Source organism: Lactuca saligna, chromosome 8, assembly GCF_052625555.1.
Source record: "Lactuca saligna cultivar CGN05327 chromosome 8, ASM5262555v1, whole genome shotgun sequence".
Lineage (NCBI taxonomy): Eukaryota > Viridiplantae > Streptophyta > Magnoliopsida > Asterales > Asteraceae > Lactuca > Lactuca saligna.
The window spans coordinates 89,825,880-89,897,968 of record NC_136424.1 but is presented as its reverse complement, the minus strand read 5'-3'; the positions used below and the strand labels follow the sequence as shown (position 1 = coordinate 89,897,968).

General features: G+C 35.9%; 2 protein-coding genes across 2 annotated transcripts; one reads left to right on the top strand and one right to left on the bottom strand.

The window, feature by feature from the left end:
• Positions 1 to 43,090: 43,090 nt before the first annotated feature.
• Positions 43,091 to 44,987, top strand: LOC145008153 (Protein-tyrosine phosphatase-like, PTPLA). The gene is made up of 9 exons (XM_078966769.1): positions 43,091 to 43,330; positions 43,410 to 43,495; positions 43,756 to 43,803; positions 43,892 to 43,980; positions 44,075 to 44,128; positions 44,248 to 44,315; positions 44,398 to 44,444; positions 44,530 to 44,627; positions 44,722 to 44,987. Exons 1-9 carry the CDS (start codon positions 43,272 to 43,274, stop codon positions 44,830 to 44,832), a joined length of 660 nt encoding a protein of 219 aa, XP_078822895.1. The 5' UTR covers positions 43,091 to 43,271; the 3' UTR covers positions 44,833 to 44,987.
• Positions 44,988 to 45,043: 56 nt separating this feature from the next.
• On the bottom strand, positions 45,044 to 46,208 carry LOC145008152 (aquaporin TIP1-2-like). The gene is made up of 3 exons (XM_078966768.1): positions 46,027 to 46,208; positions 45,682 to 45,932; positions 45,044 to 45,602 (listed from the first exon to the last, which is right to left on the bottom strand). The coding sequence occupies exons 1-3, from the start codon at positions 46,157 to 46,159 to the stop codon at positions 45,228 to 45,230; spliced, it is 759 nt and encodes a 252-aa protein (XP_078822894.1). The 5' UTR covers positions 46,160 to 46,208; the 3' UTR covers positions 45,044 to 45,227.
• Between the last annotated feature and the right edge of the window lie 25,881 nt (positions 46,209 to 72,089).

Sequence of the window (72,089 nt, the reverse complement as noted above, 5' to 3'; positions counted from 1 at the left end):
AATGACACAGCTGTCAAAGCAAAGCTGCTAGTTCTATCACTTAGGCACAGATGCCAGAATTGTGACATTCTATGTGAGGCGCAGCTGCCAGTATTGTCCTTCGAGCACAACTGCTAGGGTTATCTCGGTTATTGACAGTATCGTTTTCGAGAGTCCACATCGCAATACATGTCAATGGGTTTTTAGAGTACACCGGTGAACACATCGTTCACAACACCTACAGGTTGCGAGCCTGCTAGTGTTCCACTGGACTGTCTAGAATAGTCTGTGGTTGTTATCCATACTTTGCTAGATGATGGAGCCAACATTTGGGAACAAGGCTTCTCACATCGTCCACCTTTCACCCTTACCTCATGGTATATATCACCTCCCAACTCATCATTCAACTCATATTTCATCTACACATGTTTTACCCAACATATTACGTAGATATAAATACATATACAGTTTAAATCATATAAAACTTGTATAAAATCGTTCATCCAGCATAAATAGCAAGTATATAGATAATATGCACACATCAAATGTAGTTTATACAAAATATTTCATATCTATGTGTAAGATGAAAGGGACCATGCACTCACTTGAAAAGGTGGTGATTCCGAACTCAAACAGTGCTTCGCTTCTTAATTAAAAATAATTTCCTTCGACGGAACCTAGAATTATTACCACTAGAGTTTAGTCTATTATTCGTCGAGACTAATTAATAGTCTAGCTATTATTACTATTATATAAGCGTTAAACAATACTTATATAACCCATAATAATAGCCCAAGTATTTATTATAAGTTCCTAATAACGTTACTATAATTAAATAAAAGCTATATTAAAAATAGTGTAGGCGTAGCTCACTTACAATGGGTTTTATAGAAAACCACGCTTTGCTTGTAGCAGCATTCCCGAGCCGAAAAGCTCCTCTTCTCGGAGCCATCGAGCACTCCGGGGCTTCTGCCTCGTGCTAGGGAGGTTCCCTAGGCTTTTCGGGGGGTTTCGGGGCTAGAGAGAGGGTAAAGAGAAGAAACAATGGGAAATGTGTGAAGAAAATGACAATGGGAGAGGTTCTATTTAAAGGGTGAAATGTGGCTGAACTTGGTGCCACATGTCAGCATCTGGTGGCAAGACTTGGGGAGAAAGCAATGGCCAAGATTGTGCCACGTCACCTATTTTCGCACAGAACACTTCCAACTTCTAAAATCCATAACTTTCACATACGAGATCTGTTTTTGATGTTCTTTATATCCACGCGTAGGTAAAAATAAGATCTACAACTTTCATTTTGACTCCGTCGGCTAATTCTCTACCGATCTTAAATTTCACAATATGAAAAGATTATACTGTTAAATGTCCGCGTAAAATTTATAACTTCTACATACGAACTCTGTTTTCGTCTGTCTTTTTACCGTTGAGTTCCTATTAATGAGATCTTCAATTCTCATTTAGGTCGCGTAGGCCAAAAACTGTTCGATCTAAAATTCAAGTTTCGGGTTGTGCACTGCTAAGCCAAATCTTAGAAAATTCATAACTCCCTCATACGAAGTCAGATTTGGGCGTTCTTTTTTTTGTATGTTCTTGGTTTAAAATATACTAAAACTTTTGTTTATATTTATAAGGCTAAAAAGTCCTCCATCATAAATTCACTATTTACGTCTCCGAGTGTCGTGCCGGTTTTTGCCGTAAAACTTCAACGGATCATAACTTCTTCGTAATAACTCGGATTTCTGTGTTCTTTATATGTACGGAACCCTTTAGAAATATTCTACAACTTGGTTAAGACTATTTATTCTAAATAATCTTTTTTCGAAAAGTCATTTTCGATCCCTATTATCTCTAAATTGACTAGTCCGGATCTACGGGTGTTACATACTCTTTTCTTATATGTAAGTTTAACCCTTTAGATTTATGATTACACTCTTCGTAAGTTGTAATGCTATCAAAATTTTCCCTTACATTGATGTACTCTAGACCTTTATCAAGGTCAATTTTTCCGGAACCATGTACCAAAATATTTCATCAATGAAATTGGCATGCATTTTATTTCATTGGATGTTACCATTGAGTTCATGAGTTGTTAAGGAAATCATTTACTTACTAGTTGATTTCCTATTTTCTTAATAACTTACAAATACAATAAAGATGGAACACAAAACATATGTCACCAAGAATTTCCATAGCCACTTTCAAAGACTTAGCATCATTTTATCTTTGAACGTATGGCAGAATTATGCCACCTCGAAGAAATCCAAGACGTATCAACACCACCTCCTCCACCGCCACCACCTCCACCAATGGATACTGATGTCTTTTAGGATGTTGTAATAGCCGCCGTAGCGGCCACCACGATTCAAATCAACACAAGTGGTCCTAGTGGGGCGGGTAGTGGTGCTAACCATTCCAACCACGAAGAAAGCCACGGACACCCAAGGGAGTCTTCATACAAAGATTTCACGAATGGAAAACCCAAATACTTCAATGGAAGTGGGGGATTCATTTCCATAACACAGTGGTTCAAGAAAACAGAGTCAGTCTACGAGATTTGCGCTTGCCCAGAAAGAAGGAAAGTAAAGTTTGTTGCCTGTACTTTCTCTAATAGGGCCCTTACATGGTGGAATAGCCATGTCAAGTCACTGAATATCACAGTAGCTAACTCATTGAACTAGGAAGATTTAAAAGTCATGATGTTAGCTAAATATTGCCCGAGAGGCGAGGTACAAATGCTAGAACAAGAGCTATGGAGCCTTACCATGAAAGACTCCGACATTGCAGCTTACACTGCCAGTTTAGCGACCTAGTAGTGCTATGTTCCAGGATGTTCACCCCAAAAAGAAAGAAAGTGGAACGGTATATCTGGGGACTAACCCCCAGATTCAACGAAACATGATTGCTGCAAGCCCACTTACTTTTCATAATGCCAAACGTTTGGCACAAACACTTGTAGATCATGGAGTCTGCCAAGGCTTCATGACAGCCATTCCCGAACAACCCAATGAAGATGGAATCAAGAAGAATTTTTGGTGTAAAAGTAAGGGCCAGTTGTCACAAGAGCCTGCAATGAAAGAACAAACGGTGACAGTCCGTGCAGCTACTATACCTACCGCTCCAACACCCACCAAACCATATGCTGGAACCCTTCTAAAGTGTAACCAGTGCAACTTTCATCACCATGGAGCCTGCTGAGAGATGCATTGCAATAACCGTAACAGAAAGGGGCACACTACCCATTTCTGTAAGGAACCGACACAACCAATCACCCAAGTCCCCGGTGTTGGAGTAAGCCAAGCTTGTTATGGGTGTGGTGAAACAGGAAACTTTAAGAGAGATTATCTGAAAGCAAGGAATGCGGGTGGTATGGGAAGAGTATTGGCAATAGGTCATGAAGAAGCAATAGCAGATCCTACCGTGGTTACCAGTATGTTTCTTCTCAACAATTCTTACACATGCATACTCTTTGATAACAGTGCAGAAAGGAGTTTCATAAGCCACAAGTTTAAACACATACTCAAATAAAAACCTCAAACACTAAATAACACATTCACCATAGAAATGGCAAACGGAAACACAAAAACCACTAACGACATATACATAGGGTGTACACTCCCTCTAAAAAACTATTCTTTCCAAATCGACCTTATGCCGGTCTTAATTAAAATCTTCGATGTTATCATCGCCATGGATTGGTTAAGTCGTCATCATGCTGATATTCTATGTTATGAAAAGGTTGTTCGCCTTAATCTTCTAAGTGGTGAAACCCTCGTCATTTATGGCGACAAACCTAGTACAAACCTTCGAATCATCTCTTTTATTAAAGCTCAAAATATCTACTCAAAGAATACCATGCCTTCTTAGCCCACATCATGGATGAGAAACAGGAAATAAAAGATATCGAGAGCATTCCCAAAGTCTATAATTTTCCCGACATATTTCCCAAAGATCTTCCAAGAGTCCCACCAGAACACCAAGTCGAGTTCAAAATCGACTTAATTCCCAAAGCTACCCCCGTAGCCAAATCCCTATAGCACCGATAGAAATGCAGGAATTGTCCAGTCAACTAAACAAACTACTTAGAAAAGGGTTCATCAGACCAAGCTTCTCACCTTGGGGAGCACCAATCTTGTTCGTAAAGAATAATGATGGATCTTTTCGCATGTACATTGACTACTGAGAGCTAAACAAACTCACTATCAAGAACCGATATCCTCTACCCCGAATAGACGATCTATTCGATCAACTCCAAGGAGCAAGCTACTTTTGGAAGATTGACCTAAGATCCAGGTATCACCAACTACGAGTTCTGGAAGAAGATGTTCCCAAAATAGCATTCCGAACTCATTATGGTCACTACGAGTTTGTAGTGATGCCCTTCATATTAACGAATGCACCCACAGTGTTCATGGACTTAATGAAAAGGGTATGTTTTCCTTACTTAGATGAATTTGTGATAGTATTCATTGATGACATACTAATCTACTCACGAAACAAGGAAGAACATAGTCAGCACCACCGACATGTCTTGGAAACATTAAAGGCAGAGAAATTATATGAGAAGTTCTCAAAGTGTGAATTTTGGATTCGGAAAGTAGATTTCCTAGGTCATGAGGTCGGCAAAGAAGGAATACATGTGGACCCTTAAAAATCAAGGCAAATCAAGAATTGGTTAGCACCAAGAACGCCAATAGAAATCCGTCAATTGTTAGGCCTTGCTAGCTCCTACCGAAGGTTGATACAAAACTTCTCCAAGATTGCGAAGCTACTTACCACTCTTACTCAGAAGGTTGTAACCATCAACTGGGAAGAGAAATAAAAAACTTCATTCCAAACGTTAAAACAAGCCCTATGTAGCGCACCGGTCTTGTCTCTTCCAGAAGGGACAGAAGATTTTGTTGTATATTGCGATGCATCCAATCAATGGCTAGGTTGTATATTGATGCAACGAGGAAAGGTTATTACCTATTCCTTGAGACAACTAAAGGCACATTAGGTCAACTACACTACTCATAACCTTTAGTTAGGAGCAGGATTGTTTGCTCTAAAGATCTGGAGGCACTACCTTTATGGTACAAAGTGCACCATCTTCAACAACCACAAAATTCTTCAGCACATTTTTTATCAAAAGGAGCTTAACATGAGATAATGAAGATGGGTGGAGCTACTCAACGACTATGAATGTGAAATTTGTTATCATCCCGAAAAAGCCAATGTCGTAGCAGATTCCCTTAGTTGAAAGGAGTACTCAGGTCACAGAGTAAAAGCACTGACCATGACCATCCATTCACATATGTTCACACAGATCAAGGAGGCACAGTTAGAAGCCTTGAAACCTGATAATGTAGCAGGTGAAACCTTAAGAAGAATGGAGAAGAACTTAGAAATCAAGGGTGACGGAGTTCGTTATCTCATGAATCAGATATGGACATCGAAGTTTGGTGGCTACATAGATGTTTTCATGAATGAAGCCCACAAGACTCGATACTCCATTTACCCATGTTCAGACAAGATGTATCTGGACCTCAAGAAACTTTATTCGTGGCAAAAAAATGAAAGCAAAGATTGCTACCTATGTGGGCAAGTGCCTAACATGTGCCAAAGTCAAGGTAGAATACCATAAGCCCTCGAGTTTACAACAACATCCAGAGATACCTTAGTGGAAGTGAGAGTGGATTACTATGGATTTCATATCCAAGTTGCCCAAGACCACAGGTGGTCATGACACCATTTGGGTAATCTTCGACCGATTAACCAAAGCCGCACACTTCCTACCAATAAAAGAAACCGACAAGATAGAGAAAATGACTAGAACATACATTATAGAGGTAATACGACTGCATGGTGTGACCATATATATTATCTCCGATAGAGATAGTCGATTCACCTCATGATTATGGCAGTCACTACAACAATCCCTAGGAACTAGGCTAGACATGAGTACAGCCTACCACCGACAGATTGACGGGCAGAGCGAAAGAACTATCCAAACATTAGAGGATATGTTAAGGTCTTGTGTGATAGACTTTGGTAAAATTTGGGATACCCGTTTACCACTTTTCTAGTTCTCATACAACAATAGCTATCACACTAGCATCGGAGTTGCTCCATTCGAAGCCCTCTATGGCTACAAGTGCAGATCACCTATGTGCTAGGCTGAGGTGGGAAACACACAACTAGCAAGGGGGCAAGTTCCTGATAGCACTCTCACCGGCCTTGCGATCATAAAAGAAACAATGGATAAGACCGTTTAAATTTGTGAACGACTGAAAGCTTCTCAAGACAGACAGAAAAGCTACGCAAACAAGAGACGAAAAGCCTTGGAATTCCAGGTTGGTGACTGCGTGTTGTTGAAATTCTCACCCTGGAAGGAAATGATATGCTTTAGAAATCATGGAAAACTAAATCCAAGGAACATCGGGCCTTTCAAAATCATTGCTAGAATCGGTCCGGTAGCTTACAAACTCCAATTACCACAAGAACTTAGTAACGTACACCCCATCTTTCACGTGTCAAATCTAAAGAAATGTTTATCCGATGAAACTCTTGTAATTTCACTTGATGAAATTGAGGTAAATTAGAGTCTCAACTTTATCTAATAGCCAGTGGAAATCATGGATAGGGAAATCAATTGAATAAAGCAAAGTCGTATACCAATAGTAAAATTCCTTTGGAATGCCAAACGAGGACCTGACTTCACATGGGAACATTTAGATCAGATGAAACAAAAGTACCCACATCTTTTCCAAAACACTTGAAGTCACACTCAAAGTTCAAATTTCAGGGAAGAAATTCCTCTAACAGGGAGATGATGTGAGAACTTGAATTTTTTTTAGAAAAAACTAGGTCTGAAATTCAACCATGTACCAGTAAATTCACAACATAACTTGATGCAATAGAACTATGATTGTCATGAAGATTGTTTATATAAGTTATTATGTGCATTACACTTATTTACAATACATAATAAGTTAAGAATAAAAATTAAATAATACATAGACCTGATATCTGTGAAGAAAATTGTAGTGGTCGGGACAAGGATTCCGGAGATATAAAGAATGCCAAAATATGAGTTTTAACGAAGAAGTTATGACCTATCGAAGTTTCGCGACAAAACTAGCACGACACTAGCAATCCTAAAAAATGAGTTTATGATAGATTACTTTTTAGCCTTAGTGATCTAAATGAAAGTTGCAGAGTACATATCCACCTATGTGTGGATATAAAGAACCTAAAAAACGGAGATCGTACGCAAAAGTTATGACATTCTGAAGATACAACTATTTGAGAGCATGACACATGTTAGAAACCCTAAACTAACTGTACTCACAACGTGAGCATGATTTCTCACGACGTGAGGAGTTAAAATGCCACTTTTCAAGCCTAGAACGCAGATGGAAAGTCAACGTTTAAGGATCACGACGTGAGCATGTTTTCTCACGACGTGATTAGTCAAATGGACACCTTCAGCTAGGGACACAAATGGCGGGTCTACGAGGTGAGCTGGATCGAGCTCACGACGGGAGAGACCAAAAATCAGCCTATAAATAGCAAGCTCGACCATTTCACTTCTTACACTAAATTATTCTCTATCTATCTATCTATCTATCTATCTATCTCTTGTTTACTGAAGGCATTCCGCATCCCGAGCCCAACGATCACGAACCGCTGATTGTTGCTAGTCAGATTCTAACTGCAAACACACTTAAGGTGAGTTCATGCCCCTACATTTTTAGAAAGTTTTTCTATGTTTTTAGGTGGGGGGAGGGGTGAATACAAGTAGCACACAATAAAATTTACTTTAAAAACGCAACCATTCAATTACGTTTAATTACTATTTTTATAAAAAGTGATAAACACATGAAATGGCTTTATTATCAAACTTGTATATTATTACGAGCAAAGTTTTGGTAAAAACGTAACGATGTGAAAGACAAATACAAAATACTTATTCTTTACATATATATATATATATATATATATATATATATATATATATATATATATATATAGAGAGAGAGAGAGAGAGAGAGAAAGAAAGAGAGAGTACAACTTGGTTTCTATGATAAACTATATACATACGGCTTTCGAAACTTTACCCCTTTATAACTCGTTGAGCAAAGGGTATAATTATATAACTTCATATATAATTATATTATGTTATTTTCATTATTATCCCGACCAATGGGATAATTATATATACAAACGTTTTCGGTACAAAAACACGTAAACTCGTTAAACAACTTTGTGAGACATAGTCTTCACAGTCCTGTTTTATAACAAAAGACTCTTGGAGGGAGAAGGTGATACTTGTGTATAGATCTATACGGGACTGACAATCTCACACCTAAACTGTTAGCTACAGTTAGACCGGCAGATTTGGGGTGACAAATGTCATAACATTCCAACGCCTGAAGAACGTCGCGACAAGCCAACATAGGACATCAGTATGGTTATAAAAATTCACATAAAGCAACAACTCTTTTAGTTTACGCAAAAGTATTTCTTCAAAACATTTTATATACATGATTAAAATTGTGTAATACTATTTTAAGTACGGAAAATACTTATACATTACGGTCTTTATACATTTAAGACTACAATACGTTTTATGGAAATTATAGGATTTTTTGGTAAGACAAACACTATTACTTTACAAAGAGAGGTTTAGATATTACAAATGCTTGTGAACTCACCAACTTAATTATTGATACTCTTTTCAAACAACGTGTCTTCTTAGGGAATCAGTAAAATAGGCAACCACTAGATTTTGAGGATGGGACACTAAGGCACCTAAACAAATCTTTTTGAAACATATTATAATTATCATTTGAAACATGTGACGCATACAAACGATGTAAGTATTTTAATTATATGTATGTTGGTTGTGTTGCTTTGATCATTTATACTCAACTGTTATGATACTATACATGATAGTCACCCGCCCCCGGATGTTTTCGTCATCCTGGTTTGGGGGTGTGACAACAACTACGTCGCATGACACGACAAATTTTTTAAAGTTAAATTCAACATCTTTATATTTAGCTTTTAATGCATCAAGTTCAGTAGTTAATTTGGCGATTTCCTCTTTGGCATAACGATGATGGACACATTTGGTGCTATATTCTTCCCTCCTTTTAATTAAATCTTATTTTTGAGTATCTAGTTTTTCTTTAAGAGGCTTGTTGACTTTCTTAATTTCATAAATTTCATTTTTAAGGTCAAAAACCTCTCTAACTAATAATTCATTATGCTTACGATATTTATTAAATTTATCTTCACGGAACTGAGAGCATGGGATTTCACTTACCTTCTTGGTATTGTTGTAGGAGCTCATTATTTACCAATAGAATAAATTTGATTGGGTAAATGGATTTTGACCGAAAACCAAGAAAATAAATCCCCGTTTACCGAATACACCAATAGTATGCTAAATTAATGCTGATCGAGAACCTTATAACCGAGAACCTTGAAAGTCAACCTTTTGTCTGAAAAATAACCTTGACCGAGAACAAAGATTTCTAGACCAAAAACAAGATTACTGGACCGAATACGTGACTTCTAAACCGAATACATGACTTCTGGATCGAAAACTAGGTTTTAGACTAAGTCCTTAGCCGAAATCTTGAAAACTTGAAAATACAACCGAAAATGCGAGGCCGAAGTCTTGCACCAAAACCACTCAACTGAACACGTGGACCAAGAAGCGAACCGAAAGCCAGGCTGAAACAACAAGGTCGAGAACTAGACCGAGAATGCGAGGTCAAAAACTTAAGGTGAGCCAAGAACCTGGTTGACCTAACCAAGAATGAGGGTCGCCACCGAGAACTACAAAGCTGCGGACCGAGAACGAAGGGGCAACCGAGAACCTGATCGAGATATCACGAACCCTAACCAAAATCGCTTGCTATTGCCTAGAACTCGCAACCCTAAACCGAAGACTGAAGTGTTCCGCTGAGAAATTCTAGGGTTTGACCGAAGACTCCTCAAAACTTGTCAAAAACACGAAAATTTTAATTATTTGTTCCCAAATTCGATCAAACTCCCTAAAATAGTGAAGAACACAAAGAACAATGGCCAAAACATCATTTAAAATAAATCAAAAACACCAGAAAATCCATGAAAAAATTCAAGAAACTCTTAATATTTTGCAATAACCCAAACTCGTGATGTATCAATCGATTTCACTATGATGTTGCGGAATCCCAATCAAGTGAATCATGTAAAACATGATATGGAACAAGAACACAAGAGGAATCTTCAATGCACACTATATTCAATGATATTCTAGTACATAAGATTCAGATTACACTTGATTTTCCCTCTTTTACTTTCTAGAACATGTTCTTGACTGATAGGAATCACACATCCACACCTTTACACGCCTAATAATAGACTATATATACATAGACCAAAATAACAAAGGCCCAACCCAAAACCCAAAAGCTTAACCAAAACCACATGTGATTTCGGTCCAAACACCACCGAAAACATGTTGTTTTTGGTCCTAGACCGAGAACTCTAATATATGTGAAAAGCAAAGTATAAACCCAAAATTATGACCTAACAAGGTTACGCGGCCGCGTACCCCTTCGGCGCAACACGTGCGCCCCGTGTACCATTTTTGACAATTTTTGACCATCTTTGACCAGATCTTTAAGTGGGTTGACTTGTTGACTTTTGTTGACCATATGACCTATGAATACAACCTTCTTATTTATTTCTCCCTTGTGTTCATCAAGTTCTTCCCTCAAACTCCATTTCTCTCAAGAACATAAGCTCCCAAACATCCACCTCGCTGGAAAAATCAAGATTGTCGGAGTTCTACCGGTCAGAATTTCACAAAATCACCACCACAAATATTTCCAGCTGCCCAATCCTCCAATTTAGGTCATTTTCGCCCGTTCCTTAAGCATTGAGGACAATGCTTTTTTCTTAATCTTAGGATGGGATATTTTTTTTTAACTTTTTCATACATTTTTTAGTTAGGTTGCATAACATACTAGTTCTAGGCTAATTTGCATTCATTTTTTATTGTTATTTTATAAATTTCCAAAAAGATTTTATTTTCTTCTTTTCCACTTTTTATTTTAGCATAACATTTAGCTTCGGGATTAGCATTCATGCATTTTTGTTGTCTGTTTATTCTCACCCCCTTGGATGCCATAGAACAGGTTCATAGTTATTGTATCATTATTGGTCCAGGATCTTGTTGCTATCTCACATATCGAACCAAGACCATTAGGCTGCAGTTTGGGACTTCATGCTTGGGATCAACTGCTAGAGCATAAAAGGGTAAGTGATCATTGCCAGGTAGTTCTCATAAAGAATTATGCATGCAATACTAACAACTATAGGATATACTATAGAAATGGAAGTTTTTTAGCCTTGCGGTTCATGCCGCCGAGAGGATCACACTTGATCATGTTTGAACTGTTAGGATGAAGCACCGGTGCTTATACTCGAGTAGAATCTATATCCGGTTTCCTTACATCACCATAATTTTTTTTGCGATTTCTTTATGATTTTAGAGCGTCTTTTAGTCCATATTTTGACATTTTCATTATATTTGGAAAATCACAAGCTTGAAAAGGAGACTACATCTCTATGCTCCACACATGGTCATTTTCATAACTTAGACCATTCAGATTACTATTATTACCCTTTGGTTCCACTTACATACTTTTAGGAACCAAATTTCAAGTAAAAAAAAAAGTTTTCTTGATAAAAAAATTCGATATTTTAGTACCCTACCTTCAAGTATGTGTTTTGTGTTTTACAAACAAACAAATAACATAAAATAAAACAAAATAAAACGATAAGCTCAAGCAAGCAAATTCCACGCTGCAATTATCTTAGATGTGTGACCAGTTCAATTATTGAACAAATTTTGCTACATTTTTGGTCACTCGGCATTTGATATTCATTTATATAAGCTTGCTTTAATGTATATAGATCGAGTTGTTTTTTGCAAATTGGTAATGTTAGGGAGTCTGTTGAGTCAGATTCTACGGGGAGGTTCGGGCCAACACTTTAAAGAAGAGCTTCACACGAGCGCATCCATCTGCTTTCTTAATACCACAGATGTTCTTCATTGTATGCATGTTCCATTAGGGCTATGACTGACCATCCCTCCTTACTCACCTAGATGCGTTGTCTTGGTTGTGGTTTATGGTTCCATTATCATCGGATGAAAAATTCGTGAGACAATAGCAAGATCAGTTATGACCATGTTGACTAACTGTGATCAGGTTCTATTGTTCTATCCATTCTTTTTATTTTTATTAGGATAGTTCATCTGGAGTTCATTTTACTCTTGTCTTACTTGAGGACAAGTAAGGTTTAAGTTTGGAGTGATTTGATAGTTTCATTTTATTTACTTACTTTTATAGTTTATTCTAGTATATATTATTATTATTCATAGTTTAGATGATTTTCATGTGTTTTTGTTATTTATGATTATTTCAGGTACTTTCTAGTTTCATGAGCAAAATTGTAGATTTTAAGGAGACTAGTGAATCAACATATTTGGGAAGCAATTGGACTTAGAAGACAATAAGCGTTTTGGGATTGATAGCTAGTGGAGATAATGCATGGAGTGAGTTTGTTGATTATTTGAGGGCTTGGAGAAAATGAACTTTAAATTTGCAAGAAATGAAAGAATATTTATGCATGCAGGGATTATTGATTGGGTGATTACATGAGATATGGATCATTTGGAAAAGCCAAATTAGGCTTAAAATGAAGAAAACTTTAAGAAAAATGGGCTATGAGTTGATTGGACTCGATCTGGGCCAAGGGGATATGCTTTGGAGGCCCAAAAAACTCAAAGAAGCCCATATCAGGCACTACCCGTGCAACCCACCCGCGTACAGCTGCGCGGCCACGCACAACACTGCAGGGGTAATTTTGAAATTTCATTTGAAAGGTTATTTGAGGAAGGTTGGTGTGCATCATTTGCACACTCTTGCACATATGAATTTGAGGCATTTTCTCGAGAGATTTTGAGCATTTTTGATGACCAAGAACTTCATCTTTTTTCTCTTGATTCTTATTAAATGTTTGGTACAATCTATCCTTACTTTGTTTTCTTATGTTTAGCCATGTTAGGCTAAACTAAACTTGGTTGAATTTGGTGAAATCCTTTGAATGTTTTTTGAATGTTGAAGACTCCATGAACTTGTTCTTGAATATTTATGAGAATGTTTTGAGTTTTAACTTCTTACTACTACTTGTATGTTTTTATTAATGAGTTTAAATGTGTTTGTGGTGATTAGTTGGCTAATTTCTTGATTAAATAAAGGATTCTCAAATTAGCAAGCAACACATGATTTTTGTGCTACTTTTACTTCACACAGCCATAAAAATATTTTCTCCAACATGGTAGTGAAAGCATTTGACTCCTCTTGGATTTAGTGACTTTTTGGTTTTTAATGCTAGTTGACTTTCACTAATTGCATGCTTAATGGAAACTGTGATTTTGACTAAGGAAATTGTTATGTGCTTTTCTAACTATTTTAACAATAAGAAAAGTCTAGGTAATCTCAAGCTTCTTGCATTACTATAGTCAAATTAAATATTAAAAACAAGTATTGCAACATTGAATTCTAATGTGATGCTCATCAAAAGTCAAAGTGGGGAAACCTTACGTCAACCATCTATCTCTTATTGATTTTACATCAAACTCTTATTTTTGTTGAATTATCCATTTAAATCGTAGTTTAATCTTAGTTTTATCAAGCGTTTAAAAATACCAAAATCCCCATTTTTATTTTTATTGTCATTTACAAGTACTTTTTCAAGGAGATCTTTAATAGAGTTATTAAGTTGAACCAATCTCCGTGGATTTAACCCATTTACCGTTATACACTATTTTAGTGTAAAAGATATAGGGCTATTAATTTTGTTGGCCTCGACAACCACCAATCCACATAATCTTCTATATAAAAATTATTTTTAACGCTTATTATATCTTAATTGACTAGCCCGAATTTGTGGATGTTACACGTTTCACTTTTTCAGTTGATATTGTAGATTGGTGAAAGTTGCTTCTTGCTTCTACCATGAATGGAGGATCACAGAATGAGAAACTAAGAAGAAAGACTGGAAGAAGAACAACACGCAATCGCTTGTATTTCATGATTTACGTCGGTTTGTGGTGCGTGCAATTCAAAGAACCTATAATCGAGATTTAGGTTTATTGGGCCCCTTTAGAATTAGATGCCCTAAGCCCTTGCTTAGTTTTACATGAAGTAAGGCCGGCCCTATATATATATATATATATATATATATATATATATATATATATATATATATATATATATATATATATATATATATATATATATATATATATATATATATATATATAGGAAAGTGAATATACCCTTAAGGGTATATAAGCTTAGGTACCCAAACTCATCAAACTACGTCGTTTTATATCATATATATATATACATTTTAATTGTCCAATGTTCCTATAATTCAACTTCTAACTTGATTTCCTTCCAAAAAATTTATAAATTTCACATTTATCTTCTTTTTACATAATTTTCATTTTCAACTATATATATATATATATATATATATATATATATATATATATATATATATATATATATATATATATATATAGTCTAGTAGGTGTTCGGTAAAAAGATGTGATTTAAGAGAAAGATACTAGTAAAATTTTGAAAATATTGAAAGTAAATCAAGTTAGGGTTAAAATTTAACAACATTATAATGAATATATCAAACAAAATGATGTATTATGGTGGGTTTGGGTACCTAAGCTTATACACCCTTAATGGTATAAGCACTTTCCCATATATATATAAATGTTTCCAACAACTATTGTGTGCTTGTATGCACAAATCTAGACCAACGGATGGAATAGAATCAATGGTCATGATCTAGGGTCTATGATAGTACAATAAGGTAATATGTACCATATAATCACATAAATTTCGGCATAAGGGTGTTTTAGTCAATTAACCTATATTAAAAAAATAAATTTTTGTATTTTAAGGATAATTAATTCCTGTTCTTTTTTAATCTGGATTTTTTTAAAATAATTCAAATTTAATTTTAATATAACTTTTTAGTAATAATCGATTTTATTTTGTCAGAATGACAAAAAGTCAACCACAAAACTAGTAAATATATTTTCGATTTTATTCTTGTAGAATATGGTTACATTTAAGGTGTGTTTTTTTAAAATTCACATGCTTAAAGACTTATACAACATATTATAAATAATAACATTTTCTAAAGAATACGGATTATTATTCTTTAAGAATGACTAATTACATTAATTCGTAAGGAATAAGACTATAAACAATGGTTAAAAACATTAAAATCTAACAAAAATACTAATCCATTATGAAATTAACAAACACATTATACATTGTGGCAGAATACATTCTGGTAGAATACATTGTCATTCTTCAAGTTTTTTTTTTCTTTTTCCACATCAATGACAGCCTCTTGAAAATCAAAATCTATAAAAAAACATAATCAACTTCTAAATAATAAAAAATTTAGTGCATTCTAAAAGAATAAAATTTTTAAATTCTGAAAGAATGTAGTAGAAACTATAAAATCTGACTGATTGTTATAGAGAATAAAATCTATAAATTCTGACTGAATGTTGTGGACATTAAAGAAATATAATCTATTCAAATAGAATGTAATCCTAAAACTGCAATGAGAATAACTGCCGTAAAATCGAATAATGTGAGAATGCTTTTATATGAGAAATAATAAAACAAACTTTCTTAATTCTGAAAAAAAATGCATTTACACAAATAAATTCTGAGAGAATACTTTATATAGTGCACTTAAACCATATTATTCTTTTCTATATTACAAAAAATAAAACAAACTTTAAATTATAGCAAAATGTTTATTTTTTACTTTACCTTATCTTACAATGGTTTTTACTTTTCCTATCTTGACAAATAAGGATATTGAGTTCCAATTCTGTCAGAATAACAGCATCAAATCGATAGGTGTTACTAACCTTATTTTAAAAATTATATATTAAATACAAAAATAACCAGAGACAAGATAATGTGTTGAGTCATAATAGATAATACATTCAATTAATTTTTCTAATAACATACAACAAATCATACAAAATGATGCAATCAATTAATTTTTACTTATTATATATTTAGCAATTCTATTTTTTAAACCATCCAATATGAAATAAGAAATCATATTCTATATGTACATATATTCAACCTAACAACCTAAATATATAATAATATAATACATAATCAACTATCAATAAAAGTTGAAATAGAGCAACAATCATGTTGCAAGAAAACAACGGAAAAAAGGAAAAAACTATATCAATTAAGAAAAACTAACCATCATAATTGTAATAACATCTTTGATTATGATTGTTGCATTTATCTTGATGTAATCGGTGGGGAATAATGACGGCGTACAATGAATTGTAGAGAACGGTGGGTTTTAGTTGAGAATTAGATTGATGATTGGACGTGAGGAAATTCAAGATGGAAAAGAGGTACCTACGATTTGGATTTGGAGGAAGCTATCATTATGGTTTATAAAATTTATTTATTTTGTTTCCTTAATTGCAGGGAATTAATTAAATGATCACATTAATTACAAGGTGCAAAAAACCGGAAATACCCTTTTTGATTTTATTAATTATTTAATTGTTTGCTAATTTCTGATTGGTGCATTTAGGAACACAATATTTGTTAAAAACATTTGAACCTATATATATAAAAGGTTGAGAACGCGAGAACAGTTGTAGACCAATCATTTTTAGAGGGCATAAATGAAATTTACCATCTAATTAAATTATGATTTCCTAAATTTTAGTGATTATGATGACAATTACCCAAAATATCTCATTTTTTAGATCCTATTCTTTTAATGAACCAATAATTAATAAAATCATGATTTAATTTTTATCTAAAAAAACATTTTTTTTTTCATTTCATTTTTCATTTTTATGTTTCGTTTTTAGCAAATCAAATATCAAGAGAATGAATAATTTATCGGTTTACCTCATTTATTTTTTAAAAAAAATATCTTCATAAATAATGATTTATACATTTCATTTTAAAATGAATAAAATTGTAAATTATAAATAAATTAACTCAGATGTATTTATGAATACACTTGTAAAATCATAAATGAATAAAATCCGAAAAAAAAAGATTATAAAATCAGCTAAAATGATACTCATATATAAATAAATAAAACACATTTCTATTCATATAAGAATATAATTATAAAAGTAAATGAATAAGTTACAATATATATTTTTTTTGATACAGAACCTAGTACTATAATTACAATCATAAATGAATAAAACATCTTTGCGCTCCTTCCGAAATCTATTGGTGTCGGTATTTCATTTGGTAAATCTCTCATCTCCCACTATATGCATGTTTATTCATTGGATCTGCAAAAATGTTAAAGAAACAATTATGTATAATTAAATAGTCATTCACATATGAATACACTGATATTCACAAATGAATACAGTCTATTTATAAATAAATACAAAATAAAAATAGTGTAAAAATTATCATTTCTTATTCTTCGTTCCCTGCCAAGAATAACCACCAGGATGGGGTTGTATTTCCGGTGAAATCAAAAGGTGCAACCGCCTCTTGGCTTTTTCCCCTCCCCTGCATTGCCATGGCTGCTTTCCTTGCTCCGATTGAACCAGCCTCATGGAGTATTCATTGATGATTAACTGCAAATGAGACATCTGACATTGTATTCATATAAGATTACAACTAAAACATACAGGGTCTGTGACTTGTAACAACTTACTGAGTGTAAAAGAAAAGTACATCGGGTCCAACAGTTATCAGATTAGCAAGAAGAACTGCTCATGATACCAATTGCAACTAAATATGTAAACAAGCAGCCAAAAAAGAAAGAATCAGAATAACCGTATATGATTTACTTGGTACTTAATTACCATATCAACAATAGTTTGGCTAGATAAGAACTCAAATACGCCGTCACTTGCAAGAACAGAGAATGGATGATTATGAGTGAGTTGAGTTACAGAACCTATTCAAACATGCTTTATATGGCCCTAATATGAACTCGAGAAGTTGCCTCAAATTCACAAACCTAGACTCCAGTTTGCAGAAGCTCGTTCTTACAAAGTAAAAGTCTAACAAAGCGTACAAAGAAAATATCCAAAGTTTACAACTCATAAGAACTTGTTTATTCAATCTAATAACTGGATATATGTAACGACCCGTTCCCGGTATGTTGATTTATTGGTAATTATAGTGAGTTTTCTAGAGGGACTCGGCGAGTTCTAGCCTGACTCGCCGAGTCGGGTCGCGTCTGAGGGCACGCGTGAGCCGGGGACTCGACGAGTCCATATCCCCGACTCGGCGAGTCCATCTGTCTGGGTGAAACCCTAAATTCCCCGGGTTGCCCACTATTTATACCACCTTATAGCCCCCATTCTCGCCTCCCTCACCCTGAGAACACAGTGTTAGAGCCCCAAACCTCCATTGAAGAGCTTATATGTGTTTTGGTGCCATTTTGTGAAGGTGTGAAGAAGGAGAAGAAGGAAGAAGCAAGGAGAAGTGTTGTAGTGCAAAGATCCAAGGCCAAATCAGAGCTAATAGAGGTATTTTCGGAGTTCCATCTTGTTATATGCTTTAAACTTCCATTAGAGCTCTCCTAAGAGCTAGTTGATGCTTGTTCCAAGCCTTGCACTTGCATGAATGTCTTATTAAGTCGGAATATCTATGGATCTGAATGTTGGGGTGTTGTAGAGCCCAGATCTACTGTCTTTTTGGAGTTATATTACATGATAACCATAGATCTACCCATTTTATGTATCTTTTAGCTTTATTTCCCTTATTCATGAGGTTGTGCACGTAAAGTTGGAAACTTTACGTGGTAAAACAGCTTATTGGACTCAGATCTATCAATTGTATGCATTGGATTCAAACAAAATCAAGTAGAAATCTGTTGCATGGCGGCGACTCGGCGAGTCGGAAGAACGACTCGACGAGTCGGGTCGCGAGTCCCGAGTCCTTCAGTTTAATCAGTGTCGAGTGGACGAGATGAGTTAGGGAGTGGACTCAGCGAGTTGAGAGTAGACTCAGTGATGGAGGGACTCGGCGAGTTGTTCATACAACTCGGCGAGTCCAAGGCAATCTTCTTGGGGATCAAGAACAACTCGTCGAGTCTGTTCATCCGACTCGGCGAGTCGGATGAAGATTGTCTGAGTTCTTGGATCAAGAGGGTACTCGTCGAGTCGATGCCAGACTCGACGAGTAGCAGTGAGTAAGGGAAAAATGAGAGTAGGACTCGGCGAGTTGGGTGGCCCAACTCGGCGAGTCAGCCCAAAGGAGAGTTGACTTTGACCAAGGGTAAAAGAGTCATTTTACCCCAAGCGCAGTGTTTAGTATTTGATTGAGTGTGTTTATGGCTTGTAGCCGAGGAGATTCAGGAGCAGCCGCCGTTAGCTTTCCGAGCCACACACTCAGCAGCCAGCTTACGAGGTGAGTTTCCTTCCTGTAGGAACGGGTCTAAGGCCACAATGCCGGCCCGTTCAGTTAGCAGTAGTTTCCGGATTTAGGTCCGATGCAGCAGTTAGTATGTTCGATGCCTTCGTGGTTCGAACAGGATTTGTGTGCTATGTTTTATGTGTTAAGTATTATGTGTTCCGGGCCACGGCCTGATGTAGCATGTCGTATATGTGTTATGCTAGTTGATGTGTTATGCTATGCCATGTTCAGTCAGTTCCGGACTTCGGTCCGATGCAGTTAGTTCCGGACTTTGGTCCGATGCAGGGGACAAGGTCCCAGTTAGTTCCGGACTTCGGTCCGATGCAGTTAGTTCCGAACTTCGGTCCGATGCAGGGGACAAGGTCCCAGTCAGTTCCGGACTTCGGTCCGATGCAGGGGACAAGGTCCCAGTCAGTTCCGGACTTCGGTCCGATGCAGTTTCCGGGCTTCGGCCCGATGCAGTGGGCAAGGCCCAATATGTGTTTATATGTTATTGTATGGTATGTGGTATTTTGGGGGAGCTCACTAAGCTTCGTGCTTACAGTTTCAGTTTTGGTTTCAGGTACTTCCGCAAGCAAAGGGAAGAGCTCGGGGTGACAGCATCGCACACACCACAGCATAGCTTTATCCTGGGGATGTCTCTTGATGTTTTGGATTGATGTAGTATGATACAGTTTTCCGCACAATATTTTATTATGTTTTGGGGATACATCGCGTATGTTTTATGTTATGATACTTATATTATGGTTTTGATTATATGGAAAAACGAAAATTTTTGGGTCGTGTTTTTGGGTCGTTTCAAGTTGGTATCAGAGCCCTGGTTTGAGGGATTCGGATACACTTCCGGGTGTATCTGAACTCAAACTAAGGGAAATGAAAGATTTTATTAAAATAAAAACGTTTTATAAAAAAAATTTGAAAGTACTTAGAAAGGAAGAATTTTTTTTAAACAAGATAGAGGTGTGTGCATGCGGTCAGCCGAGCTCAAGTAAGTACTCCCAAATTACCCATACAAGTTATTTGTTCAATTTCAGTTTTAGTAGAACAGCATGCTAGTATAGGACTAAGGATTTAGGAGAATGCCTTATGTGCCTGCTTATGTGTTACAGCTTTATGAGTATTGCATGCTAGTACTGAGTAGACAGCAGTAGGATAGCCTGATTAGGTTATGCCCGATAGCAGGAGCTTAGCATCTTATGCTAGTGCAGTTTCTTGTTATGAGAATAGTTTGCTTGAGTCTGTTTTCCGTGTCCGAATGCTGCTTGCTTTGTGCTTAGTGGGGGTTCCGAGTGATGGGAGTTAGCCATTAGGTGAACACGTCACACCACATGTGACTAGGATTGAATAATCTCAGAGTACTGGAACTGGCCCTATTGCGCAGCTCTTGTTTGAGTCCAACCGTTATAGGGACGGGTCCTTTACTCGAAGGATTATCTGATCCTCATCACATGTGATGGTGTTTAGGTAATGGCTAATTGGCGTTATGAGGAAACCTTCAGCAGCTGAGGACCAGTTGTGTCGAGCTTGAAGTTTCCCTAGGGCAAGCCTAGGATGAGAATAGCAGAGAATGGCAGTAGTAGAAGTGACTTGGGGAAGTCAAGGCAGTTCTTGAGGAAAGTACGGATATATGTGGAAGGTAGTAGGGGCCCATACTACTGAAAGCAGAGGATCCGTACTCGAATCAAGGAAGGCCAAGACAAGACCAGGAAGCTAGTAGTCGTATCATGATCCCTTGAAATATTTCAGCGTTCTGATGTTGTTATGATATGTTTCAGAATGGTAGTTTTGCGTCCGAGGCCAGCAGCCGGTAGTTCAGATGCCAGAGGGGGATCAGGATCGGGATCAGACCCGGAGGTCGGACAGATGGATGAGCAGACTAGGGAGTTCCTTTCTTCTGAGGTTACCCGCATCATACTAGAGCAAACTCCTGTGATCTTCGGTTCGATCAAGGAGGGTATTTTAGAGCTAATGGATGAGCGATTGAGTACTTTTCGAGCTGAGATGGCGGCCGTGATGGGGTCGCGCACTCTTACATTCAGGGAGTTCAGGGCGTGCGGAGCTCCAGACTATCATGGGGCGCGAGACCCCATAGCGAGTACTAGATGGTTGGCGGATATGGCCAACGCCTTCCGCACTAGCAGGTGTCCCGAGGGGGACAAGGTCAGATTGGCGTCCTGTCTACTGAAGGATAGGGCACGGGATTGGTGGGAGGGGGTCGGACACGCCATCGGGGATGATGCGGCGTTGGATGCTATGACCTGGACGGATTTCTCTACCAGGTTCAGGGCGGAGTTTGCACCGGTCATTGAGGTGCAGCAGCTAGCCAGGGAGTTCCAGGATCTTACTCAGACTACCGAGTCAGTGGCGGAGATCACCGCCAAGTTCAGGGAAAGGGCTCTTCTTGTTCCTCAGTATGCAGCCGATGAGGAGATGAAGAAGGCCCGTTATCATGAGATGTTGCGGAGTGATATCCGCATGTTTGTGAGCCGGTCCAGTTGTAAAACGCTGGAGGACATGATTGCTAGAGCCAGGAAGAGGGAGATTGATCTCGAGATGGAGAGGAAGAGGAAACCGGAGGCGGTTTCGGGTTCAGGTAGTGCGGGCAAAAAGCCCAAGGTTTCAGATCACAGGTCCAGGAGTCAGCAGAGCCACGGCCGGTGTGGCAAGTGTGGGAGGATGCACGAGGGGGCGTGCAAGGCAGGGAGTTCTGGCTGCTACAAGTGCGGTCGGATTGGGCATATGAGCAGGGATTGTACGGCCCCTGCTACTGCGGTTTCAGCATCAGATCTGATTTGCTTTCAGTGCAATCAGAGGGGACACAAAAGGTCCCAGTGTCCCAGTTTAGCTGCAGCAGGGAAGGTGGTTGCACCTGCCCCTGCCACCCTGAGGATTACGGATGGCCGGCAGGGCCGAGCTGATGCGCCGGTGGCGAAGAGCAGGGCATTTCAGATGACAGCAGAGGAGGCGCGAGCGACTCCTGATGTGGTGACGGGTATGAATCTTTCCTTTATCTCTTGTTATTATATTGCTTGAATATTACTTGATGATATGTTTTATTTAGGGTCGTTCTCGGTGAACGGCACCCCTACTTTGGTATTGTTCGATTCGGGGGCTACCCGATCATTTGTATCGCTTGCGCTTAGCAAGAGATTTAGCAGAGCTCCAGGGGAGCTGGATTGTCCACTAGAGGTTGAGATAGCAGATGATAGGACCGTGAGGGTCGGCAGAGTACATAGAGGGTGTTCCCTTCAGATATTTGATGAGCAGTTTTCAGTGGACCTGGTTCCTATTCCCCTGCGTGGGAATAAAGTTATTGTGGGCATGGATTGGCTGAGCCCCAATGGGGCGGTGATTGATTGTAAGCTACAGCTAGTGAGGGTTCGCACCCCCAGCGGAGGAGAGATAGTGATTCAGGGCGAGAGGCCCCAGCGAGGACCGATCTTTTGTTCCGCCGCGAGGGCGAGGCGCTATGTTCAGCAGGGTTGCGCCGGTTTTGTAGCTTACGTCTTGGATGCCCGGGAGAAGGGCAAGCCGGCAATTGATGATGTTCCTGTTGTTCGTGACTACCCGGATGTATTCCCCGAGGATTTGCCGGGGATACCTCCAGAGAGGCAGGTTGAGTTCAGGATCGACCTAGTTCCTGGTGCGGCTCCGATAGCCAAAGCACCGTATCGACTTGCTCCCCCTGAGATGCAGGAGTTGTCTACACAGCTTCAGGAGCTGTTAGACAAGGGTTTCATTCGGCCGAGCAGTTCGCCTTGGGGAGCACCGATCTTATTTGTGAGGAAGAAGGATGGGTCGCATCGTATGTGCATTGATTATCGGGAGTTGAACAAAGTAACGGTAAAGAACCGTTACCCACTTCCGAGGATAGATGACTTGTTTGATCAGCTTCAGGGAGCGTCTTGGTTCTCCAAGATCGATCTACGCTTCGGTTATCATCAGATGAGGGTTAGAGATGAGGATGTACAGAAGACTGCTTTCAGGACCCGGTATAGTCATTATGAGTTCGTGGTGATGCCATTTGGGCTCACCAATGCCCCAGCCGCGTTCATGGACCTCATGAACCGCGTGTGCAGACCGATGCTGGATCGGTCAGTGATAGTGTTTATAGATGACATCTTGGTGTATTCCAAGACCCAGGGGCAGCATGAGGAGCACCTGCGGGAGGTGTTGGAGACTTTGAGGAGGGAGAGACTATTCGCAAAGTTCTCCAAGTGTGAGTTCTGGTTGCGCGAGGTGTAGTTTCTTGGTCATCTCGTCAACCAGAAGGGTATTTTGGTAGATCCGGCCAAGATTGAGGCCGTGATGCAGTGGGAGGTCCCGAGGTCTCCATCTGAGATTCAGAGCTTCCTGGGGTTCGCAGGGTATTATCGGAGATTTATTCAGGACTTCTCCAAGATAGCAGTGCCGCTCACCCGACTAACCAAGAAGTCGGTGGTTTTTCGTTGGGGGGCCTGAGCAGCAGGCGGCGTTCGAGACTCTCAGGCAGAGATTGTGCGAGGCCCCGATCCTTACCTTGCCAGAGGGAGTAGAGGACTTCGTAGTCTATTGTGATGCTTCGATCATAGGTATGGGAGTAGTATTGATGCAGCGAGGCCATGTGGTAGCTTATGCCTCGAGACAGTTGAAGCCTCACGAGGCTAATTATCCTACTCACGATTTGGAGCTGGGGGCAGTTGTGTTTGCCCTCAAGATTTGGAGACATTACCTTTATGGGGTCCGCTGTACTATTTACACGGATCACAAGAGTTTGCGATATCTTATGGATCAGCCGAGTTTGAACATGAGACAGAGGAGATGGTTAGACGTGCTGAAGGACTATGACTGTGAGATCCTTTATCATCCAGGGAAGGCCAATGTGGTGGCCGACGCCCTGAGCCGCAAGGTGTCGACGGCCCCTATCAGAGATCTGTGCATGAGGATGACAGTGATCACTCCGTTGTTGGAGCGGATCAAGGAGGCTCAGATGGAGGGCCTCAAGGAGGAGAGCCAGAAGTGTGAAAGGATAGTGGGCCGAGTAGCTTCATTTGATTACGACAGTCGTGGTTTGTTGACACTTCATGGTAGGATATGGGTACCGTACTGGGGTGGGGTACGGCAAGTATTGATGGACGAGGCTCATAAGTCTCGGTTTTCTATCCACCCAGGGGCGATGAAGATGTATCGAGATCTTCGACCTGATTATTGGTGGCCCTGCATGAAGCGAGATGTCGCTTGGTATGTGGAGAGATGTTTGACCTGCCGGAAAGTCAAGGCGGAGCACCAGAGACCTCACGGCAAGATGCAGCCGTTAGACATTCCCGTGTGGAAATGGGAGGATATCACCATGGACTTTGTCACCAAACTCCCTAGGACCGCACGCGAGGTGGACTCGATATGGGTAGTAGTGGATCGGTTGACGAAGAGTGCCCATTTTATTCCGATTCAGGAGAGTATATCGGCGGAGAAGTTAGCCGATATCTATGTGCGAGAGATTGTGGCACGTCATGGAGTGCCGGTATCGGTGGTGTCGGACCGAGATGTTCGTTTCACGTCCAGATTCTGGAAGCGATTCCACGACGAGATGGGTACTCGTCTCCATTTCAGCACCGCTTTTCATCCTCAGACTGACGGGCAGAGCGAGAGGACGATTCAGACTCTCGAGGACATGCTTAGGGCATGTGTTCTAGATTTTGGGGGCAGTTGGGATACGTATCTTCCGTTAGCGGAATTCTCGTATAACAACAGTTATCATGCGAGCATTGATCGACCTCCTTTTGAGATGTTATATGGCAGGAAGTGCAGGACCCCGATTTGTTGGGGCGAGGTCGGTCAGCGAGTCATCGGGAGCACCGAAGTGGTGCTCAAGACGACTGAGTTGATCCAGCAGGTCCGTAGTAGGCTGCAGACTGCGCAGAGTCGGCAGAAGAGCTACGCCGACAGGAGGCGTTCGGACCTGGAGTTCCAGGTGGGAGATATGGTTCTTCTGAAAGTCTCACCTTGGAAGGGTGTCATTAGGTTCCGGAAGAGGGGAAAATTGGGCCCCAGATTCATTGGTCCTTTCAGGGTTTTGGCCCGGGTGGGTCGGGTTGCTTATCGGTTAGATCTTCCTGAGGAGCTAAGTCTGATACACAACACCTTCCACGTGTCGCAGTTGAGGAAGTGTTTGGTGGATGAGACAGCAGTCGTTCCCTTAGAGGACATTCAGGTTGATAGCGGCCTAAATTATATCGAGAAGCCGGTCGCGATTCTGGAACGGAAGACCAAGACCTTGAGGAACAAGGTAATTCAGCTAGTAAAGGTGCAGTGGCGGCACCGGAAGGGGTCTGAATGGACGTGGGAGGCTGAGGAGGAGATGAGAGCGCACTACCCGGAGTTATTTGCAGATCCAGCCGTAGCAGACTTCGAGGACGACGTCTGAGACAAGTGGGGGAGAATTGTAACGACCCGTTCCCGGTATGTTGATTTATTGGTAATTATAGTGAGTTTTCTAGAGGGACTCGGCGAGTTCTAGCCTGACTCGCCGAGTCGGGTCGCGTCTGAGGGCACGCGTGAGCCGGGGACTCGACGAGTCCATATCCCCGACTCGGCGAGTCCATCTGTCTGGGTGAAACCCTAAATTCCCCGGGTTGCCCACTATTTATACCACCTTATAGCCCCCATTCTCGCCTCCCTCACCCTGAGAACACAGTGTTAGAGCCCCAAACCTCCATTGAAGAGCTTATATGTGTTTTGGTGCCATTTTGTGAAGGTGTGAAGAAGGAGAAGAAGGAAGAAGCAAGGAGAAGTGTTGTAGTGCAAAGATCCAAGGCCAAATCAGAGCTAATAGAGGTATTTTCGGAGTTCCATCTTGTTATATGCTTTAAACTTCCATTAGAGCTCTCCTAAGAGCTAGTTGATGCTTGTTCCAAGCCTTGCACTTGCATGAATGTCTTATTAAGTCGGAATATCTATGGATCTGAATGTTGGGGTGTTGTAGAGCCCAGATCTACTGTCTTTTTGGAGTTATATTACATGATAACCATAGATCTACCCATCTTATGTATCTTTTAGCTTTATTTCCCTTATTCATGAGGTTGTGCACGTAAAGTTGGAAACTTTACGTGGTAAAACAGCTTATTGGACTCAGATCTATCAATTGTATGCATTGGATTCAAACAAAATCAAGTAGAAATCTGTTGCATGGCGGCGACTCGGCGAGTCGGAAGAACGACTCGACGAGTCGGGTCGCGAGTCCCGAGTCCTTCAGTTTAATCAGTGTCGAGTGGACGAGATGAGTTAGGGAGTGGACTCAGCGAGTTGAGAGTAGACTCAGTGATGGAGGGACTCGGCGAGTTGTTCATACAACTCGGCGAGTCCAAGGCAATCTTCTTGGGGATCAAGAACAACTCGTCGAGTCTGTTCATCCGACTCGGCGAGTCGGATGAAGATTGTCTGAGTTCTTGGATCAAGAGGGTACTCGTCGAGTCGATGCCAGACTCGACGAGTAGCAGTGAGTAAGGGAAAAATGAGAGTAGGACTCGGCGAGTTGGGTGGCCCAACTCGGCGAGTCAGCCCAAAGGAGAGTTGACTTTGACCAAGGGTAAAAGAGTCATTTTACCCCAAGCGCAGTGTTTAGTATTTGATTGAGTGTGTTTATGGCTTGTAGCCGAGGAGATTCAGGAGCAGCCGCCGTTAGCTTTCCGAGCCACACACTCAGCAGCCAGCTTACGAGGTGAGTTTCCTTCCTGTAGGAACGGGTCTAAGGCCACAATGCCGGCCCGTTCAGTTAGCAGTAGTTTCCGGATTTAGGTCCGATGCAGCAGTTAGTATGTTCGATGCCTTCGTGGTTCGAACAGGATTTGTGTGCTATGTTTTATGTGTTAAGTATTATGTGTTCCGGGCCACGGCCCGATATAGCATGTCGTATATGTTTTATGCTAGTTGATGTGTTATGCTATGCCATGTTCAGTCAGTTCCGGACTTCGGTCCGATGCAGTTAGTTCCGGACTTCGGTCCGATGCAGGGGACAAGGTCCCAGTTAGTTCCGGACTTCGGTCCGATGCAGTTAGTTTCGGAATTCGGTCCGATGCAGGGGACAAGGTCCCAGTCAGTTCCGGACTTCGGTCCGATGCAGTTAGTTCCGGACTTCGGTCCGATGCAGGGGACAAGGTCCTAGTCAGTTCCGGACTTCGGTCCGATGCAGTTTCCGGGCTTCGGCCCGATGCAGTGGGCAAGGCCCAATATGTGTTTATATGTTATTGTATGGTATGTGGTATTTTGGGGGAGCTCACTAAGCTTCGTGCTTACAGTTTCAGTTTTGGTTTCAGGTACTTCCGCAAGCAAAGGGAAGAGCTCGGGGTGACAGCATCGCACACACCACAGCATAGCTTTATCCTGGGGATGTCTCTTGATGTTTTGGATTGATGTAGTATGATACAGTTTTCCGCAAAATATTTTATTATGTTTTGGGGATACATCGCGTATGTTTTATGTTATGATACTTATATTATGGTTTTGATTATATGGAAAAACGAAAATTTTTGGGTCGTGTTTTTGGGTCATTTCAATATACTTGCGAAGCACATGGAGCATAAAAATTATCACTCATAAACAACCAAGATGTAAAGATACTAACTCATTGCAAAGCACACGAACACAAATTACAAAATCCCTACGGAATCTCGAATGCAAACTACAGATAAGTAAGAACACAAACGCGTTCAAAAGTGAACAATTATAGAAGAGGTAGATTTGGGGGAAACTGATTAATTTTACCCATTAAAGCTTCAGAGCCAAGACCAGCACCAGATTCGATGAAACGGCGGAGGTTACAGACCCATAACATCGAAGAAGCCGGCGGAATCTTCCAACATAACAAAGCGGATTGTAAGAAGAATTTGAATAATTAAAACTAAAAACCTTAACAACGAAATTAAAGAGATGGAAAATAGGTATATGTTGAAGTCGATAGTACCTGATCCGATGATGTGAGTGTGCGACAACAGGGGGAGGAAGGAATTGTGCTACGATCAGAATGAAGCTAGATATGGAAGGAAGCTACAACTTGCGTGTGTGTATATGCGATAACAGGGGAAACACCAACTGGAATCAGCGATTGGATGCAAATATCGGAATCCTCAGGGAAGGGAAGTATCGATCGTGACTTAAGAAGCTATGGAGGAAAACAATTTTTGGCATAATCGAAGATGGAGAGGGTGGGGGTGTGCGGTCGATTTTTTCAAAATAATTAGATTAGGGTTTTCTAGTAAAGTAGAGAGAGAGAGAAAGAGAGAGAGAGAGAGAGAGAGAGAGAGAGAGAGAGATTATAGGAATTTTAATTTAAATAAATTATATGGATTTCCTATTGTACCCTTCTTGCCATTTCAAAGTTACATATTTAGCACATCAGTTTTATAAATGTTCATAAATGGTTTGGTTAATAATAGCCATAGATCTAATTATTTACAAGGTTGTGATATGTTCTCGCATTCTCAACCTTTTTGGTGTTCTCATTTGATCCTACTCCTATATATATATATATATATATATATATATATATATATATATATATATATATATATATATATATATATGTATGTATGTATGTAGAGAGAGGGGGGGGGGGGGGGGGGGGGAGGGAGCTAGGTTCATATATTATAATTAAATATTGTTTGAATGTAAGATTGACTATGAACCAATCAAAATTTAAAAGGAATTTAAACAATTAAATAAATAAGGGCATTTAAGTAATTTGATAAATAACTTCCACAAATAATCTCCTATAATTATGCTAATCATCGACTTGACCTAATATCCATCTTTAAAGTCGTCACACAAAATTGAAAGATGTGTTGTTCTTCTTCACCCTATCCTCGTCGTCGTCTTCCCTAGGGCTAGCATAAAGAGGCAAGAAACGGAAGGAGAATATAGAAAAAAATTGTAATCTCATGTAAAACCAACACTATTAATGAGTTTTGAAAAACTAATTTATATCGCATAATATATCAATTGTCTTTTAAGATTTGTTAAAAACAATTATAAGTTGCTTGTTAAAGACTATGTTTGGCGTACAAGTTTAAAAGCTGACTGATAACTGAAAAGCTAGCTATTAAATAAAAAGTTAGCTCATAGCTGAAAAGTTAGCTGATAAAAAATGACATTTGGTAAACTAGCTCAAATATATAAAATTACATAAAATGACATAAGAGAGTATGTGTTTCTATAATTAATTAAAGGGTGTATTTGGAAATTTTTTAAAAAACTCCTAAAAAGCTAGTCTAAGTAGCTTTTCAAAACAATAGCTTATAAGTTAGCTTATAAGCTACTTTTTGGCTTACCAAACACGACAACATTAAAAAGATCAAAAAAAATAAGCTAGCTTATCAGCTAGCTGTGGCGTGCCAAACACAACCAAAATGTCACACATCGACTCCAGTTTTAATAGAAATTACAAGGCCTAGAGGTTAGAAATTTTTTGATGTTAATTGGTATGTTCATACTACGTCAATACTAATGTATTGCAAGTTTTTTTTTATTTCATGGATGTTTCCATTGGATTTAATGGCTAAAAAAGTGTTACTTTTACATTTTTAACAAATATGTTAGTTGCACATTCTGTTAAAATATACATAAAATCAATCTCTAAAAGTATGTTGATATGGGAAATTTGCCAATTCTACCAAAAATATTCTTTCGGAATGAGTTATATCTATTGTTTGTTAGATTTTATAAATTATAAATGAACTGAAGTTAATGATAAAATTATTGTAGTGGTACACTCCTTACATAGTTTTTTTATGGGTTTAGGTTTTGATGAGGTTGCCATTGGCGTGGAATCGAGTTCAAGAACATACAAACACATACAAAATAAAGACTTGGAATTGAGTTCAAGAACAAGTGTATTCTACCAAGAATTACACTCTTACGATAATACATCATATTTTTGTAAGAATAGGTAGAATCAAGTCACTCTTACGATAATACATCATATATTTAATAATGCCATTTTTTAAGAAATTTATTCATTTTTTATGATATTCTGTTAGAATATGAATAATTATATTAAAATGTATAAGGTTATTATTTTCTAAGAGTACGTACGAATTTTAATTTAACTTCGAATGTCTAAAAATATGTAAGAACGTTGTTATTTTGGGGGTTCAAGAATTTTGTTACTCTTTAATCAGATTCTAACATAATAATATTCTGACATAATATTTTCATAAATTTTAATAAAACAATAGTCTAAAAAAATTAAGTTGGTTATGCTTATAAATTATGTTTGAATTTAAATTGAAATAATTTAAAACAACATATTTTTTTAAATAAAGAGAATTAATAATCCCTTAAAATATGTAATTTTTTTTAATTTATCTATATTGACTAAAATACCCTTAGAATTAAATTAGACAGTGTTTTTCCATTACCTTTAATTCAATAATATTTATTAAATACTATCTTAAAATAACTAAAATGATTAGTCCACATCAACCCTCCATACACACAATAGATAATTAAAACACAATAATCTAGCTATATATATATATATATATATATATATATATATATATATATATAGAGAGAGAGAGAGAGAGAGAGAGAGAGAGAAGGGGGGTGGTTGAGAAAGCGATAAATGAATCTAGGACACTCATTTCGAATCTGCCGCTTAAACGTTTCAGTGTACCGGAAAGACGGAACAGATTTTATTCATATATGATTACGTATTTATTTATCAATAAGTATATATTTATTCTTATATATATATATATATATATATATATATATATATATATATATATATATATATATATAGAATAAGTGTGTCTGTTCACAAGGGATTATTCATATAAAAATATGACGGGTGGTGGTGGAGTTGGTAGCGGTGGCGATAGTGGTGGTGGCGGTGGCGGTTGCGGTGACGAGGATAGTTGTGGCAATAGTAGTGGTGATGGTGGCCTGGATAGTGGAGATGGTCACTATAGTGGCATAAGTATCAGAGGTGATGGCAGGGATAATGGTGGGGTGGTAGCGGTGGTGGTGGCTAGTTGTTGGGGAGGTCACGGTGGTAATAAAGAAGGTATTAGTAGTGGTAAAGGTGACAAAAATGGTAGTAGGGAGGTGTTAGAGGAGACGTGAGGTGGTGAATTCATATATTAATACATGTAAATTTATATTAACATATGAATTTTACCTATCCTCTGTCGCATCGGTACAACGAAGGGTTTTATGACAAGATATAAATGAGTGGCTGGAATTGATTACCTTATTCTCAACTTTTTTTTCTCAATTGAACATCCCCTATCTCTCTCTCCCTCTCTCTCTCTCTCGCTCTCTCTCTCTCTCTTTCTCTCTCTCTCTCTCTCTTTATATATATATATATATATATATATATATATATATATATATATATATATATCTTTACTATCTTATAAAAGAAATCATACTATTTCTAAAAATAGATTAAATATAATAATATTATTTTTTTAAGATGTTCAAATCATTAAGCTAATAGTACAAGTAGTCATCAATAAAATAATATTAAATTTTAACCTGTGTTTTGAATCCTTATATTTCTCAACAAATTCTATCTCCTTCCCTGAATTTTGGATAATTTAAAATTTGAAACCATCAGGATATACATGTTGATTCAAATATCCCTCCTGCAGATGGCTCTTTCTTAATAAGTTTTTATTTTAATCTTTACTTGTAATTGATTTCATCATTTTTAACTTTTTGTATTTTTATCTTATAAATATATTGGATGAAGGCTTTATTATATCAGGTTTGTTCCTAAAAAGGTTTTTACTATGTTTCTTTAATGTGTTGGCTTTGCAGGTTCAAAGAACTTAACCAAGAGGGTCAGTTAGAGCATTGTATTATCATTAGTTTATATATTTTGGCATCTTACTTTTGCAATAAATAACAGTTAAACACAAGATTTGACATGATTAAGGTAGTTTGTATATTTTTCATCTTGTTTAGTCTAAAAATGAAATCTTTTTCATCATTGGTCCTTATAATATCAAGTTTCGTCACATGGACTTCCTGATTACAGTGATTATTGTCCTTATTATAAGGCTCTATATAGATTTTGTTCAATATTTTAAGGTTTCGAGAACCTAAATCAATATGAATCCTTGAATTACATACCATCGTTGAAAATTTTTTAATTTGTGACCAAACTTGGTTTAAAATCACAATGAACAAGTTGACACTTGAGTATTTTGGCCTTCTGAAAGTCCTATTCATCGACTTTTAAATCACAACACCTAATATTCTAAAGGTTTGTTTTTATAAACTATTATTTATATATTTTAGCATTTTAATTAGTAGGACATTAAATTAATAAAGGAATTAAGGAAAATGAAAAAAAAAAAAAAAAAAAAAAAGGACGATAAACATTACAAGTGGTTTGGGTATGTATAAATGGAAGTAATAAACATTTAGGGGGTGTTTGGCAAAAAAGCTTATTGCTTATTAGTTTATTAGCTTATAAGTTAATAAGTAAGTGTAGGGTAACTTATGAAAAAATGACGTATTAGAGGTTCCCCACCGGAATAAGTTATTTTAATCCAAACACTTTTTTAACTTATAGTGATGTGGAACCTAATAAGTTGTTTTAAAAAAACTTAGCCAAACACCCCCTTAATATGGTATGGTAATGCTCTTGAAAAATGGATGTCATTTAATATTCATTTCTCGAAGTGAACGCAAAATGGTTTTAACTCTAAAGAGATCAAATTATTCGCCGCCCGCCGCTTTGCGCGGGTAGACGGCTAGTATGTATACATACATATATATATATATATATATATATATATATATATATATATATATATGTATGTATATATATATATAGAGAGAGAGAGGTATGTTCAAATGAGAACAATTCTAAATTTGAGAACAAATGAGAACAATTTTATACCACCTATTCGTTAAATGAAGAAAAAAAAGGCGCGTCATTTATGTTTTACTTAACAGAAGGGCTTATGTGTAATTTAACATTTCTATTATCCATGCTTTGCTTATTCTCGCACAAAGCAACGGCACCCCACTCCGATCCTTCCCTCCGCCCAATACCGCCTACTCCCGTTAATCTGAAAGACACCATCACTCACTAGCATAGTTTACCACCACTGGAATCGAGAAGCTGATTTTTTTGATGAAATCAAGAAGATAATTGAAGTATTGGATCGATCAAAAAGGGGAAAGGGGATGTTAATCTCTTAGATCTAAGGAGCTGAAGCCCTAGTTCTCATGGAAAATTTCTGATAATCCATCACCACGTGAGTACACTTATCGATTTGATTTCACAAGTTACTCACAGTTAGATATGAGAAAGAATCTGGTTATCTATTTTAGATTGGATTCATGGATCGGTCTAGGGCTTAGTGGAATCCTATTATCAACACCTAACTTAACGCTAGTTAAAAAATCGACAAAAATAGGATCCTTATATGGTGAAAGTTAACATTGAGGAAGAGTTTTTGGTGTCACACACCAACTGTTTGATAAAAGTCCTCTTAGAATTTTTCATAGTGGAGTTGGATTCATGGATTGGTCTAGGGCTTAGTGGAATCATATTATCAACACCTTAACTTTGAACCCTCATTAAGCCAAACATTAAGGCCCTTAGTTTAAATTGAATTTCACATCTATCTAGCCTAATAAGTAACCAAAAATCATGCTAAAAGTGATAAACTTAAGGCTTAACCATTAATTTCTTAATAGAACACCAAAAACGATATAGAAGATGTTATGATCAATTTTCCCAAATATGTCCTCTAACTTCTAAAATCTGTGCAAGTCAATACGAACATCTAAAAATCATGAGACTTAGTTTTCTGGAAATCTTAGTGTGTCTAATTTCTTCAAGCTTTGAATCACATTTCAAAATTCCAAATCCTTGAAGGGTAAAATTGGCAATCTACTCAGGCTGGTCCATGTTGTCACAGATTTCATGTACTGTCTTCAAAAAATCATAATAAATTCATCAGAATTCCAAATGTCAAAATTCCAAAGCCTATAGTTAGATATGGGTGTATAGTTTCCAACATATAAAGGGTCTGATGTAATTCTTAGTATATTGATACAGTTTGTTCAAAGAGTTTTGAGTGGTCCAAAAAATGACAACTAAAAGTTACCAACTTGTAAATTTAATATAAAATAAGCCAAAAATCATTAGAATGAGATCTTTATATTTCTAAAAATATAAAAGGGGGAACTTTACCATTATAATTTTATCAAAATTTAAAAAAGGGTTGAAAGGTAAGAAAATATATCCCAAACAGTGTACCACAATCAAAGAGAAAATAAGGAAATATGTACATAAATTTTATAAGATTAATACAACAAACACAAGGTAAATAATGTTATAATTTTTGTGTAGGTTCAGAAAGGAAATGATCCATCTTGCTCATGCTAGCTAATTTTCAAGATCAAGGAGGTGAGTACTAACTCTTCTTTTATGTAGGCATTACTTGTTTTATGTCATTGTTCACAAATACCCTAATAACATGTGATTATGTGTATCTAATGACATATGATTTATGTGGCTAAGCTCCTTTTCGTGTTCTCGATTCAATAATCTTTTTTTTTTCACTTTAATCATATGTGATTAAATATATTTAATCAGATGTGATTATATGTTTCTAATCACATATGATTTTATTTGGAAAAAACAAATCTTGTCTATTTAAATCAAATGTGATTAGATATATATATAATCACATGTAATTATATATGAACTCGAAAACAAATCTTTATCCAAATTAATCATATGTGATTAAATACATATAATCATAAGTGATTATATGAATCTAATCACATATGATAATTTTGCTTTGTCGATTCATTAGTTGTTCTCATGTATTTTATCACATGTGATTATATGCATAATCGTACGTGATTAAGTACATGAGCACAACTATTTAATCGAGATGGAAAAAATAAATCTTGTCCACCTCAAATCATATGTAATTATATACATGTAATCACATGTGATTAAATATATTAGAGCAATTATTGAATCGATGCAAGAAAAAATATTTTCCATACGAATCATATGTGATTAAATAAATATAATCACATGTGAATAAATACACAAGAACAACTATTGAATCAACAAATATTATCCATGTAAATCATATGTGATTAAATACATATAATCACATGTGATTATATGTATCCAATCATATATGATTTATATGGATGAGATTCATTGTCACATTCTTGATTCAATAATTGTTCTTTGTCCACTGTAATCATATGTGATTAAATACATATAATCATATGTGATTATATGTATCTAGTCGCATATGATTTATACGGACAAAAAATAATGAAGTCTATATAAATCATATGTGATTAGATACATATAATCACATATGATTATACACACAAGAACCAGTATCGAATTGGGATCACAAAGATAAATACTGTCCACATATATCATAGGTGATTAAATGCATATAATCACATGTTATTATATGTATCTAAACACATAGAATTTATGTGGAAAATATTTATTTCCGCATTCTCGATTTAGTTGTTGTTATTGTGTGCTTAATTACATGAGATTATATGTATCTAATTAGATATGATTTATATGGACAATATTCATTTTCACATTCTTGTTTAATAGTTTTTCTTGTACATATAGTCAAATATGATTTCTTTACACAAGATTCATTTTCGTGTTTTTGATTAAATAGTTTTTCTTTTACCACATTAAACATATGTGATTAATACATAAAATCACATATGATTAAATACATAAAAAATATATTGAATCATGAATATTATCAATAAAAATCATATGTGATTTGATACATATAATCACATTTGATTAAGTACATGAGCACAACTATTTAATCGAGAATGAAAAAATAAATCTTTTCCACCTCAAATCATATGTGATTATATACATATAATCATATGTGGTTAAATATATTAGACAATTATAGAGTCGACGCATGAATATATATTTTCCATACGAATCATATGTGATTAAATAAATATAATCACATGTGATTAACTACACAATAACAACTATTGAATCAACACTTTAAAATAAATATTGTCTACATAAATCATATCTAATTAAATACATATAATCACATGTGATTATATGTATCCACCCATATATGATTTATATGGTTGAGATTCATTGTCACATTCTCGATTCAATAATTCTTTTTTGTCAACTGTAATCATATGAGATTAAATACATATATTCATATGTGATTATATGTATCTAGTCATATATGATTTATACGGACAAAAAATAATGATGTCTATATAAATCATATGTGATTAGATACATATAGTCACATATGATTATATACACAAGAACAACTATTGAATTGAGAACACAAAGATAGATATTGTCCACATATGTCATATGTGATTAAAGGCATATAATCACAGCTGATTATATGTATCTAATCACATCTGATTTATCTAGACAAGATTCATTTTCACCTTCTTGATTCAATAATTGTTTTTTTCCACTTTAATCATACGTGATTAAATACATTTAATCAGATGTGATTATATGTTTTTAATCACATATGATTTTATTTGGAAAAAATGAATCTTGTCTATATAAATCAAATGTGATTAGCTATATACAATCACATGTGATTATATACACGATAACAAATATCCAATCAAGAACGCGAATACAAATCTTTATCCACATTAATCATATGTGATTAAATACATCAAATCACATGTGATTATATGAATCTAATCACATATGATTTATGTATCTAATCACATATAATTAAATATAATAAAATACTTATAGTCATATGGTTAAATACTTATAATCATATATGATTAAATATATGAGAAAAATTATTGAAACAAAAACTAAAAAATGAATATTGTTCATATAAATCATATGTGATTGTCTAATCACATATGATTAAAGTTGACAAAAAAAATAATTATTGAATCGAAAGCGTGATAACGACATATGCGATTAGATATATCTAATCACATTTAGTCACATGTGATTATATGTATCTAATCACATATGATTTATGTGGAAAATATTCATTTTCACTTTCTCAATTCAATAATTATTTTTTGTCCATTTTATCCGTATTTGATTAAATACATTTAATCACTTGTGATTAAATACACGAGAACAACTATTGAATCAAGAACGCGAAAATGAATCATGTCCACATAAATCACATGTGATTAAATACATATAATCACATATGACTAAATACACATGTGATTATATGTATCTAATCACGTATGATTTATGTAGACATGATTTATTTTTGTATTCTTGATTCAATAGTTGTTCTTTTACAACGTTAAACATATGTGAATATTGTACATATAAATCATATGTGATTAAATACATTTAATCATATATGATTATATGTATCTAATCACATATGATTTATGAGGACATTATTCGTTTTTGCTTTCTCGATTCAATAGTTGCTCTCATTATTTAATCACAAGTGATTAGATTATATGTATTTAATTACATATAATCATATGTGATTAAATACATATAATCACATGTGATTATATGTATCCAATCACATATGATTTTTGTGGAGAATATTCATTGTCACGCTCTCGATTCAATAATTGTTCATTGTCAAATTTAATCATATGTGATTAAATACATGTAATCACATGTGATTATATGTATCTAATCACATATGATTTATTTGGACAATAATCAATTTTGCTTTTTTGATTCAATAATTTTTCTGTTGTATTTATTCATATGTGAATGTATTTAATCATAAACAATTTTTGTCTATTGATTATATGTGATTACATACATATGATTGAATACAAATTATCACATGCGATTAAATTATATGTGATTAGATACATATAATCATATATGATTAGATACATATAATCACATGTGATTATATGTATTTCATCACATATAAAAAAGTACATATAATCACACAAGATTTATGCCATTATATGTATTCAATCACATTCACTGTTAGTGGCTATAGGTAATGGGTGGTGATGATAGGTGATGGTGGTTCGTTGAGGTGGCAAGTGGTAGTGGTGGTGGTTTTGGTGGGTGATGGGTGGTGGTCGTGGTGACGAGCAGTAGTAATGGGTGGTGGAGGTAGGTGATGATGGATGGTGGTGGGTATATATAATCACATAAATCTTGTCCACATAAATCATATATGATTAAATACATATAATCACATGTGATTAAATATATTAGAATAATTATTGAATCGAGGGAAGAATAAATATTTTCTATACGAATCATATTTGATTATATATATATATATATATATATATATATATATATATATATATATATATATATATATATATATATATATATATATATATATATATATATATATATAATCACAAGTGATTAAATACACAAGAAACTTTATTGAATCAACACGTGAAAACAAATATTGTCCACGTAAATTATATGTGATTAAATACATATAATCACATGTGATTTAATACACGAGAAACTCTATTGAATCAACACGTGAAAACAAATATTGTCTATGTAAATTATATGTGATTAAATACATATAATCACATGTGATTTAATACACGATTCCAATTATTAAATAGAAAACACGAAAATAAATATGGCCCACGTAAATAATATTTTATTAAATACATATAAGCACATGTAGTTATATGTATCTAATCACATATGTTTTACGTGGACATTAATTATTTTTGCATTCTCGATTCACTAGTTTTTCATGTGTATTTAATCACATGTGATTATATGTATTTAATAACATATATATCATATATGATTTGATATATATATATATATATATATATATATATATATATATATATATATATATTATATACAAGAGAAAACCTAATGAATCAAAAACACAATAACAAATCTTTGTAGGTGGGGGTGGGGGTTGTGGCGGCAGGTGGTGGAGGCGGGGTGGTGATGATTGGTGGTGGTGGTGTGTGGTGATGGGTTGTGGTAGGTGGGTGGGTGTGGGTGATGGAGGTAATTCATTTTTCCTTTGTGATTATATTAATCTAATCACATATGATTAAATATATATTGACACATGTGATTATATGAATCTAATCACATATGATTTATGTGGACATAATTCATTTTTGCTTTGTCGATTCAATAGTTGTTCTCATGTATTTTATAAAATATGATTATAGGTATAATCATATGTGATTAAGTACATGAGCACAACTATTGAATCGAGAATGAAAAAATGCATCTTGTCCACCTCAAATCATATATGATTATATACATATAATCACATGTGATTAATTACACAAAAACAATTATTCAGTCGAAAATTGTGATTATATATATCCAGTCATATTTGATTTATGTGGATGAGATTTATTGTCACATTCTCGATTCAATAATTGTTCTTTTTCCACTGTAATCATGTGTGATTAAATACATATAATCATATGTGTTTATATGTATCTAATAACATATGATTTATACGGACAAAAAATAATGATGTTTATATAAATCATATGTGATTAGATACATATAATCACATATGATTATATACACAAGAACAATTACTAAATCGAGAACAAAAGATAAATATTGTCCACATATATCATATGTGATTAAATGCATATAATAACTTGTGATTATACGTATCTAATCACATAGAATTTATGTGGAAAATATTTATTTTCGTGTTCTCGATTCCGTTGTTTTTCTTGTGTGCTTAATTACATGAGATTATATGTATCTAATTGGATATGATTTATATGGACAACATTCATTTTCACATTCTTGTTCAATAGTTGTTCTTGTACGTTTAGTCACATATGATTTATGTACACAAGATTCATTTTCGTGTTTTTGATTAAATAATTTTTCTTTTTATACATTAATCATATGTGATTAATACATACAATCACATATGATTAAATACATATGAAAAAAATATTGACTCATGATTAGTATCAATATAAATTATATGCGATTTGATACATACAACCACATGTGATTAAGTGCATGAGTACAACTATTAAATTGAGAAAGAAATAATGAATATTGTCCACATAAATTATCTATGATTAAATACATATAATCACATGTGATTAAATATATTAGAACAATTATTGAATCGACGCAAGAATAAATATTTTCCATACGAATCATATATTTGTCTAAATACACAAGAACAACTATTAAATCAACACGTGAAAAAAAAATATATTATCCATATAAATCATATGTGATTAAATACATATAATCACATGTGATTTAATACACGATGCCAATTATTAAATCGAAAACACGAAAATAAATACGACCCACGTAAATAATATTTTATTAAATACATATAATCACATGTAATTATATGTATCTAATCACACATAATTTACATGGAGAATATCCATTTTTGCATTCTCGATTCACTAGTTTACCACGTGTATTTAGGCACATGTGATTATATGTATTTAATAACATATAAATCATATATGATTCGATACATATAATCATATGTGACTCGATACATATAATCACATGTGATTATATACAAGAGAAAACATAATGAATCAAAAACACAATAATAAATCTTTGTAGGTGGGGGTTGTGGTGGTTGGTGGTGGTGATGGTTGTGGTGGGTATGTGCTGGGTGGTGGTGATGGTTGGTGGTAGTAGGTGGTGGATAGTGATGGGTGGTGGTTGGTGGTTGTGGGTAGTGATAGGTGGTGGTGGCGCGTGGTGGTTGGTGGTGGTGATGGTTATGGTGGGGGTGGCGGGTGGTAGTGAGTGGTGATGGGTGGTGGGTAGTGATGGGTGGTGATGGCGGGTGGTGGTGGTTGGGTGGTGATGACGGTAGGTGGTGGCGGTTATGGTGGGGGTGGCGGGTGGTGGTGAGTGGTGATGGGTGGTAGGTAATGATGGGTGGTGGTAGTGGTTAGGTGGTAATGGTGGTGACAGGTGGTAGTTGGTGGTGGTGGTGGGTAGTGATGGGTGGTGGTGACGGGTTGTGGTGGGTGAGTGGTGGGTAGTGATGGGTGGTAGGTGGTGGCGGGTGGTAGGTAGTGGTTGTTGGTGTTGGGGGCAGGTGGTGGTGATGGGCGGTGGAGGTGGGTGGTGGTGGTGATGGTGGTGGCGGAGGTGGTTGGTGGTTGTGGTGGTGGTGGGTGGGTAGTGATGGGTGGTGAGTGGTGGTTGGTGGTGGTGGTTAGTGATGGGTGGTGGTGGCGTGTGGTAGTAGGTGATGGTGGCGGGTGGTGGTGATGGGTGGTATGTAGTGGTTGCTGTTGGTGGTGGCTAGTGGTGGTGATGGGTGGTGGAGGTGGCAAGTGGTGGTGGTTGGGTGGTGATGGTGGTGATGGTGGGTGGTGGGTAGTGATGGGTAGTAGGTGGTAGTTGGTGGTGGTGGTTAGTGATGGGTGGTGTTGGCGAGTGGTGGTGGTGGGTGGTGTCGTTGGGTGGTGAGTGGTGTTAGTTAGTGAGTTTTTTAATTGTTTGTAATTATTTTTTGATTTATATGAATATTATTTTATAATTTTAATTAAAAAAATTGTGTTTTTCAAATTTGTTCTCAAATATTCTCGCGATAAGAAATGTTTTCGATTGAAAGCTCTTTTATATATATATATATATATATATATATATATATATATATATATATATATATATATATTTGTGAAAAGAAAAAATGTCTTTTAAAAAAATGAAAAGGAAAAAAACAACTAAGAGACTTTTTATTTAAATAACATATGAATATTAGTATTAATAAATATAATATATTGTTGTTTAAGACCGTAGGGTGTGGAGTGCGGTTCCAAACCGCAATGCTGCCACATAGACCGCAAAAACCGCCTCCAGGATGCGGTTTCCTGCGGCCAAAACCGCAGTGCGGTAGTCCGTGGCCGTGCTCCCTTTTCTCTTTCCCTTCTTTTACTTGCTCTTTCTCTGTCTTCTCTCAACCAATCATATATATATATATATATATATATATATATATATATATATATATATATATATATATATATATATATATATATATATATATATATATATATATATATATATCTTTTCTCTCCTAACCTTTTTCTCACTTCAACAGTGTGGTTTCAAATTGATGAAATACGAAAAAATCTGAGTTTGCATCTAAGTGGTATAGGTGGGAGTCCGGTTTCAATCACACCACTCCCTTAGCCGCCTACCTAATAGGTTCGGTTGTCATTTCAATTTGAGTTGTAATCCAAATGGTGGTTTTGACTAGGTACCAATAAGACTGGAGGGAGTGGTGCCACCGAAACCGCACTCCCTCCTATGCCACGTAGACGCCAACTCAGATTTGTTTTTATTTAATCAATTAGAAACTGCAATGAGGGAGTAGGAAAAAGGTTAGGAGAGAGAAAGAAAAAAGAAAAGAAAGAAGATAATTGGTTGGGAGGAGAGAGAATGCAAGTAAAAAGGAGAAAAGAGAAAAAGAAGTGCGGCCATGGGCTACCGCACTGCGGCCAAAACCGCAGAGAACCGCGGCCTGGGGCGGTGTGCGCTACTGAGGTGGCACAAACCGCGGCCCCAAACCGCAACCACACCCTTTAGCCTAACAACACCCCTGTTTTTAGGTTGAAAAGTAAAAACGTCCCCGTCCAGACGTGGCATAACCACCATCACATTACCGAGACGGGTGAGAGCACCACCGGTGAAGGAAACCGCTCACCCTCGTTAAATCACTTCAACGCTATCTTTCTTATCCACCAGTCTAACACTCCGCCCGGCGTTGGAGTTGCAGCAAACTTAAAAGCTTCTCACTTCTGATGGCGAGTCTCTCGAATCTCTATCTCTTCATTTACAACTCCGTTCAAGCTTTAGGATGGTATGATTGTTCATCTTCCTCTATCTCCTCTTCATACACACACAGTTCTGACATCGTTCGGCGTTTTCGAGAATTTCAGGGCAATTGCTTTGTTTAGAATTTTAATTGACTTCGTATCCACGAAGTCAATCAACGGCGCGTATGCTTCTGCTGGAGATCTGATTTGTAAGTCATATATCAAACATTGAGGAGTTAAAATCGTCAATGTAACTTATAATTTTAGTTAATTTGGCACATAATTGTCGAGATGCATCAAATGTATCATGTATCTGCAGCAATGCTGATTTTCATGATTTCTGAAAAAGTTCGAAAAAGCAACTGTATTAGAAGAGGCTATTCTATAGATATCATTATCATATGTTGACTACTACATAACATTAAAGTACAATAATGTTGCATTCTTGACAAAATTGTGTTGTTAACAGGCTTGCTACAAACTCTTGGATTCATAGAAGTGTTACATGGAGCTTTAGGTGGGTATATACAAGAGGATAACACAACTCCCCAAACCTTAATATATCTAAAATTTATGTTTTTTATATTTTCTTTTTTGTGTTCAAGGTATTGTTCCTAGTGGATTTCTCTTCCCTCTAATGCAATGGGGAGGAAGGACACATTTTGTTCTTGCAATTGTACACAGACTACTTGAGGTTTGCAATTCTCCAATTTACCCTGAATTTTGATATTTTCAACAATTCCTTACCTTTTTTTGCTCATTTTGGTTTTCTGTTTTCACATAGCTAGGTTCAAAAATCACCAGCTGTTTTCATTACATTTGTTGCTTGGTGTTGCATGGAGGTAATTAAATTCTCTCTTTCTATAACCACTGCCTATATTCATTATCTTTCATTATCTTCCATTATCTTCATGAAATTATGATTAAATTAAAGTACTTTGACCAATTTTTCATAAATTAGATAATTAGGTACCCGTTCTATGCTTTGAGTTGCTTGGGTAAATGTCCCTCTTTCATTACCTACCTCAGGTTCGATTTATTTATTTCATATTAAATTGAGAAAATAAAGATTTTTCTTTATTTATTTATTTATTTTTACCATTTTTGCTAGGTACACAGCCTTCATCGTGATTTATCCGATTGGGGTTTTGGGTGAAAGTAAGTGGTTTCTTTGTTACATTCTTCAACAGTTTTCTAATTTTAACACATTGCAAATACTGACCCAATTTTTCCTTATTCTTAGTGTGGATTATGTACCAATCACTCCCAGTTATCATGGAGAAAAACCTTTATGCAAATTACTTTTCTGTCCTCCCCTTCACCTACTATACATTTGTTAAGGTATATACTATATGCCCTTTTCATTTTCTTTTTATGTTTTTTGTGGAAATTTCGCTCATAAACTTTATACTTTTCAAACTTTTTTTTGTTCCAGGTGGTCCTTATCTGCTACCCATTTCTATGGTTACAACTGTACCTTTATCTGTTCAAGCAAAGACGTTCAAAACTACGAACCCGTAATGAGAAACAAAAAAAGAGAAAGTAAAGACTCACCATAGAAAATTATATATGTATGTTTATGCAACTATGTACCTTTTAGTATTTAAATAATTGCACATTTACATTAGGGTAAACTAAAAAATTTCGTATATGCATATTTTGTTCCTTAACGTAAAATTTTCATTCTGAGGTTTGGTTTTATTTCGGTTGTACTCAATGATGACTATTTTTTCCTTTATTGAAGGGACAGTTAATAATGAACCAAAATGAATAAAATTCACAACTTGATTCAGAACATACAAAAATTATTCACATGAGTACATAGCAAAAAGACTTGAAAAAAAAAAAAAAAAAAAAAAAAAAAAAAAAACCCTTCCATTACACCCAACAAACATCAACACAATTCAAAAGCTAAAACCCATCACTTCATCCAATGGATTCTTAGTAATCTGCGGATGTGAGAGGCTCATGAGTATTTGACCCGATAAAAATAATTTCATATACAAGTGCAGCTATGCCCGCACCCACAAACGGACCTAGCCAGTAAACCCAGTGGCTGTTCCAGGTCCAACTGACGACAGCTGGACCGAAGGACACCGCAGGGTTCATAGATGCACCATCGAACGCACCACCAGCTAAGATGTTTGCACCAACTATGAATCCAATAGCTAGTGGTGCAATAATCCCCAAATCTCCCTTTTTAGGATCAACCGCAGTTGCGTACACCGTGTACACTAGTCCAAAAGTCATCACTATCTCAAACACAACTGCATTCCACTCTCCCACACCCGATGAAAGTGCAAAAGCCGATGTTTCCTACACAAAATATAAATAAATTTACTTTTTTTTTCTTCAATTTATGTTGTTTTGATTAAAATTTTGTTCACTAGCTTACCAAACCTCCGGTTGCAAATTTTAAAAGCAAGCAAGCAACAACGGACCCGAGACACTGTGCAATCCAATATACAACACTTCTCATAAACGAAATGTGACCACCAACAAACAATCCAAATGTCACAGCGGGGTTCACATGACCCCCTGAAATATTAGCACCAACCGACACTGCCACAAACAGCGCAAAAGCATGCGCTATTGATGCGGAAATAAGACCGGCCGGTGTCGCTGCACCACCATCAGTTAACTTTCCTGCAAATAAAATCAGAACTCTGTAAAACACGTTTTCTGATATTTTTGTGGGCGCATTTATTATTTAACATTAATAGAAATACAATAGTTTTACCAAAAGCCATCCCGGCGCCTTCGCCGGCGAAAACAAAAATGAGCATCGAAATGAACTCCGCAAGGGCGGCTTTCAGGGCATCCGGCGAGCTTGCTTCCGCCGGAGTTCCAATGGCAATACTGGAGATTGGCATTTTTTTTACTTTTAGTGTAATATATTTTTTGTATTTGAGTGAGGGAGTGAAAGCTTGATTGGAGTTTGCTTAAGTGGCAGTTATATATAGTAGTGTAGTATGCAACGATTTAGGGAGGAAAATAGCCGGTTGCCAGTCGGTAATTGGTTTGTGTAGGGACCCAAATTTTAAATTTCAGCATATGTCGTAAACCACCTCCAAGTTGTTTGGATGGTGCCACGTGGTATGGAGATGCGATTGAGATCGTTGGATTAGAACCGTCCAAAGGTGGGGTCACCAATGATGATGTGCTTTTTTTTTAACCGACCATTGAGAACTTTTTATGGTGTGTGCTAGACCATCGTAGTAATCATTTGCGCTGGCATCACTTACCCGTGACCCCAATGTCAGCTCCTAAAAATTCATCCTTCTCTTTTAAAAAAGGGTGATGCTAATAAGATACCTCTTAGACATCCTATAATTATTTTTATAAAAAGTCAACTTATAATCAATTTCTTGTAATCATCTTTTTTGGAAAACAATGCAATTTCAACCAATAAAAATATTTCAAACATTAATTAGGGTTGTCTAAATGATAAAATAGGATATCTTATTAGCCAACCCCTTTAGAAAATTATGTGTCAAAGGTAACATATAAAATCGCAAAATGGATCGGATTTTAAATAACATATCAAACGAATCTCTAGTCCTATCAATCAAAGTTTTTCTTTTTTTATTTGTCGTATTTTTATTCAATTTATCGAATGTTTTTTTAATGATTATTTTAAATTAATTTTTATTCTATATTTTGTTTTATGGTTTTTCTATTTTATGAATTTTCATATAATATTAAAATATAATAATAAATACATATTAGTTTCTTTAATGAATTTTCTTTTTAATTTCAAAATTACTAAATTAAAGCTTCATTAATTTTCTTTATTTATTTATCTAAATTATTTGTTTAAGTTTAGAGAAAAAACACTTTAATTTTTATAATTTAATATTTTTTTATTTTTCTTAAAATTCAAACTTCTCAAATGTTTAGAAATTTACATTTAATGTTTTCTTTTAAATAAATATATATAATACATGAGTCTCATACCTAGTTAGTTTTACTATTTGTTCATATAGAGTCGGTCGCTAGGGTTTTGGTTTATACATATTTTTTTTCATTATTTTAATTAAAAGAGAATTAATACATACTAATAAAAATTATTAATTATATAAAATGGTTCGGAAAGTTTAGTTTATTTTATACATTTTCGCGATCTTAAACAACTCTTTTTTTTTTGTTTGTCTATTTGAGGCATAAATATAAAATATAACCAAACCATTTACCTAGTATGTATATATAAAGGTAAAACAAAAAAAAATGAATAGTTTATACATGTATAATCAATGTCTTAACTAATTGAATTTTGAATTGTATTTCAAGGTTTATTTTAGGGAACTGATTCGTACATAATAAAAATTTTCCGTACATAATAATTTGTACATTAAAGTGTTGTATTGTACAACTCTATAAAATATAAATTGTTGTGTATGGAGAAAAATTGTTGTGTACAAATCACTTCCCTTTATTTTACTTGTGTAGTTGAACTTAAAACGGATAATTATTAATTCGTTAAAAGTTAATTGGTTTATCACAAATTATTAATGATGTGATGTAAATATATAATTAAATATTATATTTCTATTTAAAATAAGACAAATCTTCATAAATAGTCTCTATTTTTTTTTTTGAGAACATCAAGTTTAATCCCTAATTTCTTTTATGGCCTCAAGGATGGTCTTTGTGGTTTCAATTATTAATTAGGGATGTTCGTTTGGATGAATTAGTTCAATTTGATCCGATCAAGCAGTAGAAAAAACGTTTAGCGGTGGCAAAACTTTCTTTCCATGTAAGCCTTGAAGATAGACCGTTTGAACTCAAAGATAAAACTAGAAAAACCTTGGAAAAAACCTGATTTTTATATTGGATCATTATTTAAGATTAAATCATAAATTGAGCAGTTACATCTTGAAATTCCAAATGCTCACGTCAATTATTTTGGGAATGTTTTTTCTCGTCTGCTAAATTGACTGGTGCATAGACTTGGAAAGTTTTAAGAACCAAAATCATGCCCAATCCAAGTTACTTATTCAATATCTTTATCATTATAATACATTAGAAACTACACATATCACATTAAAAATTCTCATGAATTGCAAGTTTAAAGAGGATTTAGTCTTTTGGAGAAACTTGACATCAAAAATCAAGTTGTCTCGTATGAATCGTCATGGTATAAAATCTTAAAATCATATTAAAGTGTATGAATCATCATGACATAAAATCTTAAAATCACATTAAAATGTATACAGTTAAGAAATCATATATGTTCTAAATTCACTGCAAACTTGATTTTAGTTCCAAATATACCAAGGCATTATAAATTTGGAAAATCTAGTTCAATACAACTACAAAATGTTTTTTTTTTCATTTGAGCATTTCATCAAACATCTTCTCTTCATATTTGTTTCAATGATCTCAGCAACAAAAAAAACCAAAATAAAAAAAACAAAATAAAAAAAAAAAAACCAAAAAAAAAAAAAACACTGTGAGAATTCTTCAACATTAACATAACTATATAAATAAACCTAACATAAACTTGAAGACAAATCAGTTTTGTTCCCACAGTTCCTTTAGCTCTTGGGCCAAGTAATGCTATGTACAGTTGAATTAAAATCCTAAACAAGTGAATAACAAACTAGCTATCAATTTGAAGAGGAATTAAGCCATTAACAAACATAAAACCCCCACTTTGAGGGCATTAAACACCTTAAAACATAGTAAAATCACATAACAAAAACACAATAACAAATCATAAAAACATACAAAAGAAAAGAAGAAATCAGAGCAAGACGAAGAAGGAGAAATCAGTGAGAAGAATGAGAAATCGGATGCCGATGTTGATGATGAAGATTAAGTAGCATATCTGGTGAATAACCCTAAATACCGTAACCACTGACATCGTTAACTCTCCTTGACACAACTACTTCCCCCGAATTCTCAACGAAATAATAACATGAATCAATTTAACCTTAAAACTAGGGTTGTATAATTTCTTTTTTAAGAGGTTACATGTAACGCCTCATTTCGATTTGTTCCCAGGTTGGGGATAGTGATTAGGACTAGGTATTATTAGGCTTCAAATCCTTGAGGAGTTGGGTTTTGGACTCGGTTGGGGTTGGATAAGGTATTTCGAATGGTTCGGGTATTCGGTTTGTGTTTTGGAATCTAAGGGCATTTTGGTAATTTGTCAGCTCGTGCTTTTATGGAAAGCGGATGTTCGTTCGTGATATTATATGGCGAGTATGAATTGATAATAGTATAGAGTGTCTCAATACCATTTTATGGATATATAGATGGTCAAAGTCGGAGTTGTATCGAGAGAGTTATAACCTTCGAAAGAATTAGGGTTTGGGGGAAAATCTAGTATGCGGGGGTACCAGGGAGGTACGCAGGGAGTACTGATGCGAAGCCGGTTATGCAAGGTGTAGTGTATAGTACGCGCAGCGTAGGTACAAGGTTTGGGTAGGGGTGCGAGACCTCATACGTTGGGCGTACGAGGTGGTACGTTGGGCATATGAAGGGGCAGATTTAAAACCCTAATTTTAGGGTTATACCCTATATAGGCATAATGTTAGCCTCTTTCTTCATTTCCTAAGTCATCCCCCACCCTCTAAAACCCTAGAAATCGTCCTTAAGCCTTCATGGTGGCATCTTGAGCTTTTGGTGTATTTGGTCAATTTCTAAGAAGATGGAGCTTGGTGCAAGGATGGGAATCAAGGAAGAGCTTATGGATCTTGCTTATGTGTCTCATTTCCAGCTTTTGGAGGTAAAAAGCTTTGAACTTGATCATTGATGTCTTAGATCTACCATTTATGAGTTTTGGTTCATTTTGATCCCATGAATGAGATCTAGTGGTCTTGATTCCATTCCAAGAGCTTTGAGTTGCCCCTCTTAGTGTTTCTGAGGTTCAAAGTCCATAAAGTTGACACCTTTAGAGTTTAAATCCATCCATGCATGAGTTGGGGCCATTTTCATGATAGTATAATGTTATATTTTGAGTTTGGGTTCATTTGGGGAATGCAAAGTCACCAAGTTAGTGACTTTATGGGTCTAGACATTATTTAGGACTCAGCTTTGTGGTTTGAACCTTTGAGCTAGGCATTAAGTGCTTAATGGAAAAAGTGAGCTTAATAGAGGAGTACGTTGGGTGTACACGCATGTATGCGCAACGTACAAGCCATCAAGTGTGTACGCGTAGTGTACAACTGGGTACACCCTGCGTACTCAGTTAGAATGGACTTTGCACTTGTAGGTCTCGGTTTGGGCCATTTCTTGGACCTAGTTGTTATGGGCCTTCGTGGGCCATCTAAAACCAAGCTTTTGGACTAAGGAAATTATTAGGCTTTAGTGTAAGGCCCATTGGAGAGTTTTGGGCCCAATTTGGAAAATTGGACCATAAGTGGGTCATAATTAGGCTTTGGATAATTATCGGTTAATGGGCCATCAGAATGCAAAGTGTATTGGACTAGAAAGAATGATTGGGCCTTAAGGTAAGACCCATGTAATGGGTTTGGGCCCAATTAGGAAAATTGGGCCATTGGTTGACTCATTGGACTTTGGGCCTTTCAGATTGTGAGTTTGGGTCTTAGTTTTGGACAAGGCTAGGTTAGGGGTAAAATGATATTTTTACCCTAGGTAGGGAGTTGTGGTTATGGATTAGAACCCAAATGTTAATTGGGTGTTTTTTTGCTATTGATAGTTCGTGGATCTACCAGCCGTAAACCAAAAGTGTTTTTGTATAATTAAACAGTGCAAGGTGAGTCTTCTCACAATACCCATGGGTCGAAGGCACCAATTCCGGCCCGTTACGTGTTATGTGGTATGCTAGTTGGCTCTGTGATACTTGCATGGAAGACCCCCAGGGAGGGAGCCAGTGGTAATTAGATGCCAAACCATGGGGGGAAAGCCCATGGCATTGCAGGTAAAGACCATGAGGGGAGCCCATGACATAATTGATAAAGATCATGGGGGAGCCCATGGCAACTATATGTATGTGCATGATAATCTGTGGTTGTATATGGTATGGTATTTGGGGAACTCACTAAGATTTGTGCTTATGGTTTTCAGTTTACGTTTCACGTACTATGGTTTTCAAATGGAAGAGCTCGGGATGACTGCAGAGCACACACCATATGTTTCTGTATTATGTGAATTACTGTGGTTTAATGATGTTTTGCTAAATATTGGTTACTCAGTTTTTATGGAAACAATTTGTATTAATGATTTATTAATATAAAACAAAAAAAGATTTATGTCATGATTTTCGGGATATTACATTACACATCTATACAAAAAAATGTGAATTTTTTTACATTGATCAGGAGAAGTTGAGTGGTAGCCTAGGTAACCCTTGACTACTAGGTAGTTCTGCCCCTGCGATCATTTATAATTTCATAACAAAGACTATGAATTTTAAACATAAATTACACTAAAATAATATTGTAACAACGCAAATTTCAAAACAATTTTTCACTTTTAAAATTTATAATTTTAATTCATAAACATCTCATATCCTAGTATATCACATATCAAATCCATAAAAACATATCCCAAGATCAAAATGTATAGAAACTCCAACAGTGTGTACTGATCATGTCGGCGCCTTCCCGCGATCCTCACTGGTACCTGAAACACATAACACAAAACACTATAAGCATAAATGCTTAGTGAGTTCCCCAAAATACCACATGTAACACATAATAGCCACTCGAGGCTATAGCTCTGTGAGCCCTCTAGCTCTAACTCTGTGGACACTCTGGTCCTAACCATGTGGACCTTCCGGTCCTAACTTTGTAAACTCTGATATACACACAACATAATCACATAGAATAATGTTGTGCAACACATCACATAAATAGCATACAAGATACTCTATCGCATAACTCTAAGTACCACTCAAGGTAAAGTATAGTGAGAAGACTCACCTCGGGTAACTCGGTAAACCTCGAACTCTGAAATACTGCACTAGCTTCCGCCTAATCACATAAATAACCACTCTAATTAATACAACTTCTAAAGGCTAGGTTCACCCCTCTTTATAAGTTCTCTAAGAAGGGTAAAAGACCATTATACCCCTCTAATGGCTCATAAGTCCAAATACTAACTAAACCCTGAAAGTCAACGGTCAAACTTTGACCAGACTCGTCGAGTGCACTAAGGCGACTCGACGAGTCCACACTAGTCCTCTGGATCCTTCCAATCCCCACTTGGCACGACGAGTCCCCTCTTCACTCGCCGGGTTACTCAGCAACGAATCGCGGGGCAACCCCGACTCGACTCGTCGAGTTGCTCCCATGACAACACTCAAATGACCTTCTAAGGTCAGATCTGTTTCCCTAATCTATAGATCTGACTTCCCTATAGCCAATAACCACGTAAAGGTCGAATCTTGCTATACATGCATTGCACCCAAGCCCTATTTTGGTGAAATTCCTTCTAACATGGCAGCCTAGCCTCCTTTCTTCCATAAACCTACATAAAGCATAATGGGGAAGGCTCTTTGGACCTCTATGGGTCCAGATCTGGGGTTTAACATAGCAAAGGACCATAATCTCCACTTATCACACTCTAAAAAGGACATAGAAAACCCTAGATTATGAATCTTAACCCAAAAAGAAAGGAGGTTCGATTTGGTACCTCAAAAGTGTAGATTTGAACTTGAAAACCGTGGATCCACAGCTCCTTAAACCTCCTCTTGCTGGAAACAACTTCTCCTTTGCTAAATCACACCAAAATTGATTAATATAGCCTTATCTCTCTCTCAACTCGCTCAAGCTCTCAAGGGGCACTCTCTCTGGACAGGTAGCCGCACATGAGGGCTATAAGGTCCTTTAAATAGGGAACATGCCCAGAGATTTAGGGTTTCAGTCGTCAACATGGACTCGTCGAGTCCACCCTTACCGACTCGTCGCGTCCCCTAATTTATCAGCCAACAATATACGATCCTACTCGACGAGTCTAGGCGCCAACTCATCGAGTCCCTCTCTTAACTCCAAAAATAATGATAAAATATAATACTTAGAAATCCAGATGTTACAAATATACTGCGTAATTTAACTTACAGAGATTCCCTATACAGAAGTCCGGAAATTACACTGGCGGAGCTTCAGGTTGATAACTACTAGATACCAAGCTCCTAGGGACTTCTAAATTTGCCAAAATATCCTAACTACTAAGGAAAATTTCGGACCAAATAGGGAGTAATTAAGAGAGAGAGAATCGAATGTTGTGGGAAAGGAATGAGTTTATAGCGTCTATTTATAGACTGAATTTTGGGCATACGCACCATGCAAGGCCTTGCACGCCACACAGATGGTCGATATGCTTGATCGGGTGTGGTGCCACGTGTTGGAATCTGGCTGGTGCTACGTGACGGCTTCTAAAAGGTTGCGCGCGAGGCACAGATACGTGCAACATTTTTCGAACTTCAAAATTATGTAACTTCTTCATACAAGCTTCATTGTTGGACGTTCTTTATATCTACGTATAGCTATTGGTGGGATCTACAACTTTCATTTAGGCTTCGTCGGCTAATTTTGACTTTATTTATTGTACACAGACTTAGATTGTTAAATCCCCATATAAAATGCATAACTTTGTCATACGACGTCCGTTTCGACTGTCTTCTTATCGTTGGAATCATATTAACAAGATCTTCGATTCTCATTTAGATTTTTTCGGCTAACAATCAACGGATCTAAAATTCGATATTTAGGTTGTCTGACGCTACGCTGAATCTTAGAAAAATCATAACTTCCTCTATAAAGTCAGATTTTGACGTTCTCTATATACACGCTCTTGGTTTAACGACTACTACGACTTTTGTTTAGATTACTAAGGCTAAAAAGTAATTTAACAAAAATTTACAATTTACGACGCGCAATGCCTAATTAGGTCGATTTGCAAAACTTCAACAAACCATAACTCCTTCGTTATAAGTTGATTTAAGCGCTCCTTATATCTTCATAATCCTTGTTACGACTACTACAACTTTCATCAAGGGCACTCGACTTGATTATTATTCTATTTTGGACGCGCATTTTATTCTTATTTTATTATATTGTCGTAAGCATGTATATTACAAATAATTACATATAAATCACATAATACTTAAATAATTTTTCTTTATTATATCAAATAAATTACAATTGTTGACCTTAATAATCTGACTAATGCTTAGCGAGAAACATGAACATTACAAAAATTGTGTTTGAAATCGAAAAAAGTTTGTTTGAACTTACCAAAAATGGAAAAAATTTATTGTGTTTGAAATCATTTGAGAAAACTATGTTTGAAATCGAAAAAAATTATCAAAATCGTTTTTTGGCCATGGTTATGTAAAGAACAATTCCTCAAAAGCATGTATTTCAAGAACAATTTATCAGAGGGTCCCTCTGAGGAATTATTCTTCAAACACATGCTTGTGAGGAATTGCTCTTCGCATAACCATTACCGCAAATCGATTTTGGTAATTGTTTTCTTGCTAATTTAACGAGGTTTCATCATTTCACACAACCATTAATTCAATATAACAAATTAAAATATAAAACTACGTTTCTAAAACAATTTTATTGTAGCATCCTTTCATTTTTTTTATTTTTTTTATTACTTTTTTTTTTTAATGAATTTTTGCCCTTCCCACATCACTTTTTCATAGCTTTTCCAATTCCACAGAGTGAGACCTTTTATGTAGAAATCATGGTTATTTTATAAAAGTTATATTTTATTGGTCATTTTGACCACACATCCGTTTGTGTCATTTGATGAATTTTCGTTTCTAATAAAGATCGCCATGATAAAATATAGTAAAAATGTGGTTAGGCGCTCGATTAGATAAAGACTCCATTTTTAAAGAATTTCCATTAATCATGATGATTATGCAAGTTTTGATTTGATTTTCAATTTCTTATGTGATGATGTTGAGATAGTCTATTTTATATAATCACATGACGATATCCGATGTTGCACTGAAATAAGTTTATTGATGATGTAAGGTTATTTTTCCTATAAATGATTTGTTATATGTGGTACATAAGATATATTTATATTTAAAGTCGCTAGAAACTTTCATAGAGTCTGAATCTTGTATTCTCCGTATAAGATGAAAGGTATCGGATCACTTTTCTATTTTGTTACATTATCTCTAAAATGAATTTAGTTTGTCACATGGAATTTATGGTTCCTATAAGAAAAAAAGGTAAATTTAAAGTCCTTAATTAATATTAGCATCACTTTAATCTTTCCGTCTTCTTTTTGTTTGATCTTTCCGTCCTCTTTTTGTTTCTTTTAACCATATAAATTATCTGAAAATTAAATACAACATTTTTCCGTCCTCTTTTTGTTTCTTTTAACCATATAAATTATCTGAATATTAAATACAACATTTACTGGAGCTTTGAACATAGGAGGTGACAATAAATAGAACCAATGATCGATGGCTAATCTATAATAGAAAATTAAATGTTTTGTAATTAGGTTCAATCAGAAAAATAACATGTTTACTATGTATAAAAATTAATGGTAAGAGGACTAGCCAAATTAGTTATTCATTATTTATTCATTCAGTAAATTACATGAATAATCCTTATGGTTGGGGTAATTTTTACGTTTGGGGTAATAACTAGTAGTACTCTCTTATAATTATTATTTTTGCAAAACAATAATTATTGCCTAATTAAAATACAAGAATTGATATTATCTATTAATAATCATATTAATAATAAATATACAAAATGTGTCAACTTGATAAAGGTGTGAACCTATAGGATCATATATTATTAGCAATATCACTCCATAATGATTCTTGTGCATATAGATCCAACATGCCTCACAGGGCCTACAACTTATCTGGATCGCTCTCGAGCCTTCTGTGACATCCCCAAAATCACGGCCAGAAAAGACCGGTTTGTTTATGCTTTGTTTAAAAATCAGAGTTACATTTTAAATGAAAGTGTTGCGGAATTTGTCCCAAAACAAAATATGATAAAGATTTGTCAAAAGCATTTCCATAGAAATGTATTTCATTAAAAGACTTGGGATGTCATGTTCGTACAGATCAAAAGCATAAACAGTACAATATAAGCCTTAGTACATTATTTCATATCTACAGACCTATATCCGTAATCCCTCATCCAAAACATCACACCTATGCTCATGCGCCACTACCTGTAATACAACAAACTGAGTGGGTCAGGCTTGGGAGTCTGGTGAGCACATAGGGTTTTCAACCCACAATAAATAAGTTTATTAATTTCATGGATCAACAATAACCCGATTACCCGTTCCCGTTATCCTCACTTTACGTCCCTAAACACCTATCATAAGGGACTTAGCCTAAGGATCATCATCGGGACGGACACTACTACTAAGGCGATTCCTCAGCAATAAATGTCCTAAAGGCAACCATGTGGGGGATGGAGTACATCGGTGAACACATCGTTCACAACACCTACAGGTTGCGAGCCTACCAGCGTTCCACTGGACTGTCTAGAAGAGTCCGTGGTCGTCATCTATACTCCGCTAGATGACTGGATCAACAACAACAACATTGAGGCCTCTCATCATTTTATCACACATCGTCTTATTACATCTACCCATGTTTTACCCCAATATTTTTATAGATATAAAATACATATACAGTTTAAATCATTTAAAACTTGTATAAAAACATTCATTCAACATAGATAACAAGTATACAGATAATATGCACACATAGCACGTAATATATAAAATACTTCATATCTATGTGTAACATGAAAGTAACTATGCACTCACTTGAAAAGGTGGTGATTCCGAACTCAGACAGCACTCCGCTTCTTAAATAGAATTTTCTTCGATGAAACCTAGTATTATTACCACTAGAGTTTAGTCTATTATTCGCCGAGACTAATTAATAGTCTAGCTATTATTATTATATAAGCGTTAAAAAAAATACTTATATAACCCATAATAATAGCCCAAATATTTATTATAAGTTCATAATAACAATACTAATTTTAAATATAAGCTATATTAAAATAAGGTAAGCATAACTTACTTACAAGGGGGTTTTAGCTAGGAGTCGGGCTCTGCAGGGGCAGAACTTCGTCGCTGAATCTTTCTAAGAAAGATTCGTGCAGCGCTTCAGCGCTCACCTTACTATACTAAACTACAGAAAGAGAAGTCAAATCACGAGGGACCGAAATGCTCGGGGGATAAGGAGAGAAAGACTCTTGAATCAAGAGAATGGTGCAAGAAATATGAGAGCCCAATGCTCTTATTTATACTAATTGAATTTTCAAAAACTACCCTCCATAATTACTTAATGACCTTTTAGTTATATAAACAACTAAACACCCCTCTATAATACTATTTTAAATGGATTTAATAAAATTTGTACTAAACTAATGTCGAAAGAACTCAACATTAGTCTTATAATGACCGCATCATCGATACATTTCTAATGATATATACATATGTATATATATGTGTACGTATACATGATTTATACTTTATTTTAATACGTAAATATGCTATTATAATTTGTAACTCGTTCATACGAACTCCGTTTTGACGTTCTTTATATCCACGCGTAGGTGGAGACGTACTCTACAACTTTCGTTTAGACTCCGTCGGCTAGTTTTGACTTTATTTTTAAAGTTGTATTTTTAACAGGCCGGGACAGGATTGGTCTGTTTAAAATCTCATAACTTCTTCATACGAAGTCAGATTTGGGCGTTCTTTTTATCGATGTTCTTAGTTTAACATATTCTACGACTTTTGTTTAGATCGCTAAGGCTAAATCTCGCTCTATCATATATTCACTATTCACGCTTCCCGGTATCGTGTCGGTTCTGTCGTGAAACTTCGACGGGTCATAACTTCTTCGTTATAACTCGGATTTCGGCGTTCCTTATATGCACGGAAACCTTGAGACATATTCTACAACTTTATGTAGAGATATCGGGATTATCTCACACTTTAATTTTGACGCTCAGTTTTATTCTTTATTAATTATACATTTATAATTAAATAATAAACACATAAACACACATAATTCACATAATACTCAAATATTTCACCTTTATTACTTCAAAAAGAGTTACAAGAGTTGACCTAGACTATTACATTGACAAAAATGCTTAGCCCTGAAACCCGGGCGTTACAATTCTCTCCCCCTTAGGATGATTCCGTCCCGGAATCATGCATCAGCAAACAGATGTGGATAGCGACTCATCATGTCATCCTCTGTTTCCCAAGTGAGATTCGGCCCATTCGAATGTTTCCATCGGACTAGCACCAAGTCGACCATCTTGCTTCGTAACTTCTTAGTCTTACGGTCAACAATTGCCTTAGGCTCTTCGATCAGCCTTTTACTTTCATCCATCCTTAACTCTGAGATTGGAATTATGTCGGGAACATCTCCCGTGAATTTCCTCAAATAACACACATGGAAGGTGTTATGAATACCATTGAGTTCTTCGGGCAATTCCAGCTTGTAAGCTTGGTTCCCAATCTTCTGAAGAACTTTGAACGGTCCAATAAACCTTGGACTCAACTTTCCTCGTTTCCCAAATCGTATAAGTCCCTTCCACGGTGAGACTTTAAGCAAAACAGAATCCCCAACTTCGAAAGTTATCAGTCGTCTTTTCTTGTCAGCATAGCTCTTCTAACGATCTTGTGCTACTAACATCCTTTCCCTAATCACCTTCAACTTCTCAGCAGTCTCATGGACTATCTCGGGGCCCATAAACTGCTTCTCTCCAGCTTCAAGCCAACAAGACGGCGTACAACACTTCTGCCCATACAAGGCTTGATAAGGAGCCATCTTGATGCTCGAGTGAAAACTATTGTTGTAGGAAAATTCTACCAGAGGTAAGTGCTCGTCCCAATTCCCTTGGAATTCGAGGGTACATGCTCTCAGCATATCTTCCAATGTCTGAATCGTTCTTTCACTTTGACCATCAGTTTGCGGATGGTAAGCAGTACTTAAACACAACTTTGTACCCAACTCCTCTTGTAGACTCCTCCAAAACCGTGATGTGAAACGACTATCACGATCTGATACAATCGAAAGAGGGACACCATGAAGTCTTACAATTTCCTTCATGTAAGCATTTGTGAGCTTATCCATAGACCACTTCTCGTTGGCTGCTATGAAGTGTGCACTCTTGGTGAAACGATCCACGACTACCCAAATCATGTCGTGACCGTTCTTTGTTCTGGGCAGTTTAGTCACAAAATCCATGGTGATGTCTTCCCATTTACCCATGGGTACAGGTAAAGGTTCTAAACTCCCATACGGTTTTTGATGTTGTGCCTTAACCCTCGCACATGTTACGCACTCGGCCACATACTTCGCAACATCGAGCTTCATCGTCGGCCACCAGTAGTAGGGTTTTAGGTCCCTATACATTTTAGTGCTACCAGGATGAATCGAGTACATGGTCTTGTGTGCTTCTTCCATTAGAAGATCTCTTATTCCTCCCGTCTTAGGTACCCAAATTCGATCTTGGAATACCTTCAGTCCTCGACTGTTTGTACCGAACACTAACGTTTTTCCCAAACGTTCTTCCTTTCGGTCATTCTTCTCTAAGGCTTCTTCTTGATCTTTCCTGATACTTTCCACAATCGTCGAGACGACTTCAATTCTTAACGCTCTTGGCCTTTTCCTTTCAAGGTTGACTTTCCGACTGAGAGCATCAACAACAATATTTGCTTTACCTGGGTGGTAAAGTATCTCACAGTCGTAGTCCTTGAGAAGTTCTAGCCAGCGTCGTTGCCTCATGTTCAACTCCTTCTGATTAAAGAGATACTGAAGACTCTTATGATAAGTGAAGAGCTTGCACTTCGTGTCGTAGAGGTAATGCCTCCATATTTTTAAGGCAAATACTACCGCTGCCAACTCCAGATCATGAGTGGGGTAGTTCTTTTCGTGCTCTTTCAATTGTCGGGATGCGTATGCTATCACCTTTTCTCTTTGGGTCAGAACACAACCCAAACCGACTCCAGATGCATCACTATAAACCGCGAAATCTTCGACTCCATTGGGTAGAGAAAGTATTGGTGCTTCACATAACTTCTTCTTTAGCTTCTCGAATGCCTCATCGTGTTTCTCACTCCATGTATACATAGCTCCTTTATGGGTCAAAGCTGTTAATGGAGTAGCTATCAAAGAAAAAGCCTTGGATAAATCGTCGGTAATATCCGGCTAATCCTAGAAAGATTCGAATCTCTGTGGGACTCTTTGGACGTTCCCACTTCATTACAGCTTCAATTTTTGCTGGATCAACCATTATTCCCTCCTGGTTAACCACATGACCCAAGAACTGGACTTCCCGTATCCAAAAGTCGCATTTGGAGAACTTTGCAAAAAGCTTCTCCTTCTTTAACACCTCCAACACTTCTCGTATATGCTTGCCATGCTCCTCCTGGCTTTTCGAGTAGATGAGAATGTCGTCGATGAACACTATCACAGATTTATCGAGGAATGGTTTACAAACCCTATTCATCAAATCCATGAATGCTGTAGGAGCATTGGTTAGTCTGAATGACATAACCAAGAACTCGTAGTGTCCATATCTTGTTCTGAATGCAGTCTTCTCAATATCCTGCTCTCTCACCTTCAGCTGGTGATATCCTGACCTAAGATCGATCTTTGAGAAGTAGCTCGAACCTTGCAGCTGATCGAATAGATCATCAATCCTCGGCAATGGATACTTGTTCTTCACCGTTGCCTTATTCAGCTCTCGGTAGTCTATGCACATCCTCATGCTTCCATCCTTATTCTTCACGAATAACACCGGAGCTCCCCAGGGTGATGAACTAGGTTGAATGAAACCGCTGTCCAACAGCTCCTGAAGTTGCATCATGAGCTCCTTCATCTCCGTCGGTGCTAATCGGTAAGGTACCTTTACTATCGGCATTGTTCCTGGTAACAAGTCTATACGAAACTCCACTTGCCTATCAGGTGGTAATCCGGGAAGATCTTCGGGAAAGACTTCCGGATAATCACACACAACCGGTATATTCTGCACCTCTTTCTTTTCTTTCTTAGCATCGATTACGAATGCCATGTATGATGCACATCCTTTGGACAAACATTTCCTGGCTTTCATCAAGGAGATGATTCCAGAATTCACTCTGCGTTTGTCCCCGTACACCATAAATGATTCCTTTCCGGGTGGGTTTATCCTAACTATCTTCTTTCGGCATAATATCTCGGCATCGTTGGCGCTAAGCCAATCGATACCCAAAACGATATCGTAACCGTTTAACTCTATGGGTAATAGTTCCTCATGGAATTTGTTTCCGTTTAAGTCAATGACGATGTTCCTAATACGATTACTAACAGGTACGAATTTGCCACTGGCAACTTCTACAATCAGGGTATTATCAAGTTTTTCTACAGGTAATGCTAATTTCACACTAAATTTATGCGACACAAAGGAGTAGTTGGCTCCGGAATCAAACAGTATATTTGCAGGCAAACCATTTACAAGAAAGGTACCTGAAGCAACATCTGCTGCCTCCTTCGCAGCCTCGAGCATCATCTGGAAGGCTCTCGCCTTCGGCTTTGGTGGTATGTTGGGTCTTCCTGCCTCCTTCTTCTTCGGGCAGTCCTTCAAAATGTGCCCTTCTTCATTACACCCATAACAGGCCTTCTGGTTGAGGGTGCATTCATTGGCATAGTACCCAGGCTTTCCGCATTTGTAACAAGTGACTCCTCCATCACACTTCCCAAAGTGCTTCTTCTTGCACTTGTCACACCACTTTGCTTCTGATCCCCCTCCTCTTGAACCCGACTTCGAGAATTTACCTTTCTTACCGGACCTCGAGGATCCGTCAAATTTCCTTTTCTCTCCCACTTCCGCTCTCTCCAGACCCTTCTCTCGTATCTGGATCTCCACATTCTTAGCAGTCCAGATGGCGGCTTTCAGAGTGGTAGTTTGCTTGACCATTGTACCGATGTCCGCTGGTAATCCGAGGGCAAATTTGTTAACCTTGGAGAGTTCAGTTGGGACGAGGTGAGGAACAAGCTTCATTTTCTCAGTAAAGCTTGCAGCGTATTCAGTAACGCTCATTCTTCCCTTCTTCAAATTCTGGAATTCGTTGTTGATCTCCAGAAGATCCTGCTCAGAGCAGTATTGCATCTTCAACTGTACCAGAAAATCCTCCCACGACATTTTGCTTGCTTCACCTTTGGGCATCGAATCAGCTAATAGCTTCCACCAGCTTAGTACTCCAGATTTTAATAGAGGAACTGCGAGAGCGGTCTTCTGCCTATTGCTACACTCGCAACTCTCAAACATTGTCTCCATCTCAGAGATCCAGTTCATGACTTCCACCGGCGTCGGGCTTCCAGATAGACTCGGTGGCTTGGATGCCATGAAATCCTTGTATTTGCATCCACGTCCATCATTTCCTCCATCTTGGTGGTTTTGCCTAACTATTGGTGGGTTTGCTTGACCAATAGTCCCACTGTAGTTTCCTTCTTTAGTCTGCCCTTTGTTCAATTCGGGCTGTTCGATCTGAATAGTCGCTTCCTCTCGATTTTGCTGGAGCAAACGCCTGGTTTCCTCCATTTGACGATCCAACATTGCATGGATCATCGCTTGCACTCCGGCCATCGTTATTGGTCCAGCAGCGGCTTCCACAACTGGTATTTTCTCGATCACTGGGGGTTGGTTCCTACCTCCATTTGCGTTCGCGTTTCCACTATGGGTCCTTGCCATCTTGACCTATACACCGAATAAGGTGAATTTAGATCTTTATTTAGGAGAGACGTTTTAAATCGTCCTTATCACTCCGAAACGTTAACATGCTAGTTCTAATATCGTAGTCGTACGTTTAGAATCCTAAACACATAAGGTTTCCAGATCCGGTCGGCAACAGACCATAGATCCGAACAAAATAACAGCATATCATGCATAAAGCATTTAGCACATAAAGGCATTTTAGGCATAATTCCTAAAATAAGCTAGTGCTCACGCCTCACAATCATCGCTTAGCATTCTAAGTTTAAGTCTAGAAATCCTACAAATTCCTAGTTCGCTTAAACTAATGCTCTGATACCAACTGTGACATCCCCAAAATCACGGCCAGAAAACACCGGTTTGTTTATGCTTTGTTTAAAAATCAGAGTTACATTTTAAATGAAAGTGTTGCGGAATTTGTCCCAAAACAAAATATGATAAAGATTTATCAAAAGCATTTCCATAGAAATGTATTTCATTAAAAGACTTAGGATGTCATGTTCGTACAAATCAAAAGCATAAACAGTACAATATAAGCCTTACTACATTATTTCATATCTACAGGCCTATATCCGTAATCCCTCATCCAAAACATCACACCTATGCTCATGCGCCACTACCTGTAATACAACAAACTGAGTGGGTCAGGCTTGGGAGCCTGGTGAGCACATAGGGTTTTCAACCCACAATAAATAAGTTTATTAATTTCACGGATCAACAATAACCCGATTACCCGTTCCCGTTATCCTTACTTTACGTCCCTAAACACCTATCATAAGGGACCTAGCCTAAGGATCATCATCGAGACAGACACTACTGCTAAGGGGATTCCTCAGCAATAAATGTCCTAAAGGCAACCATGTGGGGGATGGAGTACACCGGTGAACACATCGTTCACAACACCTACAGGTTGCGAGCCTGCCAGCGTTCCACTGGACTGTCTAGAAGAGTCCGTGGTTGTCATCTATACTCCGCTAGATGACTGGATCAACAACAACAACATTGAGGCCTCTCATCATTTTATCACACATCGTCTTATTACATCTACCCATGTTTTACCCCAACATTTTTGTAGATATAAAATACATATACAGTTTAAATCATTTAAAACTTGTATAAAAACATTCATCCAGCATAGATAACAAGTATACAGATAATATGCACACATAGCACGTAATATATAAAATACTTCATATCTATGTGTAACATGAAAGTAACTATGCACTCACTTGAAAAGGTGGTGATTCCGAACTCAGACAGCGCTCCGCTTCTTAAATAGAAGTTTCTTCGATGAAACCTAGTATTATTACCACTAGAGTTTAGTCTATTATTCGCCGAGACTAATTAATAGTCTAGCTATTATTATTATATAAGCGTTAAAAAAAATACTTATATAACCCATAATAATAGTCCAAATATTTATTATAAGTTCATAATAACAATACTAATTTTAAATATAAGCTATATTAAAATAAGGTAAGCATAACTTACTTACAAGGGGGTTTTAGCTAGGAGTCGGGCTCTGCAGGGGCAGAACTTCGTCGCTGAATCTTTCTAAGAAAGATTCGTGCAGCACTTCAGCGCTCACCTTACTATACTAAACTACAGAAAGAGAAGTCGAATCACGAGGGACCGAAATGCTCTGGGGATAAGAAGAGAAAGATTCTTGAATCAAGAGAATGGTGCAAGAAATATGAGAGCCCAAGGCTCTTATTTATACTAATTGAATTTTCAAAAACTACCCTCCATAATTACTTAATGACCTTTTAGTTATATAAACAACTAAACACCCCTCTATAATACTATTTTAAATGGATTTAATGATATTTGTACTAAACTAATGTCGAAAGAACTCAACATTAGTCTTATAATGACCGCATCGTCGATACATTTCTAATGATATATACATATGTATATATATATATATATATGTGTGTGTGTGTACGTATACATGATTTATACTTTATTTTAATACGTAAATATGCTATTATCATTTGTAACTCGTTCATACGAACTCCATTTTTGACGTTCTTTATATCCACACGTAGGTGGAGACGTACTCTACAACTTTCGTTTAGACTCCGTCGGCTAGTTTTGACTTTATTTTTAAAGTTATATTTTTAACAGGCCGGGACAGGATTGGTCTGTTTAAAATCTCATAACTTCTTCATACGAAGTCATATTTGGGCGTTCTTTTTATCGATGTTCTTAGTTTAACATATTCTACGACTTTTTTTTAGATCGCTAAGGCTAAATCTTACTCTATCATATATTCACTATTCACGCTTCCCGGTATCGTGTCGGTTCTATCGTGAAACTTCGACGGGTCATAACTTCTTCGTTATAACTCGGATTTCGGCGTTCCTTATATGCACGGAAACCTTGAGACATATTCTACAACTTTATGTAGAGATATCGGGATTATCTCACACTTTAATTTTGACGCTCAGTTTTATTCTTTATTAATTATGCATTTATAATTAAATAATAAACACATAAACACACATAATTCACATAATACTCAAATATTTCACCTTTATTACTTCAAAAAGAGTTACAAGAGTTGACCTAGACTATTACATTGACAAAAATGCTTAGCCCTGAAACCCGGGCGTTACACCTTTGGCATGACTGGACCGCCTCACAGGGCCTACAGCCTATCCGGACCGCTCATCAGGCCCTCGTCCAGATTGGACCGCTTCATAAGACCTACAATCTATTTGGACTGCCTCGGGTATCTTGGCCTTCATCACAAAGCAGGGCCGCCTCAACCCACCAACCATAACATGTCGACATATACATAACATATAAACATATAACCAGTTCGAAGAGAATAGGCAACTCTATAGATCACTACAACATAGCAACAACCTATAACTTAGGATACAGATCAAACAGATCAATACAACATAATAACATATGGTAAATCAGGATATCATTCCAATGGTTCGGCCTTGGTGCCTTTGACTTGAAAGTACAGTGAGGAAGAGTCACCTCTCATTCTGAACAATAGCTTATAAGGTCCCGACTCCACATCTCAGCTCTAACCGACACCTATCCATCCAAATGACCAATTCTCAAACACAATCCAAAATACCCTCAATTCAAACATGATCAAAGTCAAAGTTAAAATCAACACCCAGTCGAGCCAACCCAATTGAGTCGACTCAAATGAGTATGATGGGCGTACTCGGTGTTTGACCTACTTACGGGGCGTTGACCGCGTACGTGCAGCGTACCACTTGCTACTCTCAAGTACACGCCCTGTTCAACCTTTTTTCCATTAAGAGCTTAATTTTCCAATTCTTCACCTCCAAAGTCAGATCCAAGACTAAAATACCATTATGAGTCATAAAGTTTCCAACTTTATGACATTGCATGTCTATTAAGTACTTAAAACACAAATCCTCAACATCTTAATGCATTAAGACCCTCTCTAGCTTGCACGGGGAAACAATAACCAACAAGACCACATTTTTGTAACTGAAAACCCCTAAAAAGGTCCGAAAGGACGACTTATTGGGTCAAGAACATGCCATGATCAAAAATCACCATTTTGGGACCAAAAAGTGTCTTAAAGGAACTAATGTCTAGATCTACAAGATGGAGTGATCAAGATGAAAACTTTTTACCTTCTGGAGCTTGCTAATAAGGAAGAAATCTTAGATCCAAGGTGCTTCCCAAAATCCAAGTTTTTCACCCCACTCTCTTCTTGTTCAATAACACTTCTAAACACTCCAAAGGGCTCCAAAATGTTCTCTTTTACTACGGTTTGCTTGGGGGTCGATTCCCATAGAGGAAGGTGGAATAAGATGATATGTGAGGCTATAATGAGGTTTAAATATGGACCAAACCCTAAAAATTAGGGTTTGTCATTTCTTCATGTAAGCCCCGCATACGAGGCGTACGCCCCGCATACTAGGGCGCACCCTAGTACGCCTAGCATATACAATGTACGCTCAACATACAACACTTGGCTAATATTACTATATTGACACAATGGGCCAATTGCAATCCTTCCTAATCCCAAGGGCTAAAATATAATATAATTCAAACATGGGGTTGAAATTACCTTGACATCGGGATGTTAACATATGCAACATATTCTTGTACCTTTAAAAAAACCATTTACTGAAATGGTGACTATGGAGTAAGGGTAACTTTTGAGGTACAATTTTTACAATAAGTTAAGTTGGTATGATAGCAAGTGTACTTTTTGAAGTATCGGTGTTAAAAATTTTCAAATGTTTTTTGGTGAAGAGTAAATGATTTCTGAGGATTATTGAACGTACAAACAACACAACTATGTGTACAAACAACTGTTGCAAGGAGTGAAGTCGTACACAAAAAATCTTAACTAAAAACGATTTTATGATAATATGAACTTGATAATAGGGTACAAATTTGTAAAAAAATTATCTTACCTTAGTTTGCTTAAAAATCCACCAAAATATGAACAAAAAAATAAATCTGAAAAAATTCTCGTTTTCCTTTTCTAAGCTTTTAAAGAAGACATTAAATAGACAACTTCAAAGGAGTTGTACATATCATTATCATTATATACTTATAAAGAAAACATTTTTCCTTTCACCACATTCATTTGAAACTCCCATGACTTTTCAATTTCTTTTTAATAATAATTATAATTTGTTAATTAGGTTAAATAAATATCAAACCTAAAGTGTAATCATATATAAACTAAATTTCAATATTAAAATAATATCTTTACTTCTACTTATAAATTTATGTTTTTTAACTTTTAACATATTATATTTAATTTATTAGTTATAATATATTGTTGGATTCAAACCATTATCATTTTAAAGATACAAATTTGGAACAATTTGTATAAATTACTTAAATTATTAATTTAAATATAAAATGGCAGAGTCAACTTAAATATAAATTTTAATTTAACTGAAACAACCTAAAAAGTATTCTGTAAATAGTTCAAAGTGATAAATTGTAGTGTCTTTTCTAATAATGATTATAAGATGGTTAATAATGTTAAATAAATATCAAACTTAAATTGTAATCATAAATAAACTAAATTTCAATTTTAAAATAATATATTTACTTCTGCTTATAAAGTTATGTATTTAACTTTTAACATATTATACTTAATATATTAGATTTAATATGTTGTTATATGTAAACCATTATCAGTTTAAATCTATAACTTTTGAACAGTTTGAATAAAATACTTATATTGTTAACACAATATCAACTTAAATATAAATTTCAGTTCCACTTAAAAAACCAAAAAAAATTTGTAAATAGTTAAAAGTGATAAATGCACAAACTAAATTGTAATCTTGATTTAACTAAAATATTTCCTAAAGATATTTTTATAATCGTTAAAATTTTCAAATAAGTAGTTTAAAATAAGTTAGAATAATAATAATTAAAAATAACTCAATATAAATCATTATATTGTTACCTTTAAAATCAAAAGATAATGTTTGATATTTTAAATAATTATAATGATAGAAATTCAAACATTAAGCAAATAAATTTTAAAAAATTAATTAACAATAACAACAACCATAAATAATGTTAAATCATATATTATATTTAATTTTATTCATGTGTAACCCGCAGGTAAAATTCATTCACGATTGAGATTATGAAGTTCTAATATATATATATATATATATATATATATATATATATATATATATATATATATATATATATATATATATATATATATAGGTTGAGGTTTATTTGAGACCATTCTAATTTTGTGAGACCGTGAGACCAAATCTAAAAATAATTTTAAAATGCAAAATAAATGGAAAAATCCAAAAGTTCTTTTTTTAAATATTATTTTCGGAACTTGAACTAACTAAAAAAAATTAAAAAAAAATCCGTTTTTTTTTGAAAAATAAGTGAAATATTCTAATTGGAATATTACACGGACATATTCTAAAAAATAATTTTAAAATGTAGAATAAACGGAAAAATCTAAAAATTCTTTTTTTAAATATTATTTTCGGAACTTGAATTAATTAAAAAATTTAAAAAATAAAAAATATATTCCATTTTTTTTAAAAATACGTGAAATATTCTAATAGAATATTACACTAACATATTCTAAAAAATAATTTTAAAATACAAAATAAATGGAAAAATCCAAAAAATCTTTTTTTAAATATTATTTTCGGAACTTGAATTAACTAAAAAAAATAAAAAAAAAATGTGTCTCACGGTTTCACAAAATTAGATCATCTCACATTAACCTAATATATATATATATATATATATATATATATATATATATATATATATATATATATATATATATATATATATATGTTATCGTATAATTCAAAATAATCAATATATTATATTCACTTAATATACAAATTATTATATCAAATTTAACAACGACGTTATTGTTATATTTTAAAAAACATATATTTATAAAAACCTATATAGGTGTTTCTGCACATTCCAATGTCAACTTAAATATAAATTTCAATTTCACATAAAAAACCAAAGAATATTTTGAAAATAGTTAAAAGTGGTAAATTGTAGTGATAAATGAAAAAAAACTAAATTGTAATCTCAATTTAACTAAAATATTTTTCTTAAACATATTTTTATAATCGTTAAAAGTTTCCAGATAAGTAGTTTAAAATAACTTATAATAATAATAGTTAAAAATAACTCTATATAAAAATAATGTTTGATGTTTTAAATAATTATAATGATAGAAATTAAAATATTAATCAAATAAATTTTAAAAAATTAATTTACAACAATTATAAAAAAAAACATTAAACCATATATTAGATTTAATTTTATTCATGTGTAACTTGCAGGTAGAAGTTATTCAAACGATTGGGATTATGAAGTTCATATAATTCAAAATAATCAATATATTATATCAATTTAGTATACAAATTATTATATCAAATTTAACAAAATGTTATTGTTATATTTAAAAAAACCATATATTTGTAATGACTTCAGCTATATAGGTGTTTCTGCGCAACGCACAGACATTCTCCTAGTAAAATCATTGATTAAAGGGAATTATCTGAAAATATATGAATTGAAAATGGGGTAAAACCCATAAAAACTTTTTCTCTTTTTATATTCTTAAATTTTTTTTATGAAAACACAAAATCAGTGCTCACAAACAACTAGAATGAAGTTATATCCGAAAAATCATGAACCAAAAATGATTTTTCTTGATAATGAGCTAGTAACAGAGGCAAGGACTTGTAAAAAAAAATCTTTTCTCCTCCCTCAGGTTGTTGAAAAATCCACCAAAACATGAACAAAAGTAGACCTGAAAGAATTTTCGTTTCCTTCTCTAAGCTTTTAAAGAAAACACTAAATAGACAACTTCAAAGGAGTTGTACACAGAAAATCATAAACTGAAGGTGATTTCTTGATAAAATAAACTGAAAATAAGGTAAATAATTACGAAAAATTCTTCTCCTCTCAAGTTGCTTGGATAAAACACCAAAATATGAACAGAGATAGGGAACACATGTAAGAACCTCTTTTCTCCCCGATCTTGCTAAGGTGAACCATCAAAATATAAGTAAAAATAGGTATGAGTTGGTGTTTTTAAACTTGAGAGATGATTAAGTGAACAAAAATGTGCAGATCTAGAGATCTGAGCTAAAATGAAGTAGATCTATGGATCTTAGTAAAAACTTGATCAAATCTAGAAATTTAAACGATGGTGAAGCAGACCTGAATAGATCTTAGCAATAACTAACGGATCTGAACAAATATTAGCAAAATCCAAACTGATCTAAACCAAATGATGTTAGAAATGAATAGGTTTGAGAAAACCTGAGGTGAAATGCAACAGATACGAATAGATCTAATCAAGAACGAGCTTGAAACCAAGCGAGACGGTGGTTGCTTGTTCTGGTCCGGGATGGTGCCAAATGAAATGCAACATATACGAATAGATCTAACTTCAACAATCAAGTTAGATCGGTTGGTAGAGATGAGATGGTTCCTCTTAGATGGAGAGAACCATCTTGGTGTTGGGGGTAGTGTATGGCGGTTGAAGGCAAAGGGTGGCGGTTGAGTCACCACGTCAGAGTCTAGGATGGTGGCTAAGCTACAGGAGGTAGTCCCCCTCCATGGACGAGAAACTGTTCACTTTATAGGGTAAAATTAGGTTAAAGGGAATTAGGTCAGGCCTTAGGCTAGCCCAACTAGCAAGGAGTTGGGCAAGGCCACCTAAAAACGCCAGGCGAGGTTGGCGGGTGCGCACTAGGAAAGGCTGGCAAGGGAGCCAGGCAAGGCTGTCAGGAGAGTGCCAGGCAAGGCTGGTGTGCGAGAGCTATCTAGGCCATGCTAATGGGCCTAATATCGTCACTAAACAACATACATATATCACTAATGCACTCCCTAGGCTATCCTATAAATCCTCGCCTCATTGGCCTTTGTAATGCTAGGAACTTCTATCAACACCACAGGTTGCCTTATGCATGCAAATTATACACAATATGGGATCAAAAATACTTTCAAATAAATGACTCTACCCTAAGCCCACAAATTACAAGGAACAAAAAATAAGGCTAAATTAGTCATTTTAGGCTATATGATCCTAATTGTATATAATTTTTAAACATACACTTAGCAAATAACTTCATCACATAGATTCTAAATAATAAATAACATCCAATTCCTCTTAGGATACAAGGCATCATAAATCATGCAATTCTATCATGTAATTCCTGAAAGTATCATTAGCCCTATCCTAGCATGCAATTCACATAAACACATCATGCTCATGTATGAGTATTTTGGGAATCACTTACTTGAGCTCGGATGATTACACGCATCGCACCCATTGCTTTGTGAAAATCTTTTAAGTTAATTTAATTTTCTTTTTAAAAAGATTATCAATTCCTTAGTTTGAGTTCCGATACACTCAAGAGTGTGCTTGAATCCTTCAAACCAAGGCTCTAATACCAACTTGTTACATCCCAAAAATACTAATAAAAACTTTCATTTTTCCAACCATCAATTCCACATAATGTATGTTCCAAAATTAACCATAGCAAAATATAACACAATCATCAGAATAAAACAATGATCATCAGTGTAGAAAATCATAAGGGGG

Coding starts and splice junctions, on each gene's coding strand:
- LOC145008153 (XM_078966769.1), top strand. CDS start 43,272: ATGGCGAGTCTCTCGAATCTCTATCTCTTCATTTACAACTCCGTTCAA. Junction 43,496..43,755: donor TTCTGCTGGAGATCTGATTT/GTAAGTCATATA, acceptor TGTTGTTAACAG/GCTTGCTACAAACTCTTGGA. Junction 43,981..44,074: donor TTGTACACAGACTACTTGAG/GTTTGCAATTCT, acceptor TCACATAGCTAG/GTTCAAAAATCACCAGCTGT.
- LOC145008152 (XM_078966768.1), bottom strand. CDS start 46,159: ATGCCAATCTCCAGTATTGCCATTGGAACTCCGGCGGAAGCAAGCTCG. Junction 45,933..46,026: donor AGGCGCCGGGATGGCTTTTG/GTAAAACTATTG, acceptor TTTTATTTGCAG/GAAAGTTAACTGATGGTGGT. Junction 45,603..45,681: donor AATTTGCAACCGGAGGTTTG/GTAAGCTAGTGA, acceptor TATTTTGTGTAG/GAAACATCGGCTTTTGCACT.